The sequence below is a fragment of the Monodon monoceros genome, unplaced genomic scaffold (assembly GCF_005190385.1).
Source record: "Monodon monoceros isolate NGI ecotype Baffin Bay Population unplaced genomic scaffold, NGI_Narwhal_1 Super_Scaffold_20, whole genome shotgun sequence".
NCBI classification, from domain to species: domain Eukaryota; kingdom Metazoa; phylum Chordata; class Mammalia; order Artiodactyla; family Monodontidae; genus Monodon; species Monodon monoceros.
The window spans coordinates 61029322-61100664 of record NW_021703777.1 but is presented as its reverse complement, the minus strand read 5'-3'; the positions used below and the strand labels follow the sequence as shown (position 1 = coordinate 61100664).

General features: G+C 41.4%; 3 protein-coding genes across 5 annotated transcripts in view; 2 read left to right on the top strand and 1 right to left on the bottom strand.

The window, feature by feature from the left end:
* The first annotated feature begins 21448 nt into the window (after positions 1-21448).
* On the top strand, positions 21449-46192 carry LOC114902725 (RE1-silencing transcription factor-like). Of its 3 annotated transcripts, XM_029235222.1 has the most exons (5): positions 21449-21684; positions 22515-22717; positions 27359-28262; positions 33492-33575; positions 40641-46192. In XM_029235222.1, exons 3-5 carry the CDS (start codon positions 27368-27370, stop codon positions 42590-42592), a joined length of 2931 nt encoding a protein of 976 aa, XP_029091055.1. In that variant the 5' UTR covers positions 21449-21684; positions 22515-22717; positions 27359-27367; the 3' UTR covers positions 42593-46192. The 3 variants fall into 3 exon arrangements, with proteins under 3 accessions (XP_029091055.1, XP_029091056.1, XP_029091054.1); XM_029235223.1 differs by lacking the exon at positions 22515-22717; XM_029235221.1 differs by lacking the exons at positions 21449-21684; positions 22515-22717 and having other exon boundaries at positions 27098-28262.
* Positions 46193-56803: 10611 nt separating this feature from the next.
* On the bottom strand, positions 56804-68067 carry LOC114902724 (nitric oxide-associated protein 1). The gene is made up of 7 exons (XM_029235219.1): positions 66780-68067; positions 65482-65646; positions 64654-64859; positions 61830-61961; positions 60688-60804; positions 57569-57689; positions 56804-57121 (listed from the first exon to the last, which is right to left on the bottom strand). The coding sequence occupies exons 1-7, from the start codon at positions 67927-67929 to the stop codon at positions 56919-56921; spliced, it is 2094 nt and encodes a 697-aa protein (XP_029091052.1). The 5' UTR covers positions 67930-68067; the 3' UTR covers positions 56804-56918.
* Positions 68068-68872: 805 nt separating this feature from the next.
* The window catches only part of POLR2B (RNA polymerase II subunit B), a 45829-nt gene continuing 43358 nt past the window's right edge, over positions 68873-71343 (top strand). The window contains exon 1 of the mRNA XM_029235216.1: positions 68873-69007. Coding sequence (XP_029091049.1) covers positions 68989-69007 — 19 coding nt within the window. The 5' untranslated portion in view covers positions 68873-68988. The remainder of the gene's footprint in view (positions 69008-71343) is intronic.

Sequence of the window (71343 nt, the reverse complement as noted above, 5' to 3'; positions counted from 1 at the left end):
CTGGATTTGGTGGGTTTTAGGTCTGAGCACACTTTACTGGAATAGTTCTAGGAGACACACCCAGTAAAAACGATGAATAAATGAATTTCATTTGTGCAACATAAAGAAAATTTCAGTATACAAATATTTAATTTTGTTTTTGGAATGCTTTAAAATTTTAATACATGGGATTCTGGGAATTTATTAAAAAGAACTAGACAAATCTACATATAATGACAGGTTCAAGATATATTATTAAAGGAAAAAAGTTCAGGACAGTATGTAATAATTTTAGCTTGAATATGTATTTTATATGTATGTCATATATGGTTAGAAAAAAGCCTTAACCATGTAACTATTGACACTACTTATTCTTGAGTACGAGTGATATATAAAATTTTAGTTTTCAAATCATACACTTCTGGAATGTTTGATATTTTTTACAAGTTTGTTTCTAATTAGTTGTGAATCACAAAAAATTCCAGAATCTAATACTTATAAAGTATATAATACTTCAGTGTTTAAATTCATATTTATAGAAACTAACAAAATAGAACTAAATTATGACTATTGTAAAATAATGATAGTCAATGATTGGACTAAAACTTCTCTCTAGGTGTAAATGACCCATTTTATTTGGACTTCCAGATTAAGATGATCTATACTTGCTGACAAATTATCAGTGATTATTCTAAAAAACAAAAAAAGTTATGCTTCAGTTTTGCAGCTATATTAAGGAAAAGTCTACCTCCTTATTACAATTCCCACTTCCGTCTTTAAAGAAAAAAGGAGGGGGCTTACCCAGTTCCTGCTGATTTACTAACCAGCCCATCTTGGTACTGACCAATAGTTGCTCTGCTCACTGTGAATGGGAAAAGATGGATGGTACCTGACCACAGGCTAAGTTAGTTTGGCAGAATATCAAGCAGGAATGTCAGTAACTGAATATTCCTGAAAGATCACTGAAAGAGTTCCCCTCCCTCAGTGAACCACTTACCACATATAAGAATAAGACTATTGGAGCCTTGTTGGATGGATTTCCTCCACAAAGTTGTTACCCGAAAACTGGGTTTGCTTCTTGGTGGGTGTCAGGGCAAAAAGATACAACCAAGCCAAAGATTGGAAGAAGTAATGATTTGTGAAATAAAAGTCATATTTTTATGTCAAGACAAGAGAGGTTTAAACAAAAAATCTTCTCAGCCCTTTGGACTCCTCTCTCCCCACACTGTGCATTGTATATCCGCATTATGCATCACCAACCTTCCCCTGGGAGGGGGAGGAATACCTGCTCAACATTAAAGAGGAACTTCTAGCATCAGCAAGACAACTCCTTAAAAGATAGCATTACTTCTTGATCTTGTAAGAGGTCACATGACCTACCACAATGACTCATTTGATGTCCAGCCCTCTGTCTCAAAAAAGCTTTGACTTCTAAAGGGTGGAACAGTTCCCAGAGCTTTCTGACGTGCTCTTCCTGGGTTATAATCCTCAAATTTGGCTCGAATAATATTTTCCATTTCTTTCTTAGATCGACTGATTAATTTTTCATCAACAGATTTATTACTTGCAGCAAGTAAGGAGAACACCAGAGATCTTTCCCAAAGCAGTGTCTCTCCAAACAGCAAAATGTGGAATTTTTAAGCTAAGGGTACATGCATATTCATGAAGGGGCTTGGGTGGTATATGCATATTCATGAAGGGGCTTGAGCAAGGGAGAATTCAGGCTAGAATTGGTGCAAAAGTCGACAGAGTCCAAGCTTTAGTTGATGGAAGTCAGAAAAGGTCAACATCATCATTCAGTCCTCCACCTGAGTGGGGCCCTCTGTTCCTGCACAACTCAGAATATCAGATTGTGATGTATACCCCTTGAGGGGGAACTAGGACTCTGTTTTATTGCTGAACTATTGTTTCCCGACTGCTTTTCTTTTGTTCCTCCATTCCCTCACTTCCCTTAAGATCATTAATTATTGAGACCCATTCAAGGGCAATCATTGTGGCCAGGCTTAGATCACAAAATGGCTTAGGCCAAAAATGGCTTCTCTTATGTCAAGAAAGCCATGCCTGGTTCTCTTTCTCTGGGGACCCCCTACCCTACCAAAGTCAGTGTCTCCTCCAGTAAACCTGTCCTGGCCCAGACTGGGTTAGGTGCATGGATTGGCTGCCATGCATAATTAAATAAATAGTGTTTAGGGCCATGACATCCAAGTACCAGGTACTAACAGAGCACATAGAGGCTTAGCAGGACTTGATGTAGTTCAGGTGGAGGCTTCCTGGAAGATGTGACATTTAAGCAGATTCCTGAAATGAGAACAAGCTGCCCAAGCAGAGTGGGCCTGTGTTGCAATGGGGGTAAGTACTTAGGCCCAGAAGAACCATTTAGGTACTTGGAACAGCACGTGGAGATAGTCTGAGACTGGAAATGGCCAATGTGGTGGAGCTGGTGAAAGAAGAGGTAGCAGCCCAGGTCAGGCAGCTTCTTATTGGACTTGTTAAGCAGTTCAAACATTGCCCTAAAAGAAATGTGAAGGCACTGAGGGGATTTTATCCCAGGAATGATGTGATCAGATGATCTGATTTGCATTTTTAAAAGTTGACTTTTTAAGGCCTCTAGATGAAGAATGGAATGTAGAGGAGCAGGAATGGGCAAAGGGACATTAATTAAGGCAAGAGATAATGGTGGCTTAATGCTTGTAGATAGAGTGAATGACAGAACTTTTGAATAAAAGTATAGGATATAAGGTCTGAAAAGTCCCCACAAATCCCTGCCAGGTTCCAGGTTTTATGTCTCAGTTAACAAGGCACCATGAATCATCCAATGCTACATAGCTTATTCATAGTAGAGATAGACTACAAACCAATTCATAGTAGAGATAGACTACAAACCAATTGCATTTTTCTCTTGCTACCTTTTTTTATGGACCTCCTCATATGACTCAGCAAGTTTTTGAATTTTAAAAAATACAGTGCTTTACTAAATGATGGATATATGAACTTCATTACACCAGTCTCTCTACTTTATGTTTGAAAATGTTATAATAAACAGTTCTATATAAAGCAGTGCTTTAAAACTGTTGGGGCATAGGTACAAATTCAAGGCCTTTGAGTCAGTTTAGCAATGGAAACAACTCCAGAGTTTCCTGGGGCTCCCATACTCACATGGTACCCTCTGGGCCCCAGACTGGTAGACTCAGCTGGGTAGTATTTGGACTGATTGCCATAGTCATAGATAATGCCAGATTGATGGACTCCATGGCACTTCCCTGGGGCAAGACATGGAACCTCTCTTTGAATCTTCTGTAAAATGGGAGTCCATACTATCAAATGACAAAGATAATACAATTTAGTAACGCGTTCAATGAACTGTATTGAAGGGAAAACCATCCATGAATTGGGGATGCTGCTCACAGAGAGTGGATCCCTCTTTCTGAGGGATTTTAGGCCAGATTGAGTTTTATAGCACTTAGAAGAGGCAACAGGAAACAGGGCGTGATTTCCTTATAAGCCTAGTAGGTCCTATTTTCCAGGGCAAGGTGAGCTAGCTAAAGCTCAGCTAGAGGACTGTGATCTCTGTGTGTTAGGTTTCCTTGAGAGTGCGGCGTTTCCTGGAAGTGCAGGCTGACTCAGGTTTAGATTTGTGACCTGGGCCGGGCTGCTGGGGCGGCCTCCATTTTCTGGGTCCCCATACATGAATTATCTTTATCCATACTTTCTATACAGGGGATATTGTGAGAACAAAGTGAGTCTGTGTTGGTCCCACATTCCCTAACCACTGAACGTCATTTCTTCTTAACTGTTCCTTGACGTTGAGTAATCAATGTCACCACAGCTGTCTGCATAAACCACCAAGAGTGACCACATAGTTGTCTCTCTTTGAGTTATATTACATGTTAAAAATAAACTTGAAGAAGTTCCGGGTTTGTTTTAAGCTGGGGACTGTTACTCATTTAATAGCTTCCGAATATAGAAAGCAAAGATAACAGTTTATATTCACTAAAACAATTATATGGAAGGTGAGTGAGTGGTGAGGTAATTCGATTGACTTTCAGTCTGAAACCTCTGGATCTTGGAGGGTGGTGGTTGACAGTTAAAGGAATTAGCTTTAGCTATTAATTTCTTTTCCAAAGTGGCTGGTGTGGCAGGTGTTCCTTAGGATTGTGATCAAGGAACTCTTCAAATAGCACCCTCTATTTTTTTTTTAATTTAAAAAAATTTGTTTGTTTATTTTTGGCTGCATTGGGTCTTCGTTGCTGCTCATGGGTTTTCTCTAGTTGCGGTGAGCAGGGGCCACCCCTCGTTGCAGTGCGTGGACTTCTCACCGCTGTGGCCTCTCTTGTTGTGGAGCATGGACTCTAGGCACGCGGGCTCAGTAGCTGTGGCTCGCAGACTCCAGAGCACAGGCTCAACAGTTGTGGCACAAGGGCCCAGTTGCTCCGCGGCATGTGAGATCCTCCCGGACCAGGGCCTGAACCCATGTCCCCTGCATTGGCAGGCGGATTCCTAACCACTGCATCACCAGGGAAGCCCCAGCACCCTCTATTTTATCTTCTACCCGGTCTTTCTGCACCATGTAGATTCCTTGGTACCCAGAAAACATTCAATTAGTCATCTCCTTATTTGCATTGGTGAGGGAAGATTCAAAAGAGTAAACCTGACACATTGTAAGTACTGAATGATTGTTGAATGAATGAAACAATTTATAAGCAAATTTGAGGCCTATAATTTAAATATAACATTATAAGCTGCATAATATAGAAATGCATATTGTAGAAAGTGAAAGTACCCTCCCATAAGCCCATTCCACAAAATAAACCTGGTTAATATTTTAACCACTAGTTTTATTGAAAACACTGGACTGAATATACTTGTATATCTATATACACTAGAAGATTTTGTTGGGTCAGAAGCCTTGTGTGTTTGTGTGTGTGTGTGTGTGTGTGTGTTTATTTTGGCAGTGCCAAGTTATTCTCCAAAAAAGTTGTAACATTTTTCACTCCCCCAAAATACTCTTATAAGACGTTCCAAGATTATTTTATTTTACTTTAAAAATTCTTATTTTCTATATTATAAAAGTACACATCCTTTTGAGAAAAATTAGAACAATTTGGGAACATACAAATTAGAAAATCATAGTATTTCCTACCCTCCATCAAATTTTGGGGGTTATTTTAGAATTAGACGATGATATGGTCAATATTATTAACCTCTCAAAATCAATTTTAGTTTATTATTTTTTTCTTTTTCCCCCCAGCATATGTAAACAACCTATGTCACTCCTAAGAAATTCTGGGAGAGACCTGCCTAGGCCTCCGAGACCTCAGGCACTCTTGCTTTTCAAGGCCCTACCTTACATCCTACCAATCAACTTCAAATGCAGCCACATCAAATATTATACATATGTATATACCCATACAAAATGGTAATAATTTAATATTTTTCTCTTAAAAATACTTGGGTGTAAGTAACTGATTTAATTTATCAGTTATGATTTCTCAATAACTGTTCTGCATACTCAGGATTTCTTGAGAAGTGAGAAAATATAGTGTGTAAGTTTTAAAAAATATATAATGACATTTAGTAAATGCTAAATTTATGAATTAAGTTGACATAATGTATTTGTAATCTTTCATTAAACCTTTGTCAACTTGTCTTACAATTCCTTTTTCAAAGCTTAGAGCATAGACCTTGTAGAGGTGGCTGATCTAGCTTAGAAAGAATCATACCAGAGCAGAAGGACAGGATTTATACTTTCTACACAAAACTATCTGGCCCAGCAATTCTTCAGAAAAATACTGTGGAGCTTAGTCTGAATGAGGGAATTTTCTGGAGGATACTATTGATTGTTTGGTGGCAGACAGTGCAAGAGATGTAACAGGAAAATGACTTGGCTTTTTGCAGGCTTCCAATCAGCCTACAACCCATGGCTATATCATGGTGCAGAGAGGGACAAAGAAGCGGAGTTTTCTGTACCAAGATTGATCTTCAGAAAAGTCAAGGCAACAAAGCAGTGTAACACCTAAGGCCAGTGGGTCTCAACCAGAACAACTAGTGCCCCAGGTAAGTTGCCAGATTTATCAAATAAAATTATAGGATGCAACATAGAAATATTACATGTGACAACCTTACAAAAATTATTTGCTATTTATATGAAATTCAAATTTAACTGGGTTGCTATGTAAGGCAACCATGTCACTAGGAGACATTTCCAATGTCTGGAGTCACAACTGGGCAGGAAGGTGTGCTACTAGCACCCAGAATGTAGAGCCCAGAATGCTGGTAACATCCTAGACTGCAAGGACAGTGACCCTAAATGAAGAATTATCCAGCCCAAGATGTCAGTGCTGAAGTTGAGAAACTCTGACCTAGGCTAACTGATACATAAGGCATTTGCTGGATTGGCCATATATTTACATTTCAGTTTTTGAAAGAGTAATTCTTGTTATAATAAAAAATTCAAATAGCAAGAAAATTATTATTTGAAAGCAGAAATCTCCTGTCATCCTACTTCCCAAATCACCACAAATAGTTTGAAACGTTATTCCAGATATTTTTTCAGACCAATGTATACTCTTTTTATTTTTTTATTTTTTATTTTTTGGCCGCACCGTGCAGCTTGCAGGATCCTAGTTCCCTGACTAGAGATTGAACCCAGGCCCATGGCAGTGAAAGTGCAGAGTCCTAACCACTGGACTGCCAGGGAATTCCCATATACTCTTTTTAAAAAATTAAAAACTGGTTCATACTATATGATCTGTTCTGAAATCTGCTTTTTAAAAATTGTACAGTGTGACTTAGATATCTTTTTATACCAATATACAGTACTATTTAAGCCATATTTATCTATATGAAACATTTATTTTTTAAAAAATTTTTATTGGAGTATAGTTGATTTACAGTGTTGTGCTACTTTCTGCTGTACAGCAAAGTGAATCAGTTGTACATATACATATATCCATTCTTTTTTAAATTCGTTTACCGTATAGGTTATTACAGAGTATTGAGTGGAGTTCCCTGTGCTGTATAGTGGGTCCTTATTAGTTATTTTATATATAGTGGTGTGTATATGTCAATCCCAATCTCCCAATTTATCCCTCCCCCCATTTTTTCCCTTTTAGAAACTATATGTCTATGATTACATCCAAAACCAACTCCTACTGATGAACATTTGGACTGTTTCCAGTTTTTTGCGATTGCAAATAGTGCCACAATAACCATCTCTCTCTCTCTCTCTGTATGTGTGTGTGTGTGTGTGTGTGTGTGTGTGTATATATATATATATATATTACACATACACACATATATATGTATATATATTTTTTTCCCCCAACTATTTCTGTAGAGTAAATTCTTAGAAATGGAGTTGCTAGGACAAAGTGTATGCACAATGAAGTCTTCAAGAGTCTACCCTCCCAAGCCGAATTACCCTCCCAAGAGTTTACATGGCAACTTAACCATGTATGAGCCTGCTTAGAGATTTCTTTATGAGGGTTACTAATTTATTTACTTTACATTTTTACCCCACTGGAACTGAAAAAGCAATGTAAACACCAGCAAATAAATATGTTATTTATTTTAAATTTATTTATTTATTTATTTTTGGCTGCACTGGGTCTTCATTGCTGTGCGTGGGCTTTCTCTAGTTGCAGCAAGCAGGTCCTACTCTTCGTTAACGTGCATGGGCTTCTTGCAGTGGCTTCTTTTGTTGCAGACCACGGGCTCTAGGCGTGCGGGCTTCAGTATTTGAGGCACGTGGGCTCAGTAGTTGCGGCACGTGGGCTCAGTAGTTGTGGCATGCAGGCTCCAGAGCGCGGGCTCAGTAGCTGTGGTGCACGGGCTTAGTTGCTCCACAGCATGTGGGATACTCTCGGACCAGGGATCGAACCTGTGTCCCCTGTATCCGCAGGCGTATTCTTAACCACTGGAACACCAGGGAAGTGGACTTACCAAAATTACTTATCAAAATTAACAAGTTGCTCATTAATACTTGTTTCAAGACCCTCACCTTGCTATGCTCACCAATGCTACACTATTATATTATAAACTCTGCCCATTCCCGACCAGTTCCCTGCCTTACCAGAGCAGCTTAAAGTCATCTGACCTGGGCCTGAAACCCTATAAACATCCTCCTCTTATTATTAAGTCTGTCAAGGTGCTGTTCCTTCTTTCTGCAGTATTAAACTTAGCTTTGCTTAGTCAACAAGTTTTTTGGTGGTTTTATGGGAGGTTAATGATTGACAGCAATAATCTACATCACAGGATTGTCATGAGCAGTGAGTGAAATCAAGTCCTGAAAGCATCTCTAAACAGTAATGTACTTTCCAATGCACAGAAGACAGTGCCTAAGATGGTGCCCAATTATCACTTCCCTCCTCTTCCTCTTTCTTGAACTGTCCAGGCCTAATGTGGCCTGAGAAACTTAGAAGAGAATGGCAAAGAACTGACATTTATTGAGCACTTGACACAACACTGTGCCAGGCACTCTGGTGGGAGTTCTCCATTTATGACCTCACTTTGTTCTCACATTAGACTTGGCAAGATGGTGTTATTATTCTGATTTTCCAGACTAAGAGATGGAGACTGAGAGAGGTTAAAGGATTTGGCTGAGGTCTAAGTAGCAAAGCCAGGATTCCATCCAGGTCTCTCTGACTCAGCTTGTACTTTCCCTCCTATTACTACTTTACTTCCCAGGCTTGTAGAGTTTTCATTGCAATTGTGGAAGGTCAGCCTGAGATTTCAGGGCAGGAGGCCACTCAGCTCCTTATATAAGAACCCCAAAGGAGAACATCACATTCTAGGGCAGCACTGATGAAATTGAAATATAATGCAAGCCACATATGTAATTGAAAATTTTCTAGCAGTCATAACTGAAAATAGTGAAAAGAAACAAGTGAAATTAATTCTTTAAATTTTTCAATTTAAAGTAATTATAGATTCACAGAAGTTGCAAAAATAGTACAGAGGGATTTGATGTCCTCCTTCGTCCACTTTCCTCCAGTTATAACATCTTATATGATTATGGTATAATATCAAAACAGGAAAATTGATATAGGTACAATCCACAGACCCTATTCGGATTTATCACATTTACATGCATATAGAGCTATTCCATCACCACAACAATCTCCTTTGTGGTGTCCCTGTATAATCAATCACAAGCCACCACCCCATCCCCCCAACCCCACAAACACACCCCCCTCTCCATTCTTAATACCCGGTCACATCTAATCTATTCTCCATATCTATAATTTTGTCAGTTTGAGACCATTACATAGATGGTATCATGCACTGTATTAGTTTCCTAGGGCTGCTGTAACAAATTGCCACAAACTGGGGCTTTAAAAAGAGAAATTTATTCTCTCACAGTTCTGGAGGCTGGAAGTCCAAAATCAAGGTCAGCAGAGCCATGCTGCCTCTGAATGGCCTCTAGGGTAGGATCCATTCCATGCCTTTTCTAAATTCTGGTGGTTGCCAGCTTCCTTGGCTTGTGGCCACGTCACTCCAATCTCTGCTTCAGTCTTCACACTGCCTTCTCTGTTTTCTTCTCTGTGTATCTCTTATAAGGACACCTGTCTTTGGATTTAGGACACACCCAGATAATCTGGGATGATCTCCTTATTTCAAGATCCTTCATTTAAGTACATGTGCAAAGGTTTTATGACAGCACTATGCTAGGCATGTGTAGCTGGAGCCCAGTGAGTGAGAGTGAAAAAAAGGAAAGAAATATAGCAGGAGATGTTAGGGAGAGAATAGCAGGAGGAGATGCAAAAATTAGAATACTAGTTGTTTAATGACTTAATTGTTGCTTGAAATCAAAGTATGGATGGTATATGTTATTAGCTATTAAGTGACTTTGTGAGCATGGACTTAATGTCAGGAGAGATAATCTTCACATCTATTCTGAGCCAAAAAATCCAAGTGAACTATGCTTGTCCTAAACCTAGATTATGCATCTCTGTCAGATTCAGTGTCTCAGTGCTCTGCGGACATTGTTAGGTAAACAGTGCCAATATTTCCCCCTTCATTTTCCTCTCTTCTAGATTACATGCAGACTATCTTCTTATGGAAACATTCTATCTTCTGAGCACAACATCGGAATTTAGATTTCATTTTCATCCAAATCAATACACTTGATTCAGTTAAGGTTTCACGGTGTTGATGCCGAAAGCTCCGCCGCTGTGCACCGGTGCTGAATTGAATCTTGGAGACAGAGTTTTGGGTAAAGTAGAAAAGAAGAGCTTTATTGCTTTGCCAGGCAAAGGGGGACACAGCAGGATTCTGCCCTTGAAAACTATGTGTCCTCTGGGCTTCCCTGGTGGCGCAGTGTTTAAGAATCCGCCTGCAAATGCAGGGGACATGGGTTTGAGCCCTGCTCTGGGAAGATCCCACATGCCATGGAGCAACTAAGCCCATGTGCCACAACTACTGAGCCTGCACTCTACAGCCCATGAGCCACAACCGCTGAGCCCACGTGCCACAACTACTGAAGCCCACGTGCCTAGAGCCTGTGCTCCGCAACAAGAGAAACCATCGCAATGAGAAGCCCGCACACCGCAATGAAGAGTAGCCCCCACTCACCGCAACTAGAGAAAGCCCGTGCACAGTAACGAAGACCCAATGCAGTCAAAATAAATAAATAATAAATATATTAAAAAAAAAAAGAAAACTATGTGTCCCAACACAGGAGGATTTAGTGAGATGTTTTATAGCAGTAGTTCAAGGGTGGAGTTGTGCTGACAAAATTAGGGTGTGTGCAGGGCCTGCACTCCTCTAATCTGGTCTTAGGTAATCTTCTTTTTTAAAAAATAATTAAATAATTAATTAAAAAATATATTTATTTTTATTTATTATTTTTGGCTGTGTTGGGTCTTCGTTGCTGCACACTGGCTTTCTCTTAGTTGTGGCATGCGGGCTTCTCATTGCGGTGGCTTCTCCTGTTGCAGAGCACGGGCTCTAGGCACACGGACTTCAATAGTTGTGGCACGCGGGCTCAGTAGTTATGGCTCGCGGGCTCTAGAGTGCAGGCTCAGTAGTTGTGGTGCACGGGCTTAGTTGCTCCACGGCATGTGGGATCTTCCCAGACCAGGGCTCGAACCCGTGTCCCCTGCATTGGCAGGTGGATTCTTAACCACTGCACCACCAGGGAAGCCCTAATTTATTTATTTTATTTATTTATTTTGGCTGCATTGGGTCTATGTTGCTCCATGCAGGCTTTCTCTAGTTGGGGCGAGCAGGAGCTACTCTTTGTTTTGGTGCGCTGGCTTCTCACCGTGGTGCCTTCTCTCGTTACGGAGTATGGGCTCTAGGAGCGTAGGCTGCAGTTGTGACTGCAGTTGTAAGTATGGGCTCTAGGAGCGTGGGCTGCAGTTGTGACTGCAGTTGTGACTCACGGGCTCTAAAGTGCAGGCTCAGTTGTTGTGGCACATGGGCTTAGCTGCTCCATGGTGTGTGGGGTCTTCCCGGACCAGGGCTTGAACCCATGTCCCCTAGCATTGGCAGGTGGATTCTTTACAACTGTGCCACCAGGGGAGCCCCCAGGTAATCTTGATGAGCCTCTCTGCTTCCTTTAATCTGACTTCAGGTAGTCTTCTCTGGTATGAGGAATGCTGACATAATCCATTTTAGGGTTTTTAATTCTATAAAGAGCTTAAAGACATTGTTATGTGTATTCCTTGAGAGGGAACCAGGACCCTGTTCCAAGGCTGCACTACTGTTTCTTGGTTGCTCCTCCTTTGTCTCTGCATCCCATCCCCTCCCTGATTAGCAACAGTTTGAACCTGCCCTTTGGAACTCAGGGAAAGTCATGGAGGCTGAAACCTATTCCCTACAAACAAGAATCAAGGGACACGGAAAGGCTTCCATGCCCAGAAGCCCCACAGGGTCCTGCTTGGTTTCACTATTGAAAGGGTCAGTAATACCCACTCACTGTGGCATAAAAATTATTTTATCAGAAGGCATTTGAGTTTGTGAAATCTCTTATCTTCCTAAAAGTAGAATTAAGAACTCAATTGTCATAAATCCCCTACCCTAGAAGCCATCCCTGGGATCCACCAGGGATGATTGACTCTTATCAAGAGCCATGAGAGTCTCCTCACCACATGTAAACAGACATTGTCACAAAACTATCCCATCTCCCATCTGTTCTCCTGAGGCCAATTTATCTTTCCAGAAAGTCATTTGTTTTCCCATGAGTTCCCTTTCTCCCTCCCTTTCCCTTATTGAGAACTCATTTGTTTCCCCATAAGTGTCTTTCTCTCCCTCCCCTTCCCCATTAAGATGGTATATAATAAGCCCTAAATTCTAACTGCCCCTTGAGTCACATTTTTCTGTGCACCCTCTACATACCTTAACAAAAATATGGTGATTGAATGTTATCTTTTGTTAATCTGTCTTTTGTCAGTTGAATTCAAAAGACCTGAATCAAGAAAGAATGAGTACAGGAAAAGTTTTTGTTGTTGTTGTTCTTTTTTTCTTTTTTATTAAAGTATAGTTGATATACAATGTTGTGTTAATTTTTGTTGTACAGCAAAATGATTCACTTATACATATATATACATTCTTTTTTTTTTTTTTTTTTTTTTGTGGTACGCGGGCCTCTCACTGTCGTGGCCTCTCCCGTTGCGGAGCACAGGCTCCTGACGCGCAGGCTCAGCGACCATGGCTCACGGGCCTAACCGCTCTGCAGCATGTGGGATCTTCCCGGACCAGGGCACGAACCCGCGTCCCCTGCATCAGCAGGCGGACTCTCAACCACTGCCCCACCAGGGAAGCCCTACATTCTTTTTTTAATATTCTTTTCCATTATGGTTTATCTTAGGATATTGAATAAAGTTCCCTGTGCTATACAGTAGAAATTTGTTGTCTATCAATTCTATATATAATACCTTACATCTGCTAACTCCAACCTCCCACTCCATCCCTCCCCCAACCCCTGCCCACCCTTGGCAACCACAAGTCTTTTCTCTATGTCCATGAGTCTGTTACTGTTTCTTAAATAGGTTCATTTGTGTCATATTTTATTTTACTTTTTTAAAGAAATTTATTTATTTATTTTTGGCTGCGTTGGGTCTTCGTTGTTGCACGCGGGCTTTCTCTGGTTGCAGCGAGCGGGAACTACTCTTCATTTTGGTGTGAGGGCTCCTCATTGTGGAGCACGGGCTCTAGGTGCGTGGACTTCAGTAGTTGTGGCTCACGGGCTCTAGAGTGCAGGCTCAGTAGTTGTGGTGCATGGGCTTAGTTGCTCCGTGGCATGTGGGATCTTCCTGGACCAGGGATCGAACCCGTGTCCCCTGCATTGGCAGGCAGATTCTTAACCACTGTGCCACCAGGGAAGTCCCTGTGTCACATTTTAGATTCCACATATAAGTGATATCATATGGTATTTTTCTTTCTGACTTACTTCATTTACTATGATAATCTCTATCTCCATCCAATTGCTGCAATGGCATTATTTCATTCTTTTTTAGGGCTGAGTGGTATTCCATTGTATATATGTACCATATCTTCTTTTCTTTCTTTTTTTTTTTTTTGCGGTACGTGGGCCTCTCACTGCCATGGCCTCTCCCCTTGTGGAGCGCAGGCTCCGGACACGCAGGCTCAGTGGCCATGACTCATGGGCCCAGCCGCTCCACAGCACGTGGGATCCTCCCGGACCGGGGCACGAACCCGCGTCCCCTGCATCGGCAGGTGGACTTTCAACCACTGCGCCACCAGGGAAGCCCCTGTACCATATCTTCTTTATCCATTCATCTGTTGGTGGACATTTAGGTTGCTTCCCTGTCTTGGCTATTGTGAATAGTGCTGCTATTCACATAGGGGTGCATGTATCTTTTTGAGTTATAGTTTTGTTGGTATATATGCCCAGGAGTGGGATTGCTGCATCATATGGTAATTTTATTCTTAGTTTTCTGAAGAACCTCTATACTGTTTTCCATAGTGTTTGCACCAACTAACATGCTCACCAATAGTGTAGGAGAGTTCTATGGGAAAAGTTTTAACTCCTAGACACTTCTGTATATTAAAATTTTATTCATTCGCTAGCTGGGCTTTAGGATTGTTTCTGTTCTTGGACACTATAGGGTTTTTTGCATGGCATAAGTTTTCAATTCTCCTCAGTTGATACCTGGAATGGCATATCTAGATTGTGTTCTACGTGTCTCTATAAGAAACTTTAAGACTATTTTCCAGAATGGTTCTTTTGGGGGATGTTGAACCAAAAGACAGGAGCAAGCCAAAGATTGGGAGAAGTGAGGATTTATTACTTGCAGCAAATAAGGAGAACACTTGGGATGTTTCCCAAAGCAGTGTCTCCCAAACAGCAAAACTGGGGAACTTTTAAGCTAAGGGTACATACATATTCTTGAAGGAGCGAGAGCAGAGAATTCAACACAGAACTGGGACATAGGTTGACAGAGTCCAAGCTTTAGTTGATAGAAGTCAGAAAAGGTCAATATCATCATTGCATCCTCCACCTGGGTAGGGGCCTTGGTTCCTGCAGAACTCAAAGATATGTAACAGATTGTTATTTATATCCCTTGAGGAGAAACTAAACTCGTCTTATCTCTGAACTATTGTTTCCTTACTGTTTTTCCTTTGTTCCTTTCTTTCCTAATTTCCCTTAAGATCTTTAATTACTGAGGCAAGCATGGTGCCAGTCTTAGATGCAGAAAACTTAGGCCAAATTAGTTTCTCTTATGTCGGGAAAGCCATGCCTGGTTCTCTTTCTCTGGGGACTCCCTACCCTATCAGTCGTACCAGTTTTCATTTCCCTTATCAATAGATGAGAGCTCTAGTTGCTCAGCTTCCCCATCAGCACCTTATATGGTTAGCTATGTTACTTTTAGCCATTCTGGTAGGTTAAGTGATTATTTGAAGACAAATAAGGAAATGTCCATTGAAGAAACATTTATTTATAAAACCACCACCTGGTTTTAGCTTTGGCTGGGTTGATATAAATACTTTGTTTGATTTTATTGACTGTGTCAGAAATAAGATCATGTGGAGAACACACAACACAATTCTTTATCTCTTCAGGTCCTCATGGTCAGGTCAGAAAGGGTATAAAAAGTATGTACAATAGTATACCTCTCATGGTACTCTGGAAGATTTTGCCTCTTTTCGGGAGGAAGGGAAAGACAGCCAGAAGTTGTATTTTGAATCAAGTCCCATTTCCCCTAAATTGACAATGAGCTTTGTAGGTTAAAAGGTCAATGCTGGGGCATGAGTGTTTTAAAAGCAATGGAGGACAATAAGGGTTTCCCTTGCCAGAAGGTAATCTTAATCTTTAAATAGGCTTAAGAGTTAAGGAAATGTGGATCTGAAGAGACTTCTTACCTCAGATATATGCTATCTGTATAGCCATTGAACAAAATAATTCACCAGGCCCAAAAGAGTAAAAGATGTTTTAGGTAAGGGCAGACTGCTGCCAGTGAAGAGAATTTAAGGCACGTGGGAAGGGCACTGGACCGGTTGGGAATCTGTGTCCCTGGATCCAAGTTCTGGCCGTGGCCTAACTAGTTGTGCAAATCTGGACAAGACAAATGCTTGCAGCCCTGTCTCTTTTCATCTATAAAACAAGAGCTTGGACCCCTAAGATCTCTTCCAGTTGCAACATTTTGTGGTCAGCATATGACATGGAGGAAGGATTCTGGGAAGAAGGACAATAGAGGAGGCCAGAACAAAGAGATGGAATGCAGGGGAGGGGCAGGGCTGTGCAGGGAGAGGGGTGTGGCTTGTATTTAAACAGGGGCAGGCAATTCCCTGGCAGTCCAGTGGTTAAGACTCCTTGCTTTCACTGTGGAGGGCCTGGGTTCAATCCCTTGTCGGGGAACTAAGGTCCCACAAGCCGCGTGGTAGTGGTGGCGTGGCCAAAAACAAAAAACCAGGGGCTTCCCTGGCGGTCCAGTGAGTAAGACTCTGCCCTTTCCCTGCAGGGGGCACGGGTTCGATCCCTGGTCAGGGAAAGTCCCACATGCCATGTGGTATGGCCAAAAAAAATAGAGGCAAAAACCAAAAAAACGGGGGCAAGTGGAAGGACCCTTGAGGCCCAAACGGACTCTTAAATTTCACCAAGGAAAATCCAAGGAAAGACTGGTGTGTGGAACTAGGAGTGTGCTAGCAGTACAATATGCAGAAAAGCAGGAAGGGAGATTTTCGACAGGAAGGCAGCGCACAGGGACCGGTGATCTGAGAGCATTTATTTGTCCATTCAACAAATAGCTATTGAAAAGGGGATATTTTAGGGGCCATTCAAAGAGGCAGGCCAGCATTTAGCATGAGGGAAGTCTGTGATGGGTATTGAGCTGGGGGTACCAATGGGGATATGAAGGGCCCCATTTTGAGAGACTGTGACACCAAGCTAAGATCCTGTAAACTTAACGAACACTTGTTGAGTAACTACCATGTTACAGGCATTGGAGATAAAGACTAATTTCTCTGCCCTTCTGCACCTTGGTTCTAGTAAGGAAAGATAAACAATAAAATGGTAAATAAAATGAATAAATAAAATACATGGCATGTTTGTTAGTGATAAATGCTAATAAGAAAAACAAAGCAGGGAAGGACAGTAGGATTGGGTGTAAAGGGAATGGGGCTGTAATTCTAAAGAGTGCGACCACTGAGAAGATAACATCGGACCCAGGAGGGGAGGGAGTGAGCGGGATGGACAGAGAGGTACTGGATAGTCTTTCAGAAAAAGAACAGCAAGTTGGGAGAGTAGCCAGGGTTCAACAAGGCCAGTGAGGTGAAGGGAAGAGGAACGAGGGGAGAGTAGTTCAAAATGTGGTCTGGGCTCCATGAGGAGGCAGGAAGGATCCCGGCTCATTCTGGAGCTCCCTTGCTCACCTCCTTCCCGTCCCTCAACATTTAGGGAACACCTCTGTGGCTCAAGCTGCAGATACTGTCATGGATAAGACACTGTGTTCCAGTTACCAGAACCAGAACAGAAGGTCGGGGCCCAATTGGCAGTGAGGGGAGATGAAGCTGCCATCAACAGCACTAGATCAGGCCGTAAATCCCTGTCTTCAGACACCATCATTCTTGAAGCCAGTGTGGCTCAAGACCTACTGGTGGGTCTCCCCACAGAGGTCAAAAGAAGCTGCAAAGAAGAAACTAGGACTGCCAGGTATATTGAACTAATATATATAATATATATATTATATATAATATATATATGTTCTAGGAAATACCTGCACAATATTCAATTTTTTAAAAATAAATTCATTTATTTATTTATGGCTGTGTTGGGTCTTCGTTGCTGCGTGTGGGCTTTCTCTAGCTGCAGCGAGCGGGGCTACTCTTCCTTGCGGTGCCCCGGCTTCTCGTTGCGGTGGCTTCTGTTGTTGCGGAGCACAGGCTGTAGGCGGGTGGGCTTCAGTAGTTGTGGTGCGTGGACTTCAGTAGTTGTGGCTCACGGGCTCTAGAGTGCAGGCTCAGTAGTTGTGGTGCCTGGGCTTAGGTGCTCCACGGCATGTGGGATCTTCCCAGACCAGGGCTTGAACCCGTGTCCCCTGCATTGGCAGGCGGATTCTTAACCACTGTGCCACCAGGGAAGCCCAAGATTCAAATTTTAACAGAATAAAAAGCACCTTATTGCTGTACAGCAGAAACTAACACAACATTGTAAATCAACTATATTCCAATAAAAACTAATTGAAAAGAAAAAGCACCTTAGACTACTAAGCTGCTGAGAATTTTAGCCATCAATAGTACAATCTCTTCATTTTACAGAAGAAAGTCAAGAGCAGTGATTTCTCAAAGCAACATAGGGAAGGAGAAAGCATTCTCTAGCCTATCTGGCCAGTGCACTGTCTAATCTGTTGCCGGAAAAATGGGGCAGGAGAGGATGGTCATGTCTCAGGTCTCCGGTGGGACGGGCGCCAAGTGAGGGTCCTTGGCTTCTCGCAGGAAAGAATTCAAGAGCTAGTAAAGTGAAAGCAAATTTGTTTAGAGAGATACACATTCCATAGACGGATTGGGGGCTGTCTCAGAAGGCTAGAGGCCCTGGGGTGTGCAGGTGTTTACTTTTTATGGACTGGGTAATTTCAAAGGCTAACAAGTGGGAGGAATATTCTAACTATCTTGGAGAAGGGGCAGGGATTTCCAGGAATTGGGGCACCACCCACTTTTTGGCCTTTTATGGTCAGCCTTGGAACTGTGATGGCACCTGTGTGTGTTTCATTTAGCATGCTAATGTATTACAATGAGCATATAATGAGGCTCAAAATCTACTGGAAATCTAATCTTCTGCCATCTTTGGCCTAGTAGGTTCTAACCCGTTTCTGTCATGTCCTGATCTTCTTAATGGTTATATCATTCTTTTATTTGTTGTGCCCTGAACCCTTCCTTTTCTGTCTCAAATCTATCACAACTTTTGTTACCATCACCAAAAGTTTCAGAATAAGATTGTAGAGAGCACAAAGCAATATTTTAAGTTACTGTAAGTTATTGTTAAGTTATTATAAGTTATTGTTAAGTTATTGTAAGTCACTGTGAACTAAATGAGAAATGGAAATTGTGCTGACTCAGAGAACACAAATTTCAGAGCCAGATTTTAATCCTTACAGGATCAGTTATATCTGGAGGAGACTCCTGGAGGTGCAAACTGGAAATGTAGGGAAAATGGGAGAAAGGCCCCAGGTATTCGTCCAATGTTACCTCTTTGGCTGGTGATAGTGGAACCATAACGTTTCACCATCAGGATGGAGATGTTGTACCCTAATTTTTTTTTTTTTTTTTTTTTTTTTTGCGGTACGCGGGCCTCTCGCTGCCGTGGCATCTCCCATTGTGGAGCACAGGCTCCGGACGCGCAGGCTCAGCAGCCATGGCTCACGGGCCCAGCCGCTCCGCGGCATGTGGGATCTTCCTGGACAGGGGCACGAACCCGTGTCCCTTGCATCGGCAGGCGGACTCTCAACCACTGCGCCACCAGGGAAGACCAAGATGTAACATTTAAAGTGGATTATTGAACTTCAGTGTAACATTAAAAAGAGCTCAGTCAAATTGAGCTTTTCCTGAAGAAAAAGCGAATCATGGTCAGGAATAAAAAGCATAGAAGCTCAAAAACAATATTTAACCAAACTTATGAAGTGAATCTCTAGAGAAAAATATTACTAAGAACATATGACAATTAAAAATTTTTAAATGATGAATTAAATTTCTGGGAAAGAATCCATGGGCTCAGATTTTAAAAACCAGAAGTCAGTGACAGTTTAAAGTCTTTATTTTGCAGAAGATCTTAAATTTTGGATGCAGCAAAGTAACACAGAGCTTCTTGAAAACAATTAATAATTAGTTTATAGAACCAGCTTCTCCATGGAAAGTTTCTATTGATTTGTAACTTGGCTTTGAATTTGACCTGTGGCCTTCATGTCATGATAATTTGGGTCACTCTGAATATGCCATCTCTTGAACAAGGGCCTCCGCTAATTTTAAATGAATGCAGCTGCTGATTTGCCATTCATCTATTTGCATCACAATATGTGGGAATAAATTCCCAATTAATAAAACATTTCCAGTAAGCAGTCAGACTGAGGAATGAAGGACATTTATCTAGTAAGTTTAAAAAGAGATGTTGCCTTTTTGGACATGAAAAAGGGAAAGAATGTTAACATTTTTGAGGGCTTTGTAGAGGACAGAATTGTTCCCTGGGCTACAGCATCTAAAAAACCCATGCAACCTCAACTTAGATTTTAGTTAAAAAAAATTTTTTTTAACTGAATAAATGTAGAAACGTTTGGGGGATTCCCTGGTGGTGCAGTGTTTAGGACCTGGCGTTTTCACTGCCAGGGGCCCAGGTTCCATCCCTGGTCAGGGAACTCTCGATTCCTGCAAGCCATGTGGTGTGGCCAAAAAAACAAAAAAGTTTGTTAGCAGGCCTACAAAGGTTTTCTTCCTTCTTTCCTTTCTTCCTTCCTTTCATTCCTTCTATACTCCCCCCACCCCCCATTCTCTTTTTTTTTTTTTTTACCGTTCCCTTCTGCATTTTTCTTTTTCTTTTGGGATCAATGAAGGTGAATACTTCTTGATTCATGGGGAGAGTTTGAATTTGATATTAAGTATCAAAACCTTTTGTGGTTAAGCACCATAGGACCTTCATTCCATTTTGCATCTGACATTGCATTAATTAATAACATTGTCAACAGTTAGGAAAAGAAGTCTACTGAGGAGTAGACCAGAGAGTCTGGAAGCTCTCTCATAAGAGAAAAAAGTGAAGGAACTTTAAAGAGAAGGAACTGGGGGAGCCTGAGAAGGAGGTAGGGAAGTCTCAGGTAGGTTTTTGAGCTTGCTGTTTTCACTGTGTATAATGTTCCTTCCCTTATTTTCTACCTGTTGAAATTCTCCCAGTGCTCAAGGCCAGATCAGATAATCATCTACTGTGACGTTTCTAGATCCTCTTAGTTAGAAACTATCTCCCTCCTCTAAACCCCCAAAGCACTTGCTACTACTTCTTTTATAAAACTGATAGTCCAACTTATCTAGATCTGGGTAGTCAGGATCTCGAATGCCACACTAGGGGGTTTAAGGGAGCCATTCAATTTCTGAGGACAGCTGTTATTTAAGACATCTAAGGCATTTCTGGTACAAAAAGAAGGGAAGGGGGCATGAAACTACACTCTCTCTCTCTCTTTCTCTCCCTCTCTCTCTAGCATATTACTATGTACCAGGTAGCATGCATGGGTTACCCCACTTTATAAACGTGGAAGCAGGTTACTCTCCAAAACTTGCTCAGGAAGCAGCCTCCATGTCCTCACCACCCTCTATACCCTCTGTAATCTGAGGGTAATTGCTACACTGAAATAGTGCTTTGAAGGCTCAGCAATGACCTTCCACGTCTAGGGACTTGTCCCCTCTGTCCTCATTCTCACAATTTTGAATCCACAACCTTCCTGAAACATTTTCTTTTCACAACTCACTGATTGCATTTTTTTGGCTTACATTTTAAAATTTGGAAGGCATTTTTTACGTAGAAGCTTAAAATGAAGCTTAATTAGTTAAGGGTGGCGACTTGAAGAGATTCTTAAAGGTATTTTCAAGCACTTTAGACTTGAAAGGGAGGGTGACAAAGCTTATACATTTTTCTTTTAACAGTGCTGTTCTCATGCATGCACGCCAGGGCTGGGAGTTAACTTTTCCGTTTATGATGGAAATCAAGAAAGGGAGGCGGCCTCGCTTCTCTTTAGACCTAAGGGTCAGAGTTGGGGGTCTGAGGAGTTTAGGGTCAGCTATCCGTGGGCGCGCCCCTAGCACGGCTGGGGCCCAGAGCAACCTCCTTCATCCAGGGGCGGGGCGCGCCAGGCGGCCACGCGCGGGGGCGGTGGAGAGGGCGTGTCCCGCGGGCGCGCGCGGGAGGCGGAGGGGGCGTGTCCCGGGGGTGGCGGCGGCGGCTGCGGCGGCGGCGGCGCCGCGGGCCGGGTGCGCGGCGCAGCCTTCTGTGCTGGAATGTGCGGCTCCCGAGAGCTCACGGCGCAGGAGCAGAGCAAGCGCCGCCGAGGTCCGGGGCCCCAGGCGGCGGCGGCTGGGACGGTAGGGCGAGAGCCGGAGGCCTGAACATTCTCTGCAGCCCCTCTCCTGGGTCTTCGCGGGCCTCGACTGCCCCAGCGTCCAACTTTTCCGCCCTCTCCCTCCCCTCCCCCGAAACTCCAGCAACAAAGAAAAGTAGTGCGAGAAGGAGCGGCGACGCGGGTCTTCGCCCCTCCTCGCCCAGGAAGACCGGTAAGCGTGGCGCGGTCTGGGAGACGGTCGGGTGGGGGCGGCGGGCCGGCCGGGCGGTCGTGGCGGCGGTGGCCGCGGGAGGGGGAGGGCGCGGAAGGACGCGGAGCGAGGCGCTGTCCAGGGCTGATTTGCAGATACTGTGGCTCCGGCGGTGGCGGCCGCGTCGGGCGGGGACTGGCGGCTGAACGGGATCGGGTTACACCGTCGCGGTCCGGGGGCTGGGCCGGGGGCGTTGGTGGGGAGCGGCGCGGCGCCGGGACCCCCTCCCCAGTTGAGGCCGGGCCGCCGCCTCCGCGCGGGCCCGGGCGTCCCTGGGAGTCTTGTCCTGAGGCCAGGAGCGGAGCTGCTTGGGGCCCTAGTTCTGAAACCACCTCTCGTGCTCCTGCTCCAGGTCCCGCCGCAGCTCCTTGCCTGCCGGCGGTCCTCCCGCCCCCTCCCTCTGCGGCCTCTCCCTTTCGCCGGAAGGCGCCGTTGAGTGCGGCCGGGAGGGTTGAGTCAGCCTGGGGCTCGGGTGGTTCTGCCAATGGGGCTGGACAGCGATTTCTGCGATCGGGCCGCCCCGCCGCCGGGGCCCTCTGCGTGGGGCCACCTATCCGCCGCCGTCGGCGGGGCCGGGGCGCGCGTCCCGCGGGTCGCCGTGGGGGAGTGAACCCGCAAACTTCCGGGGCGCGGGGGGCCCCCTCCGGCGCTCGGGGCCCGGCGCCTCGGGAGGGCGCTCGCGGCGGCTCCTCGGCCCCCTGCGGAGGGCGAGCCTGGGGCCGGCGAGCAGCCGGGACGGCGGCGACGTAGTAACTTTCCTTCCTCTTCCCGGACTCGGGCGCGCGGGCCAGGAGGGGGCAGCCTGGACTGGGGAAGACTTGACCTGGCCCAGCGGCACCCCGAGTTTGCCCGTCTTGGAGTCTTTAGTGTTGGGGAGCCCAGGGAAAGGTTCAGGACGAGTGTGGCGGCAACTGGTGTGTCAGTGGTGCAGTGAGCGGGCCGAGCCGAGAGGAAGCGAGAGCTCCCGAGTTTGCAAAGAGCTGCTTTGTGTTTGGTACGTATTTTGAGAAAATGGCCGAATGCCTATTTGAGTTAGGAATGCCGCCGCCGAGGCAGGCGCTGGTGGCAGCAGCACGTAGGAATTCGCGTAGCACGTTGGGCTTTCGGACTGTGCTTGGACAGTCTTCCCGACCAACGTTAAAATCCCTTTGGGGATGGTAGTTAGAGTTTGGGAAGAATTAGAAATTACCGAGTAGTCTGGGCTGTTAAACCCTTGGACAGCGTTTGCTTTGTGTGATGGCATTTGATTCCAACTTTTGTTGGTACCTATGACTCAACCGGTTTGTGTTTATGCACTTGGGTGAGACAGGATTACTTTTTGTATTTTGGGTTTAACATTCTTTTTTAGCCTTTGCCACCTATTTTGCTTTTTCTAATTTGCAGGAGAAGACCTAATTTGAGAATTACACCTTTTAGATTGGAAAGTAGCATGGTTAAGACAGTTTATAAAAAAGCCCAACATGTTTTCAAGGTGATCTTGTTATGGCTCCGCCAGGCAAGTGGGCCAAGTCAAGCGCAGTGCAAGAAAGTTGCTGATTTGGAGATGAGTTGTCCAGTTATTTTAGTAGGGGGTTTGAAAGTTTCTGTATTTTCATTTGTGTATTTTTGAATACACCAAACTTCCCTTTTTACAGGAAGAAAGGTCCATAACTTTTGTTTACTTTGAAACAGGTCATCAAAAAAAGAAACTAAGTGGTACTTTAATGGTACTAAGTACATTTTCAGAGTACATTGGACCCTTGAACAACAAGAGTTTGAGCTGTATGGGTCCACTTATATGTGGATTTTTTTTTCAAGAAATATATTGGAAAGTTTCTTAGAGATTTGCAACATTTTGAAAAAATTTACAGATGATACACATAGCCTAGAAATATCGAAAAAATTTAGAAAAAGGTACCTCATGAATGCCTAAAATATATGTAGATAATAGTGTATTTTATCATTTGCTACCATAAAATATATACAAATCTAATAAAAAGTTTAAATTTATCAAAAATTACACAAACACAGACCACCCATGGCACCATTCCAGTTCAGAGAAATGTAAACAAATGTAAAGATGCAGTAGTAACTCATTACTGCATAATATTAACTGTAGTCCATACTGTAGTACGGTAATAATTTCATAGCTACCTCTTTTTGCTATTTTGGTGAGTGCAAGTGTTGCAGGTATCCACTCAAAACGTTTTGTGAGTCTAATCATTTCCGGGTGAGCAGTTGGTCTCTCCAGTAAATTGTGTTTGCAGTAAAAAAAAAAAAAAAAGTCACCTCTCGTAGTTCCTGAGTGTTTTTTATCGTGTTTAGTGTGATACCAGAAACCTTGAATAACACCGTGGGACCCATATGAAGTGTTCTAGTGATGCTGGAAATGCTCCCAAGAAGTAAAGTCATGACATTAGAAGAAAAAGTTGAATTGCTTGATATGAACCATAAACTGAGTTCTGTAGTTTCTGACCCACCATTTCAAGATCAATGAGTCCAGTGTAAGGATTGTTGTAAAAAAAGAAAAGGAAATTTGGAAACTGTCTCTGCATTTTTGCCAGCAGACATGAAAGACTTGCACTTTTTGCAAAATGCCTTTCTGTCTCATATTGAAAATGTATCTTTTACGTGGGTATAGTATTACTATAAGAAAGGCATACCTATAGAGTCTAATATGATTCGAGGAAAAGAGAAGTTATATGACAACTTAAAGCAAAAGGAAGGTGCAGTTTCTAAATCTGGAGAATTTAATGCCAGCAGAGGATAGTTTGGTAATTTTAGAAAAAAATATCAAGATACCAGAACCGGCTTTGAGTTCCCAGATGCGGTGAACACAGTTATTGAAGAGAAAGGCTGTCTGCCTAAACCAGGTTTTTAACACAGAGAAATGTGCCCTACTCTGGAAAAAATTGCCGAAAAGGTCATTCATTAGTAAGAAAGAGAAGTGAGCATCAGGATTTAAGGCTGATTGAAGACTAACATGTTTTATGCGAATTGATTTTTTGATCAGGACTGCTCTTATCTATAAAGCTGCTAAGCCCACTATCCTTTTTTTTTTTTTGGCCACGCCATACGGTTTGCGTGATCTCAGTTCCCTGACTAGGGATTAAACCTGCGCCACGGCAGAAGCCTGGAATCCTAACCGCTAGGCCTCCAGGGAACTCCTGAAGCGCACTATATACTTAGGGAAAAAGATAAATACCAGTTGCTATTCTTTTGGTTGTACAACAAGAAGGCCTCGGCGATGAGAACACTTTTCTGGATTGGTTCCATCAGCGCTTTGTCCCTGATCACGAAGTACCTTGCAGTAAGGGACTGCATTTTAAAGTTCTTTGGTATTGGACAATGCCCCTGGCCACCTAGAACCATGAGTTCAACATTGAAGGTGTCATAGTGGTATACTTGTCCCCCAACACAACGTCTTTGAATGAAGCCTGTATTGAGGTGTTGTAAGGACCTTGAAGGCTCATTACTTGTGGTACTCTTTGAAAGGATTGTCAATGCTATGAAAGACAACCCCGATAGAACATCATGAAAGTCTGGAAGGATCACATCATTGTGATAGAAAAAGCTGTGAAAGCCAGCAAGCCTAAAACAATAAATTCCTGCTGGAGAACACTGTGTCCAGATGTGCATGACTTCACAGGATTTGCGACAGCCAATCAAGGAAGTCATGAAAGAGATTGTGGGTATGGCAAAAAGGTGGGGGGGGGCGGTGAAGGGCTTCAAGATACAGATCTTGGGAATATTCAAGAGCTAATAGACACCATACCAGAGGAATTAACGGAAGTCGATTTGGAGTTAAGTGTTTCTGAGCCGGTGCCAGATGATGAGGAAAAAGACATGGAAATAGCAGTACCAGAAAACAAATTGACATTAGACAGTCTGGCAGCAGGGTTCCTTTTGTTGAAGACTACTTTTGACTTCTTTTATGACTTGGACCCTTGTGTGATACAGACACTAAAACTAAAGCCAGTGGTTGAAGAAGGATTAGTACCCTATAGAAACATTTTTAGAGAAGTGGAAAAGCAAAAAAGTCAGACAGAAATTAAGATGTATTTCCCTCAAGTTACACAGAGTGCCTGCCTCCTTCCACTTCCTCCACCTCTTCTGCCTCTGCACCTCTTTCTTCCTTCCCTTCCACTTCCTCTACCTCCTTCCACTCTGCCACTCCTAACTCAGCAAGACCAACCCCTCCTCTTCTGCGCCCTCCTCACCCTACTCAACTGAAGACAGAAAGATGAAGACCTTTATGATGATCCACTTCCACTTAATGAATAGTAAATAATCATGCCATTCAGTTAATAAACTTATCTGTTGGATGTGTGTGTGTCTTGTGAAAATCTAGTAATCATTTAACAAGAGCTGGGAGACATTGTGTCATCATCGTCATTACCTAAGTATTCATTGTGTGCAAGACTTGTACAAAGGTATAAGATGATATTTAATAGGAAGTTAATAATGTATTAGTTTTTCTACTGCTGTATAACTTTGCTTTTAAATACTTAACATTAAAATACAGTATGCCTCTTATAATTTGAGAAAGCGTATCAGCCTATCATCACATGTATGCAGTTTTTTAAAACAAAACAGTATTTCCAATACTATATTATGAATATGCCTTATACTATATGCTTAAAAATTTTGTGATTAATTCATTTGCATATAGGCTAGGCTACTGTGAAGCAGTCCTATTGATCACAATAGACTACCATAAAGCAATCATTGTTGCTGCTTCTTTATCAGTGCATTAATCGTTATACCTGTAAATAAGTATGAATTTCTTTTCCACATTATCTTTTCTCTTTTGATGCCTAATGTTAGTAATACGTGTAACATCTACAGTATTTTGCATCATATGATACAATATTGATAAAGATACTGACAAGCACAATTCATCTTGTACACTATTATATAATGCACATAACATGCAAAATATGTTTAACTGATTGTTAATGTTATCCATAAGGCTTCCGGTCAACAGTAGGCTATTGGTAGTCTAGTTTTTATGGAACCCAAAGTTACATGCAGATTTTTAACTGCACTGTGGGTTGGTGCCCCTAACCCTCTTGTTCAAGGGTCAACTGTAGTTTATTCTTTTGGAGCTAGTTGAGTTCATATGAACTTCAATTCACTAACTATAGGCTTCTGCTTTTCAGGCTGTTTGTACTTAATAAATGCACAGGTAGCTTTTGGATTTTTCCCCTTTCTGATTCAGACCAGTAAACTTTTGAAGGGGGAATTGAGAGGACAGCAGTTTACTGTTCATATATGGAATTTAAAATAAAATTTTAATTAGCACTAAAAATGAAGGTTACTTATATTTTTCCACTAGAAAAAGTAAAAGTGCTTGAGGGAAGGCAAGCCAGTGGTAGACCTAGTTGATGGATGAGTTGTGTCAAACGCTTGATAGAATTTTTTGTAGGGGGTCATAGAAATATTTTTGATGACTGCAGTAAAGAGAATTTGGAATTACAAAAATATTGTAAAGGCTTATTTTCAGTAGTTAATGAGGCTGATTGAGTTTAAAGATTATATGGGAAAATGTATTTTTTTTAAGTTACGGAGAATTACAGTGATGTTATGGTTTTAGACCAGTAAAAGTTGTGTTTAAAGTGGTGCTTTCGTGTTATTTGTTTTGTTTTGAATGCAGAACACCGTTATGGCCACCCAGGTAATGGGGCAGTCTTCCGGAGGAGGAGGTCTGTTCACCGGCAGTGGCACCATGGGCATGGCCTTGCCTAACGACATGTATGACTTGCCTGATCTCTCCAGAGCTGAACTGGCTGCGCCTCAGCTCATCATGTTGGCAAATGTGGCCTTAACGGGGGAAGTAAACGGCGGCTGCTGTGATTACCTGGTTGGCGAAGAAAGACAGATGGCAGAATTGATGCCTGTTGGGGATAACAACTTTTCAGATAGTGATGGAGAAGGACTTGAGGAGTCTCCTGAGGTCAAAGGCGAGCCCAGTGCGCTGGAAAACATGGAACTGGAGAGTTTGGAACTCAGTGTTGTGCAACCGCGGCCTGTGTTTGAGGTGTCAGCTGCCTCAGAACCGTACAGCGCAAATAAAGATCTTCCTCGGGAAACACCTGTAGCAGAGGACAAATGCAAGAACTTGAAGACCAAGCCCTTTCGCTGTAAACCATGCCAGTATGAAGCAGAATCTGAAGAACAGTTTGTGCATCACATCCGAGTTCATAGTGCCAAGAAATTTTTTGTGGAGGAAAGTGCAGAGAAGCAAGCCAAAGCCAGGGAATGCGGCTCTTCCACTGGGGAAGAGGGAGATTTCTCCAAGGGCCCCATTCGCTGTGACCGCTGCGGCTACAATACCAATCGCTATGATCACTATACTGCTCACCTGAAACACCACACCCGAGCCGGGGACAATGAGCGAGTCTACAAGTGCATCATTTGCACGTACACCACAGTAAGCGAATATCACTGGAGGAAACACTTGAGAAACCATTTTCCAAGGAAAGTATACACATGTGGAAAATGCAACTATTTTTCAGACAGAAAAAACAATTATGTTCAGCATGTTCGAACTCATACAGGTAAGAGGACCTTTCTTGTTTATAAGTGTACACTACCCCCCAAATGAAACACTTTAAAAATGAAAACTTTCAAACATCTCAGAAGTAAAGAGGATGCCCCACTGCACCCATGGGTCCCCATCAGCTATACTGAAGAGTTATTAATATTTTGTCATATTTGGCAATTCAATTTTTTAAATAACAGCTTTATTGAGATGTACTCCACTCCCACACAATTCATCCATTGAAAGTTAGAATGCATTGGTTTTAGTGTGTTCACAGAATTGTGCAGCCAACACCACAGTCAATTTTAGGACATCTTCACCCCAAAAGGAAACCCCTCTCAGTGGTTGCTCCCCATTTCTCCCCAACACCCCTTAATTATTCACTTTTAAATTGACTTTCATTAAGGGGTCTCATTTTTTTTTTTTGAGGTCCACGGGCCTCTCACCGCTGTGGCCTCTCCCGCTGCAGAGCACAGGCTCTGGACGCGCAGGCTCAGTGGCCATGGCTCACGGGCCCAGCCGCTCCGCGGCATGTGGGATCCTCCCGGACCGGGGCATGAACCCGCATCCCCTGCACCGGCAGGCAGCCTCCCAACCACTGCACCACCAGGGAAGCCCAAGGGGTCTCATTTTTTAAAAGCAGTGTTTGTAACTACTGATAGTTACATTAACATTTTCCTGATGTGAATTGGTACCTTTGAGGATTGATTACTGGTCTGAACAAAATGGTTAGGGTAACCTAGTACTCTACTCTGTATCAGAAGTGAAAAGGGGCTCTGGAATGCTGTTTGCATCAGATCCCTTTTGCAGTAGTTGTCACTCTGCAGGACTGAACCCCATGCTGAAGTGAGTCATACTGAGGAGAGGAATTGATGTTGCTTTGCTTAAGTGGTAGACATAAACAAGAAAGCTTGCAGATGAAATTCCATTATAAGAAAGACCATGTGTAGCAAGATTCCTAAGCTCTAGTAGATGGCTTCTGTGTAATTTAAAGCTTTAAAATCTAGTTATGTAAAAGAATTTGCAATCTCTTTGGAATTTGTTATAATCTGTGATTGATTGTCTCCAGGCTTCAAAACCATTTTATTACAAAAGTAAAAAAGTACACACACTTCACAGTTACATGGCATAGGAAATGAGAGTTACTTGGGAATTCTACACCATTAATCACTTAACAGTTTTAATTAAACAAACTGTTAGACTAAACTAACCTCACCTGCAATATCATAAAACAAATCCCAGATACCATATATTCTTTAGCCCTAAGTACTTTATGTCCTTTCACAGTTTTGTGAAAACCTTGGGGCCTAATTTAGAATCGGCCATAATCTGTAGAGCTTTCAGGTAGTAACTGTGACATATGGTAAAAGTGCATGACTTTTATGTGTACACCTTTATGAATTTTTTTAAATTGAGGTATTATTGACAGTGATGAAGTTTTACAAATATATATACTCATAGCCACCATGCAAGTCAGCATAAGGAATATTACCAGTGTTGGGACTTCCCTGGTGGTTCAGTGGTTAAAACTCTGTGCTCCCAATGCAGGGGGCCTGAGTTCGATCCCCGGTCAGGGAACTGGATCCTGCATGCTGTAGCTAAAAGATTCCCGCATGACGCAACTAAGATCCAGTGCAGCCAACTGAATAAATAAATAAATATATTTTTTTAAAGTATTAAAAAAAAGAATATGACCAGTGTCTTTGTCTTATTAAATTTTGATTTTTTGGTGTCAGTTATATTTTGATACTTTCAAAATTGTTGAGTCACTGAACAGTTTAAAAATTTTCCCCAAAATCTAAAAATGTTTTCAATAATAAGTCTAAATTAGTTGATTTAAGAAATTTTTAGAATTTAAAAAAAAGGAAAATGGAGAGAACTGGGAAAATTTCAGTTTTGTTGTATATTTTCAATTTTTTATGTATACTTTTTAAAAAATAGGATCTCTACTTTTTGCCATTTCTTAATTTTACAGTGGTTTCTTTTCATTTAATTACTGTCTAGGTGACTAATTTTAATGGCTGTATTTTATATATGTCATCATTCATTACTTAACTTTTTCTCCACATTAAAGTTGCTATTTCCACAATAAGGTTATGACTTACATAGCTAACATTGGTTGTACATATGTCATTTTAGTGTTAAACTTATTTGGTCTTAATACATTTTTTATTAAAAAAATTTTTTTATTTATGTGTTTTTTAAATTAATTAAATTTTTTGGCTGCGTTGGGTCTTGGTTGCTGCACACGGGCTTTCTTTAGTCGCGGTGAGCGGGGGCTACTCTTCACTGCGGTGCGCGGGCTTCTCATTGCGGTGGCTTATCTTGTTGCGGAGCACAGGCTCTAGGCGCGCGGACTTCAGTAGTTGCAGCACGTGGGCTCAGTAGTTGTGGCTCGCGGGCTCTAGAGCGCAGACTCAGTATTTGTGGCGCACGGGCTAAGTTGCTCCATGGCATATGGGATCTTCCTGGACCAGGGATCGAACCTGTATCCCCTGCATTGGCAGCCGGATTCTTAACCACTGCACCACCAGGGGAGTCCTGGTCTTAATACATTTTTAAAAAAAAATTTATTTTATTTTTGGCTGTGTTGGGTCTTAGTTGTGGCATGTGGGATCTTTCGTTGCGGTGTGTGGGCTTCTCTCTAGTTGTGCAGGGGCTCCAGAGCGCGTGGTCTCTGCAGTTGTGGTACATGGGCTCCTTAGTTGGTGGGGCTCAGATTGCGTGGGCTCTGCAGTTGTGGTACACGGGCTCATTAGTTGGTGGAGCTCAGGCTCAGTTGCCCAGTGGTATGTGGGATCTTAGTTCCCGGACCAGGGATCGAACCCACGTCCCCTGCATTGGAAGGTGGATTCTTAACCACTGGACCACCAGGGAAGTCCCTGTCTTAATACTTTTTAAAAGCTTTTCCCCCCAGTATTACCTAATTTGTGGTTTTTTAAAAGAAAAAAATTTCAAAACAATTTGTTGGTGTATAAATAGAAGGATAGTATTTATTATGTAAATTCTGAGAGTATCAGTGGTATTAAATGCATGGGTCTGAAAATGATATTTATGGAAAAATTAATTCATCTAGTGCTGAAGAGCAGAGGAGATAAGAAGTGATCATCAACAGGAATCACTTGTTTCTTACTTCTCCCTTAGGTAGCCTACTTTTCAGGTTCACTTAGTGGGTGTCTTATGTTCCCGTATTGAGTGCTCAGTGTTAGGTGCTTTCTTCTACTCTCTGCTAATCTTCAGAACAATTTACTGAGGAAGACGGTGTTTACTGAGGGAGAACTTCAGGCTTGATAGCCTAAAGTGATGTGCCCATGGTCACATACAACTAAGATTCAAACTTCTGAATCTCATTTTATAGGTAATCATCATGGTAGGGGGCTGAGGATTTCCATTTGAGCCTCCAATCAAAAGAGTTTTCATTTTGTGGTTTTGATATCTAACCAGTTCACAAATTTTACTTTAGTGCATTCATTTTTTTCTTAATGTATTTGTTTATTTACATTTTGGCTGCATTGGGTGTTCGTTGCTGTGTGCTGGCTTTCTCTAGTTGCAGCGAGTGGGGGCTACTCTTTGTTGTGGTGTGTCGGCTTCTCATTGTGGTGGCTTCTCGTTGTGGAGCACGGGCTCTAGTCGCGCGGGCTTCAGTAGTTGTGGTTCTCGGGCTCTAGAGCGCAGGCTCAGCAGTTATGCACGGGCTTAGTTGCTCCGCTGCATGTGGGATCTTCCTGGACCAGGGCTCAAACCCGTGTCCCCTGCATTGGCAGGTGGATTCTTAACCACTGCGCCACCAGGGAAAGCCCACATTCAACATTTTTTAAGCTATCTTAAAATTCATCCAGGCTAAAGTAGGCATTCTGTTACCATGAGCTATTTATGTCTAATCTATAGTACCAGCTAATAACAGCTGAACAGCTATTAGGAACACATTTCACACTTATCACCACATTCTTTTTATTTTTCACTCTGTCTATTCCTTTCCTTGTCTCATGTTATTAAATACATCTATTACTGTAATGTATAATATAGACAAAATAATAACTGGTGTTTATGTGCCAGGCACAGGGGTTGAATGCTCTACAGGTATTATCTTAAATTCTCACAATTCTAGAAAACGAAGGTAGCGTTACTGTTATAGATGAGGAGGCTTGCCTGAAGTCATACTTATTATCTTGTGGCCAAAAAATAGACAAAAACAAATCGTCAAGGTGTTTTTTTCAGTATATTTTGTGGTTGACAACCCGTGTCCAAAAAACACACATGTTCTGCCTTTGAATCTTAAATTCTTTAGTAGTAAATCACTGGTCTGTTATTGTCAGCTGGTCGCTGTCCCTGTGGCTTTATGAGTATAATTTAAAACTGACCTGAGTCTGGGACTTCCCTGGTGGCGCAGTGGTTAAGAATCCACCTGCCAATACAAGGGACATGGGTATGAGCCCTGGTCCGGGAAGATCCCACATGCCGCAGAGCAACTAAGCCTGTGCGCCACAACTACTGAGCCTGTGTGCTAGAGCCCGTGAGCCACAGCTACTGAAGCCCGCGTGCCTAGAGCCAGTGCTCCGCAACAAGAGAAGCCACCGTAATGAGAAGCCCGTGCACCACAACAGAGAGTAGTAGCTCCTGCTCGCCGCAACTAGAGAAAGCCCGCACGCAGCAACGAAGACCCAACGCAGCCAAAAAATACATAAATTTGAAAAAGAAAAAAAAACAACTGACCTGAGTCTTCTATAAAACTTCTAAGTATCACTTGAAATTTTTAGCTTAAAACAATAGCCTCCCCACTCAAAAATGTTATTGCTTTAAGCTAACAATTTAAAATGGTAGATTTATCATTTACAAGGATCCAAAAAATTACCCAAGCCATAGCATCAGAAAATTTGGGTACATGGTTTTTTTAAGGATAATTCTGATTTTCAGAAGTTGATTGATACCTGATCAAGATAATTTTTCAGTTCTTAATATTTGCTATTACACATGTAGCATTACTGTGAAAATTAAAAGGGCTGTAATTCAGAAAGCCAATGATACTTTTTCTTCAGCAAAGCAGAAATAATGTAGTTATGTGTATTCTGAATTAAATCATTTATTGTTTCAATAAATGATAAAAACTGGCCATTTTGCCAATAATAGGGAGAAAAAATTCTTGGTTAAAAAATTTTTGCTCAGTATTGAATAATGTATGTATTGTTAGTGAGAATTGTATTTGCCTTATTTTATTATTTGAACATTAATCATTATATTTTTGTAGGAGAACGTCCGTATAAATGTGAGCTTTGTCCTTATTCAAGTTCTCAGAAAACTCATCTAACCAGACATATGCGTACTCATTCAGGTTGGTAAGAAATCGGAATTTTTCTATCATTTTTAGTAAACTACCATTATAAGGAAGTTCTTCTAGACCTGGAACTGGGTCATTATTTATGATTTATTTTTAATATAATTTGGATATTTATATACTTTTAATAATTTCAGTGTGTGGCTGCTGGGTTCCAGGGATTCCTACTTAGCTGCTTTCCTGAAATTTGGATTTGTGCTCTTGAGAGTTGATAAGGTTTCTGAGGATTGATTAACAAAAGCCAAACTTTAAGGAATGATTGATAATCCAGGATCCCAATTTATTAACCTATAATAAATAAAATACAGGACTATAACAAGTGAGAGATTTATCCACTCTAGAACTGAAATAATCATTGTCACCATCCAGAATTGGTCCCCATTATGAAGGTATATAGATGGCAAAGTTAAAAAGCCAATATTAGCATAGGTGGTCTTGAATGGATAATTATTTCATTTTGGCCACACTGACCCTTGGGTGATCCTAGAGATATTGACATGATCCACAACTTCCTTTCCTTTTCTCAGTAGATATGTTACCATTTCATCTTGCATGAAATATTTCGTACTGGAGGAAATACATCCAGTTTGTATTTGCCTTTGTAATATTTTTGTAGGTATCACACTGGATAGTTCCCCCATCCTGCTAACATAGGAATTCATTTCCCATTGTGAGCACAGTGAATGTTTGTTAAAGGGAATTGACATCTTACTAAGTTTTTTCACAGACTACTCTTTTTTTTTTTAACATCTTTATTGGAGTGTAATTGCTCTACAACAGTGTGTTAGTTTCTGCTTTATAACAAAGTGAGTCAGCCATACATATACATATATCCCCATATCTCCTCCGTCTTGTGTCTCCCTCCCACCCTCCCTATCCCACCCCTCTAGGTGGTCACAAAGCACTGAGCTGATTTCCCTATGCTATGTGGCTGCTTCCCACTAGCTATTGATTTTACATTTGGTAGTCTATATATGAACATGCCACTCTCACTTCGTCTCAGCTTACCCTTCCTCCTCCCCACGTCCTCAAGTCCATTCTCTATGTCTGCGTCTTTATTCCTGTCCTGCCCCTAGGTTCTTCAGAACTTTTTTTTTTTTTTTATATTCCATATATATGTGTTAGCATATGGTATTTGTTATTCTCTTTCTGACTTATTTCACTCTGTATGACAGACTGTAGGTCCATCCACCTCACTACAAATAACTCAATTTCATTTCTTTCTGTGGCTGAATAATATTCCATTGTATGTATGTGCCACATCTTCTCTATCCATTCATCTGTCGATAGACACTTAGGTTGCTTCCATGTCCTGTCTGTTGTAAGTAGAGCTGCAGTGAACATTGTGGTACATGACTCTTTTTGAATTATGGTTTTCTCATGGTATATTCCCGGTAGTGGGATTGCTGGGTCGTATGGTAGTTTTATTTTTAGTTTTTTTTAACTTTTTAAAAAAAAATTTATTTGTTTTATTTATTTATTTTTGGCTGCATTGAGTCTTTGTTGCTGCGTGTGGGCTTTCTCTAGTTGCGGTGAGCAGGGGTTACTCTTCGTTGCGGTGAGCAGGCTTCTCATTGCAGTGGCTTCCTTGTTGTGGAGCATGGGCTCTAGGCACACGGGCTTCAGTAGTTGTGGCTTGCGGGCTTTAGAGCGCAGGCTCAGTAGTTCTGGAGCACACACTTAGTTGCTCTGCGGCATGTGGGATCTTCCCGGACCAGGACTCGAACCCTTGTCCCCTGCATTGGCAGGCAGATTCTTAACCACTGCACCACCAGGGAAGCCCTATTTTTAGTTTTTTAAGGAATCTCCATACTGTTCTCCATAGTGGCTGTATCAATTTACATTCCCACCAACAGTGCAAGAGGGTTCCATTTTCTCCACACCCTCTCCAGCATTTATCGTTTGTAGATTTTTTGATGATGGCCATTCTGTGAGGTGATACCAAATTGTAGTTTTGATTTGCATTTCTCTAAGGATTAGTGATGTTGAGCATCCTTTCATGTGTTTGTTGGTGATCTGTATATCTTCTTTGGAGAAATGTCTGTTTAGGTCTTCTGTCCATTTTTGGTTTGGGGTGTTTGTTTGTTTTTTTGATGTTGAGCTGCATGAGCTGCTTGTAAATTTTGGAGATTAATCCTTTGTCAGTTGCTTCGTTTGCAAATATTTTCTCCCATTCTGAGGGTTGTCTTTTGGTCTTGTTTATGGTTTCCTTTGCTATGCAAAAGCTTTTAAGTTTCATTAGGTCCCATTTGTTTATTTTTATTTCCATTCCTCTAGGAGGTGGGTCAAAAAGGATCTTGCTGTGATTTATGTCATAGGGCGTTCTGCCTGTTTTCCTATAAGAGTTTTATAGTGTCTGGTCTTACATTTAGGTTTTTAATCCATTTTGAGTTTATTTTTGAGTATGGTGTTAGGGAGTGTTCTAATTTCATTCTTTTACATGTAGCTGTTCAGTTTTCCCAGCACCTCTTATTGAAGAGGCTGTCTTTTCTTCATTGTATATTCTTGCCTCTTTTATCAAAAATAAGGTAACCACATGTGCTTGGGTTTATCTCTGGGCTTTCTATCCTGTTGCATTGATCTATATTTCTGTTTTTGTGCCAGTACCATACTATCTTGATTACTGTAGCTTTGTAGTATAGTCTGAAGTCAGGGAGCCTGATTCCTCCAGCTGTGTTTTTCTTTCTCAAGATTGCTTTGGCTATTCGGGGTCTTTTGTGTTTCCATACAAATTGTGAAATTTTTTGTTCTAGTTCTGTGAAAAATGCCAGTGGTAGTTTGATAGGGATTGCATTGAATCTGTAGATTGCTTTGGGTAGTATAGTCATTTTCACAGTGTTGATTCTTACAATCCAAGAACATGGTATATCTCTCCATCTGTTTGTATCCTCTTTAATTTCTTTCATCAGTGTCTTATTGTTTTGTGCATACAGGTCTTTTGTCTCCTTAGGCAGGTTTATTCCTAGGTATTGTTTTTTTGTTGTTGCAATGGTAAATGGAGTGTTTCCTTCATTTCTCTTTCAGATTTTTCATCATTAGTGTATAGGAATGCCAGAGATTTCTGTGCATTAATTTTGTATCCTGCTACTTTACTAAATTCGTTGATTAGCTCTAGTAGTTTTCTGGTAGCATCTTTAGGATTCTCTATGTATAGTATCATGTCATCTGCAAACAATGACAGCTTTACTTCTTCTTTTCCAATTTGGATTCCTTTTATTTCTTTTTCTTCTCTGATTGCTGTGGCTGAAACTTCCAAAACTATGTTGAATAATACTGGTGAGAGTGGAGAACCTTGTCTTGTTCCTGATGTTAGAGGAAATGGTTTCATTTTTTCACCATTGAGAATGATGTTGGCTGTGGGTTTGTCATATATAGCCTTTATTATGTTGAGGTAAGTTCCCTCTGTGCCTACTTTCTGGAGGGTTTTTATCATAAATGGGTGTTGAATTTTGTCGAAAGGTTTTTCTGCATCTATTGAGATGATCATATGGTTTTTCTCCTTCAGTTTGTTAATATAGTGTATCACATTGATTAATTTGGGTATATTGAAGAATCCTTGCATTCCTGGGATAAACTCCACTTGATCATGGTGTATGATCCTTTTAATATGCTGTTGGATTCTGTTTGTTAGTATTTTGTTGAGGATTTTTGCAACTCTGTTCATCAGTGCTATTGTCACGTAGTTTTCTTTCTTTTTGACATCTTTGTCTGGTTTTGGTATCAGGGTGATGGTGCCCTTGTAGAATGAGTTTGGGAGTGTTCCTCCCTCTGCTATATTTTGGAAGGGTTTGAGAAGGATAGGTGTTAGCTCTTCTCTAAATGTTTGACAGAATTTGCCTGTGAAGCCATCTGGTCCTGGGCTTTGTTTGTTGGAAGATTTTTAATCCCAGTCTCAATTTCAGTGCTTGTGATTGGTCTGTTTATAGTTTTTATTTCTTCCTGGTTCAGTCTTGGAAGGTTGTGCTTTTCTAAGAATTTGTCCGTTTCTTCCAGATGGTCCATTTTATTGGCATATAGTTGCTTGTAGTAATCTCTCATGATCCTTTGTATTTCTCCAGTGTCAGTTGTTACTTCTTTTTCATTTCTAATTCTATTGATTTGATTCTTTTCCCTTTTTTCTTGATGAGTCTGGCTAATAGTTTATCATTTATCTTCTCAGGACTACTCCTTTTAAGATTAAAAAAATATTTTCTTAAGCAAAAATTATTTTCCTCTCACCAATACTTGATGGTTACTATGGAGGCACTTTTCTTTTTTTGGCTGCACATCTTTCAGGATCTTAGTTCCCCGACCAGGGATTGAACCTGTACCCCCTGCAGTGGAAGCGCAGAGTCCTAACTGCTGGACCACCAGGGAATTCCGTGGAGGCACTGTTTAATAGCTGGGTCATTTGACACATTTTATGGTTTGAGAGTCTTTTTATGAATTTTAGTTTTTTTTTTTTTTTTGGCCACTCCAGGCAGCATGTAAGATCTTAGTTCCTCCACCAGTGATCGAACCCGTGCCCCTTGCATTGGGAGCTCAGAGTCTTAACCACTGGACTGCCAGGGAAGTCCCTAGAATAATTTTTTAATAATTTTTATTAAGGTTTAATTTACACATACGAAAATGCACGCATCTTAGGTATATGGGGCAGTGACTTTATGTTTTCTCTTGTTTGACTACACCATCTAGGTGGAGACATGAAATGTTTTACCACCTTCAGAAAAGTTCCCTCCTTACCCTTTCTAGTCAGTACTCCCATAGTCCCCCCTCAACTGATACTCTGACTTATGTTAAAAAATGTAACATCTTTCTGTAAAATATTTTTGAGATAGATTTCATGCTGTATTTTCCCAACTCTAAATTTATTGCTGAGTAGTATGCCCCTGTTACTCACTAATTAAAATTTCCCTTGTTACTCTTTCTGGGCTCTTCTTGATAAGCATGTGTAAAGCTGATAAAACTCCCTTTTTGAATTTGCCTTACATCTATAAATTCATTTGGGAAGAATTAAACAGACATCTGACATTTATAAAGATGAAAAGCAGATAAATTTTACCAGAACTGGAAAAGGGAATTAAGTTAAAACTGTTGGTACAGGGCAAAAGAATTTTCATTCAGCTAGGTATTAATAAGCTAAACTTGATGATTTGATTTTCCAATACAAGAAAGATTTGATGGCAATAAAGCAAAAATGGGGGTGGGGTGAATGAATCAAATAAATGATGTCACAGTTTTATACAGACTCCTAGGAACTCCCATTCTCTGACCGTTTCACAGGTGGGGGCTTGCATCTTGTTTGATGCTGCCTGTGAAAATACTCTCATTCTTTAGGGCTTATAAAGTGATGACATTTTCTTTATAATTCTTTTAAGAGAACAACTATTTTCCTGAAGAGATAAACTCCATTTATCAGCTGTTTGTTTACTCAAAAGTAGGATTTATGTACTAAGGCAGGATAGGCACATGAAATCTTCCCTTTTGTTTACCTATTCTAAAACTTACCAGTTCATTCCAAAAGTGATGACTTACAGGTAATGTGTATTGACTGCTTGGCTATCTGTGCTTTGCTAAGAGCTCTATGTGGATTAGATTATTTACAGTTCACAACACTTAAGAATACTTTACAGATGAGGAAATTGAGCCTTAGAGAGTTTTCAGTATCTTGCTCAAGACTTCACAGTAAGTTGCAGAGCCCATATTTGATCTCCGCACGTATTTTTACTGTAGGACGAGTTCTTAACTGTTATGTCACATACCTTTTCCCCATTCTGTATCTATATATGTTAAGTAAATGTCTCCATTCAAGTCATTCAATGGAGAGGACAAGATAGGGCGAAGTATAGAGTAATGTAGCGTATTGTTAGAAACCTCTATTTATGAATCTGTTAGTGGACTAATATGGAAAAGAGTTGTGCAGTTAGCTGCCTTTACAATCTGACATGGGCGGATAAGTTTTTGTTTTGTGATCGAGTATTCTATCATCAGACATTTTTTAATCATGTAAAACTCACCATCTACATGGTTTTACTTCATGTCTGAGTAGTTTTGCTTTATGAAAAAAATAAGATTTGATGTAAATTTGAGAATGTTTGAGAGATGAATTTTCATAAATGTCAATTTCCATTTTTCTGCTGTGCATTCCATTGGACCAGTGGGGTATGGATACCATTTGCTAATATTTGCTAGAGTGGGATCTAGATGGGTATGTATTCAGATAGAATGAGTTAATCTTAATGCCTTTAATTTGGGGGTTGGGGGTGGGCTTCTAGTCTTGTATGTACGTGTGATTACTTTCTTTGCTAATTTTATATACCATATATATTTGTATGCCCCTTTTCATTTACCTAGTTTCTTTGCCCATTCTTTAGAAGAAGGTGGGAGAAAATCAAGAAAAGACTTCTGACTTGTTATATTTTTGCTGCAGAATAGAAACTCCAGCAGCGAAAAGGTTTGCTAAGTGAAACTTGACTCAGCTCTTGCCACGATGCACAAAAGGGTTAAATTTAAAGAAAAATCCTTTTGCTCCCTGAAGCCAAAGCATTCTTTTAAAACTTTCACACGGAAGGTCTGGGAGTGTAGCCTAGAGTGTATAATATTTCTTTTGAAGTCTCAAGGTTTATCTGAACTGTATGGGATTTTTATGTTCTATTCCATTATACATTTGTTTTAACTAAACATAAAAACTTTAAAATTATCTTATCTCTTTGAGTGCCTTTGCCCCAAAATTAACATCAAGAGCCCAAGTCACTTTTCCAGTAATTGTGTATTTCTTGATGAATCTGTGTCCTTTATTAGTGCGCGAGAGCCCTAGCTTGATGAACTTTTTTGAAGATGGTGATTAACTGTTATAATTATTCTCCCATTTGTTATGAGAATCAATGTCAAGAGATAGAGGAAGGATATACAAATAAATATGGTAAATGTAATTTGCATGATAAAGTCTTCAAGAAATAGTTTTGGTGGTTTTTTGTTTGTTTGCTTTTTTACATATGTCCAATTCCTTGTAAGTATGCTTGAGTAAATCTTGAATTCGTTTCTTAATGTATGCCTTCTGCAACGTCTCTTGCTTACCTTCAGGTGAGAAGCCATTTAAGTGTGACCAGTGCAGTTACGTGGCCTCTAATCAACATGAAGTAACCCGTCACGCAAGACAGGTTCACAATGGGCCTAAACCTCTTAACTGCCCACACTGTGACTACAAAACAGCAGATAGAAGTAACTTCAAAAAACACGTGGAGCTACATGTTAATCCACGGCAGTTCAACTGCCCTGTATGCGACTACGCAGCTTCCAAGAAGTGTAATCTGCAGTATCATTTCAAGTCTAAGCATCCTACTTGTCCTAATAAGACCATGGATGTCTCAAAAGTGAAGCTAAAGAAAACCAAAAAGCGAGAGGCTGACTTGCCTGATAACAAAATCACCAATGAGAAAACAGAAACAGAGCAGACAAAAATGAAGGGGGATGTGACTGGGAAGAAAAACGAGAGGTCTGTAAAAGTGGAGAAAAAAGATAATGTTTCAAAAGAGAAAAAGCCTTGTAGTAATGCCTCAAGCCAAGTGACTACCAGAACTCGCAAATCGGCACTGGAAGCTAAAGAGATGGATGTGCACCCAGGAAATAATGCAGAAAAAAGCTGTAAAAGCAAGAAAAGCAAAAGGAAGACAGAAGCTGAAGCCCGTTCCTTACAAGAACCTGTGAATGATGAGGAACCTGTGACAAAAAAGAAAAAGAAGGCAGAAAGCAAATCCAGAAATAGTCAGGAAGTGCCGAAGGGTGACAGCAAAGTAGAGGAGAATAAAAAGCAAAGTATTTGCATGAAAAACAGTGGAAAGAAGAAAACTCTGAGAAGTAAATCATGTAAAAAAAGCGGCAAGCCTGCTCAGAGGAGGGCCACTCAGATAGAGCCTCCTCCTCCCATGGAGTCTGCTGAGGGGGGGCCTGTTCAGACGGAGCCTCCTCCCGCTGCCCCCCCATCTCCTCCCCCTCCCCTTGCCCCCGAGCGGCATGCTGAGGTCGAGGTTGTTCAGGCGGAGCCGCCGCCTCCTCCTCCCCTTCCCCCCCCATCTCCTCCTCCACCTCTTCCCCCCGGGGGGCATGCTGAGGTCGAGGTTGTTCAGAAGGGGCCTGTTCATGCGGAGCCTCCTCCTCCCGTGGAGCCGATCCCCAAAAGGTCTCCTCACAAAGATAATGGCAAGGAAAAGTCCAACATGCAGAGTGAAATGGCGCAGAAGGAGCAAGTCCTTATTGAAGTTGGCTTAGTGCCTGTTAAAGACAGGCAGCTTCTAAAGGAAAGTGCCGGTGCACAGGATCTCTTACCACCATCACCACCTCTGCCAAAGGAAGACTTAAAAGAGGAAGAGTCAGAAGACCAAAAATTAGTCCCTGCAGGCGAAGGACATAAAGAAGCTCCTCTTCAAAAAGTGGAAGCAGAAGAGGCAGATAAGAGTCTAGCTGGTCTTGCTGCTGTTACCAAGGCATCTGCCAGTATTTCATCCTCTGAACAAAACTTGACTATGCCAGAGGGTGAAACTTCAGATGGTAAACGTCAGGCTGACGCTATGCTTTGTGAAATGAAGATGGATGCTGATGAGAAGAAAACAGAGAATCCCCCCGGCAGAGACTCGGTGGTTGAAGAACCAGCTTCACCGCCACTTCTTCCTCTACCGCTAGAAAAATGTGAAGCAGTGTCCACAGCTACTGTGGCATCACCTCCTGTCACCGTGGCAGTAAATGAGTCTCAGGAAATGGATGAAGACGAAGGCATCCACAGTCACGATGGAAGTGACCTAAGTGACAACATGTCAGAGGACAGTGATGACTCTGGATTGAATGGGGCTCGGCCAGTTCCACAAGAGACTAGTAGAAAAAATGGAAAGGAAGCCTTGGCAGTCAAAGTGGCCGAGGGAGATTTTGTTTGTATCTTCTGTGATCGTTCTTTTAGAAAGGAAAAAGATTACAGCAAACACCTCAATCGCCATTTGGTTAATGTATACTTCCTTGAAGAGGCAGCTCAAGGGCAGGAGTAAATAAACTTTGGGCAAGGCTTCAGTTCTTAGTTTGTAAGGTCTGTGACATTTTGTATTCATTTGTAGTAGTAGACAACCTTTTGTTTTTAAGATTGCCTTAATTAGTATCCAATCTTGATTGTTAAGTGGCATTCTTTTCCTTAGGAATCCGTGTACCTATTGATGTACACATTTTAGCAAAGCCAAGGGAGTTAGTGTAATAAACCAGCAGACATCTAAATCTGTTAGCTTTTGCTTTTAATTGAACCCAGAAGGCCAAGGTGGTATTAGAGCATTCTATCGATTTGTTCAGCTATAACTTGTGAGTTTTTTCCTCATGTCTATCTTCCTGTTTCACGTTAGTTTATTCTTAGTTCCTTGTTTAGCTCTGTAAAAATTAGCATACTTAAATAGCAAATTACTTGAAGAATTTGCCTGCTTTATATAAAGTTAGCACTTTAAAATTGTTTTAGAGATGAGAAGAGACATTTAAATTGAAGAGAAATTCTCCCAACAATGGACGTTATATCAGTCCAGGTATTTACTTCCTGAGTTTTGATCAGTATATGTGTTTTGTGTATGTCAATCGTCATAAAAAGTGGTTTTGGTGGGGTTTTTTTTTTTTCTCGGTGCTTTAATGCCTTAAGATGTTGCACATTGTTGTTTTTAACCTATGCAGTTAAATTTTTTCTAGAAATAGCATTTGTGTTGTAACACTTTATATCTATATATGCATGTTTATTTTGACCTCTTTGGAGGGATGCTTAAGTCTTGTTTGCAAAAGAGCAGTTTTCTTTTCCCCTGCTGCAATTGTCTTTTTTGCAGAATATTAGTCTGTTCAAATTTGTGAGCAAATGAAAGATGCCGGTTCAGTCCATTGATTTTGATTTTAACATCTTATATCTATGCCAGAATCTGTATTTCATATAAGTTATTTATTTTAAATTGATGTGGTGAATCACAGCTCTCAGTTTGAACTTTACAATAAATAAACCACTAGGCTGCATACTGAATGGATTTTTATCTCAAGTACCAACCGTAAGTAAACTTTTGGCCTGTTTTAGTAGATTTACTTCCTAAATGTATGGTGTTAAATCGTATCTTAGAGGAAAACCTCTTCTCATAGATGGTTGGTGTTTTTATGGCTACTCGCTGAATAAAGAACTGTAATTTTTATCTGGAAGCTGCAAATCTGGAATTAGGAGGCATAGTTACTCCTTCAAGTTATACAGGATTATCAGTTTGTGAGATTCCAAAGCCATAGCAATTATGTGGAAAACCTAGGATGAGAAAGGGTAGTATGAGTGCTGGTAGACCAGCTGCTACTTCCTGTGAATTCAATGAAAAAGGCCTGGTGAAAGTTCAGTTCAGTCCAGATTAAAAAATCATACTTTCTCAGGGATGTCCTGGCTGTTCCCGGGACAGCCTTTTTCTACAGGTGAGGCCTCAAATGAATAGAAGCTATTCTGGTGTTCCTACAGGACCACTTTGTATGGAAAAGAGTATGTACCCCATATTTGTTAGTAGGTTCTTTGGCCAGTCACCAAAGAATATGAAAGACTCTAACATAGGTTTTTTTCCTTGCTGATAAGTTATTCATTACAGTAAAATAAAATATGATCCCAGTAGGGAACTTTGATTCCGATCCTCCCATGTTCTATTCTGAAGTAACCACTTTATATTTCATTTATTTTCTTTTGTCTGGTGATCTCTGAGGCAGGTTTCAGAGTTTGGCAATGCAACATGAAAGATTAGGAAAAGTATTAAAGTGTGGGTAGAAAACTTATTAACCTGAGAGTGAAATTTAAGGTAAAAGACATTTGAACCTTGGAATTGGCTGGGAGGCCAAAGATTTAAAGAAGCAGAAGATTTTCTCAAGACATGAGTAAGTTGTTTGTTACTGGTGTGTGTTTTGTTGAATTGTAGGTGAATTCTCAGCTCTGACAATCATTGTCAAACAGATCAATCTGCAAATATTTATGTTTTAAAACTTAAATTATAAAGCTAGTTAAACCTTTCTAACAACTAGATTTAATATTCATGGATACATTTTATGTTAAAAAGTTACCTTTTACAGTACATATGAAAATATTTGTGTTAAGTTCAAATTGGAGATTGGGAATCAGTTTGGGGAAGAGGTTTTGTGGATTCTTTGACACTTCAAAAGAAAAAAATATGACTTCTGGGGAATTGGACTAATTTTCTTATTTAGATTTAAAACTAGAATTCCAAAAACAAAAATGTGAAGGAAATTAAAACCCCTTATTATTAAAGTGATCTGTGAAAACATTGTTACTGGAAATTGAATGAACTTGAGGCCTTTCCTCCAGAAAACAAGGACTTGATTGTCAGGCCTATATTAGGTTCTGAACCTTAATGCCATGTATTTGTTCTTATTAAAAATTGTTTCATTGAAAAGTATATTAGTAATATGAACTTCTGGTCTAGTTGGGAGTTCTTCCATTTGAAAAATGTGCTATTTGCATGAGACTGTTTGAATCTTTTTGTTTTCTCAGTTTCCCCTCCACTGGATAGGATTGAAGCTAGACTTTTCCCTTTTGATAACAGAATAAAAAGTGAACATCTTGTTTATAAATTGATGTTTAGTATTAGAGTGAAAGTTGAAATACTTAGAATACATTATAAGCCTAATGCTAGGTAGCCTTGTAAAAATAGATCTCTTTTAACTATCTTCTGCACCTATATTCACGTTGCTTTTCAAGATATTTTAAGTTATATTTTTTTCCTCTTTTCAGAGCTGCTGCTTTGGGGCTCTTTTTTTTAAATTGAGGTGTAATTCACAAAGGGCTACATTTTATTGATAAGACTTCTTATAACTATTGCTAGATGTTTTGCTCTAGTCTTCCAGGAAGGGCCATTTTATTTTTTAGAGTCACTTCTAAAGTCATGTCCTTAATTTTGGGGACTCTTGCATCTGAGTGCTAATTCAGATTTAAGCCTAAGTAACCTCATTGCCTCTCACCCCATGAATGTTGACAATGGATGAAATACTTTGCTGTAGTTCTGGACTAAAATGCTGGGGAAGAAACTTAATTTTCTTTTTTGCACAAATCAGGAAAACAGCTACTGTGCAGAGTTTCCTTTTGACCTCAGCAGATGAACTGGACTGATAGTGTTAATTCAGATTTAAGAAATTATCTGAATCTTGGTTTGAGTTGATTCGGGATCTACATGCAATATTAACTAGATCGGATACCTTTTATATTTTCACATGTATACATAGGCTCTCCTCACCCTCATCAACATCCATTAGTTATTGAACTTTGTGAACTGGCATTGAAACATTACAACAATGTTTTGTTGCACCAGTTTTGTAAAGTTTTACAGTGCAATACCTGTTACTTTTCAGAGACAAACCAAAGGTTAATTTCTCAAGGATCTTGCTGTTTGCTTTAGCAGCATTTGATGGAGCATCTTTTTTATATATATATACATTTGTAATAGATGAAAAATAAACCAGATTGCAAATCCTTTTTTTTTTTGAAGCAAAACCATGTACCAGGTTTTTGGTCCAAATTGTGTAGGATAAGTTAAATTGCATTCTATTAACCCATATGAGTGTATTTCTGTATGCATAGTTATGTTGAAATAAAGTTTTAAAAAGCATTTTATGCCTTTGTTTATTTTTGGTACATCAAATGTCAAGGAAGCCAAATTTATTTGGCCGGAACTGCAAGTGTATTAATAATTCTCAAAATATTTTCCCCCTGATAACCTAGGTAAGTAGAAAGGTTGTGGAAGTCTATTTGGGGTAAACAATCCAGTGGGTAGTAGTCCAAATCCTCTCTTCCTATAATCTGCATTCTGGGAAGTGGATGTGGAGGTAGGGGAGAAACAACCTGAAGACAATTTTATAGGAAGTTTTATGTGGTAATATTTTCCAAACCACAGGTCCCCTTAACAGTTGTAATATACATGTCCATTCTCAGTAGCAGGCCTGGTATCAGTAAATTTTCACACGTAATTGGAAAAAGATGCGTTGAAGGGAAAATAAGATTAAGTTACATTGAATGTTCACTGAATGCTAGGGCAGTATTTTAAGGATTTTACTCTACTAGTGGAAGTCTGAGATGAAAGTGAAATCCAAGGGAAAGTGATAAGCCATATTGTAGTAAGGTTCTGCTTCCTTTGTTAATGGAAATAAACAGTTGTGCTTTATGTTGAAGGCTTAGGTATTTGTGGACTTGAGAGAAAAGGGAGAGTGAGTTGGAGAAACATCAGAACAACTGGATTGCATTCTGTCCTGATGCAGCAGGTGACCTAGAAGATCGTGAGTCAGGAAAGAACGCATATTTTTTGTTGAATTGATGAGTGATTCACCCTCTTTCCCCTCCAGCAAGACTTTATCAGCGAAAAGCAAAATGAATTTCCACCATTTATTTTATTGGCATGGTGGAATTGATAACAAGAAGTGTGAAAATTTCTGCCTAACTAAGGATATATGGGGAATTTATCACGAATATATAAATGTTATTGATGTGTGACTTGGTTTGTTACCCTCAAGTTACAAGTGTGTTTGGTTACAAGTGTGTTTCTCCAGTCCTTTGCTACTCCTTTCTCAGTCATCCATTTTACGTTTACCCTTTGGCCATGCTTGTATTCTGCTCATGTCTCACTAAGGGCTTGACCCTAGTTTGTAGGCAGAGTTAACGGTACGGTAGTATGAGCTCCCCTCCAAGAGTACTTCAGAGGTCTCGTCCTCAGCTCCATAAGGGCAGGTTGGTGAAGATGCTAAGGATAATGTACTGATCTCTGGTAATCGGGAAGTTTCAGTGTCACAAAATGCCTTTTTAAAGGATTTTGATGCTTGCTGTACTAAGTGCTTGGTTGGCCTTGCAGTTAGAGCTGGTTCACGATGGGCCTCTTACTACTGTAATTGGGCAAATCATTTTTAACTTTACTGAACCTGTTTCTTCATCCAGAAAATGGGGGCATATGGTACTTCTACCCATAGAGTGGCTTTTGAGTGTTAAATGCTTTTGTTGGTTTTTTAAATATTTTTTTTGTCTCTGCTGCATGGCTTACGGGATCTTAGTTCCCCGATCAGAGATTGAACCTGGGCAATGGCATTGGAAGCACCGAGTGCGAACCACTGGACCGCCAGGGAATTCCCGAGTCTTAAGTGCTTATTAAGCCCTTAGCCTAGTGCTTGGCATGTAGTTTTAGTATTAAGACCTTTTCCACTAGATAACAAAGCAAGTAAGTATCCTTAAATATATAAAGTGCTTCTTCTATTTGGCATCGATTAAGTTGTATAAGCCACCTGCTTCTCTTCCATGTCTTGCAGAATAGCTTTTAATGTTAAGGTAGTATGTGGGTTTTTGTGTCAGATGGTACTGTAATCTCCCCTAGAGTCAGAATGCTTTTGTATTCACTGCTTTACTCAAGTACCTAAAACAATATCTGGCCCTTAGAAGGGCAGATAGTTGATTGCCCAGGCCAAGGATTGTGTTTGTGGTGTTTTTCTGTGTGTGTGCTTCTCCTTAATTTCAACTAATTAATATACAATGATTGTTTTACTGTAACTTAAAAATTCTGGTAATACAGAAATCTTGGTTCATAGACTTCGGTATTGTCTGGATGCATTAGCAAGGCAAGGAGGAGAGTTCACCCAAGTAGCAGGAAATAGCAAGTCTTGAGAAAGCGACTTTAAGAAACAGAAATGTTTAAACTTACAGAGAAGTTGGAGGAGTGGTACCCTGAAATCTTGTGTACCCATTATTTGGATCCACCACTCACATTTTGCCTTCTGTATATTATGTGTGTCTTATGTGGTGGACCCCCAGAAATTAAGTTGTAGGCATACCCCTTCATCTCTGAATACTTCAGCTTGTATCTCCTAAGGATAAGGGCATTCTCTTGTACAATCATACTGTAAAAATCAAATTCAGGACTTTAATTGTGCCAAATCGCTTAATACTAATCTTTAACAATCTCCCTGTTCCTAATCCCTCATTGTATTTAGTTGTCACATCTCTTCAGTTTCCTTTAATTTGGAATAACTCCTTAGCATTCGTCCTTCACAGCATGAAGAGTTGGAAGCTGTTTAAAGAATGCTCCTTAATTTGGATTATTCTGATTGCTTCTTCATGCCTCAATTCAGGTTATGCATCTTGGCAGGAATAGTAAGTACTGGTGTATTACATCAGAAGGCACATGATGTCGTTATTGGTTGTGTTAATTTTTACTATTTGGTTAATGTGTTGTCTACCAGATTTCTCCACTAAGTTGTTATTTATTTCCCTTTGTAATTAACATTCTGTGGGATGATATAGTGAAATTATCTTCAACAAACCCAGTGATTTTAGCGTATATTGATTTTTTGCTTGAGTCAATTATATCTTTTATGGTAACTGATATTCTCTATCAAAAAGAGCTTTCTTTCCCCTTTCCCCATAGACCCAGGTTCTTGTTTCTGTGTTATCTCACAGTCATTTGTTTACCCCCATTCATCCTGTGGGGTTGGGGGAGGGTGCCCTTTCAGGCTCCCTAAATGAGACTCTCGTGAGACTATTACACTGAACGAACGACTGAAACTCAGATTTATCACATTTCTCTCTGCTTATCTTGTAACAGTGCTATAAAATTTATGAAAGCTTGATGGAATGCCTTAAGGATTAAGTTGTGGAAATTTACCAGTGGTCAAGATTCTACCACCAGAAGGGGCAATTTTAGAGAACAGAATCCTAATTCTTATATTGATTTTGAAATACCACACTTTTCATTTTTTTTTTGTGCTCTAATTACTTTTTAAAGATCACATAATGCACGTACAACTGCATACTTATAAAACTCAAACACGTTAAAATCTATCTTGACTAGCTCTCTTCCTACTAGTCTTCTTACTCTCATTTGTTTCTTAAGAATTAACTACTATTAATGGTTAATATTAACTCTTTACCTCCATATGTGTATGCATGTTAAATGCTTGATTTCTATGCATTTTACATAACTGAGATTATTGATACTCTGCAATGCGTAGAATTTGGAGATCTTTAGTCAGTATTTAGGACTATTTTCATTCTCTACAACTATCGCATCATGTTTTATTGTATGGATATATCTGGTTTTATCACTTTAATTATTGCCAAAATTGGTTGACACTCTGGAAGTACTTTGAGAGTGGACGCCATGTGAAGTGAGTGATTCAGGGAACCCATAATATCTTACAGCCTTACAAGTTATGTTTATACTTGTGTTCTTAAGATAGAACTTCTTTCAGGGCTTCCCTGGTGGAGCAGTGGTTAAGAATCCGCCTGCCAATGCGGGGGACACGGGTTCGAGCCCTGGTCCAGGAAGATCCCACGTGCCGCGGAGCAACTAAGCTCGTGTGCCACAACTACTGAGCCTGCGTTCTAGAGCCCATGAGCCACAGCTACTGAAACCCACACGCCTAGAGCCCATGCTCCGCAACAAGAGAAGCCACTGCAATGAGAGGCCTGCGCACTGCAAAGAAGAATAACGCCCACTTGCTGCAACTAAAAAGCCTGTGTGCAAGCAACGAAGAACCAATGCAGCCAAAAATAAATTTCAAAAAAAAGGTAGAACTTTCAGATTTGCTAATAGTAATCATGTCTTGCACTCTTGATGTTCAATTTTTTTTTGTTTGTTTTAACACAGAAGATGTATATATTCGGGATGTTTAATTTAGTGTTGCTTATAATAACAAAATGATGGATAACGTGTTCATTTAACATTCATCATTGATGTGGTAAGGGAGTGGAGATAGCCTAGATTTGCATCTGAATGGAGTTTTTGGTCATTTTAAATTTAGTAAAGTAATACACCCCCAGTTTAAAAAAACAAACAAACTATTCCTAAAAGATTTATGATGAAATCAAAATCCTACAGCCTTGTGTTCCCTCCTTTTCTCAGTCACGTAGCTGCTCTATGTATCAGACTCCTGAGGTAAATTTAAGTTAGCATCAAATTTCTTATTTGATAAATTTACAGTGGATTCTCTTCACCTAGGTTAGAATATATAGCATGTTATACTGCATTTTCCTCAAGGGGATGAACATGCTTTAAACTTGTGGTGGATGAAAGTGGCCACAGATTCTTTGCAGCCCTTCCTATCAGCTTGAGTCTGCGCTGCCATTGCGACTTGCTTTGACCAGTAGAATGCAGAAGAGTGACATTGCGCGATTTCTGAGTTTCAGCCTCCAGAGGCCTTGCAGCTTCTACTCTCATGCTTTTTCTGAACATGATGACCTTGTGAACAAGCCTGAACTGGCCTACTTTAGGATGATATTCTAGGTAGAGAGAGGGACCCATGGAAAAAGGTCCAGGTTTCTCACCTATTACAGCCATCGCAGCTGAAGCTTCTGACATGGACTGAGGTCTGTAAATGCATGTCCCCATAGAGCAGAAGAAACACTGAGCAGAGCCCAGATTAAACTGCCCAACTAAAGAGACAAATAGAAGCTGTTTCAAGTCACTAAGTTTTGGGGTGGTTAGCTGCTCAGCAACATATGTGGATACAAACCTAATTATGCCCTCAATCTGGTTAAAAAAGAAGCGTTTCCAATTGACAAATGAGTAACTGTACCTAGAAGTTACTGAAGCCACGCTGAATGGTAGAGTTGGTGGGTTAGTGGGACTGCTAAGCATTGTTTTCTTTTATTGAACAGTCTTAGCCAAGTCCCTGTGTTGCAGATCTTCAACACATTCCTCAGAATTAACTTTATGTAATAGCCTTAGTTGTCCAGTGAAAAACACATTTTCTTTAGCTAGTGCTTCAATAAAATACATCTTTCATCTGATATTTTAAGGGACAGTCGTCCCCATTTTTCTAATTTTCCTTCCTGTTGAATATTTAACCATAGTTTAAAGTCAAAGACAGGAAAAAAATCTTTTTAGGCCAGATGTTAAATGCTGAGGAAAACTGGAGATTAATAAAAAGCCTTTAAGTGGGCAACCAGGATCCCCTTTTAGTGAAAGTAAGATGTGAAAAGGAACAGGAAACAGGATGAGTGCTACACAAGTACAAAAGACAAGGCCACTTAAGTTCAGGGCCAAATTTTGTTTTTGAAGCTATTGGTTTTGTGAATAAATATGGACCACCAGTTCTCCTATGTCACTAATAGGATCAGGATTTTAAATAGGTTTCTATTTTAGGATAGTTTAGTGATCTAATTCTTTGGATGTTTGCATTCCAAATTTCCTGTGTATGTAATTTCCTATTTTCTTTTCTTTTTTTTTTTTTTGCGGTACGCGGGTCTCTCACTGTTGTGGCCTCTCCCGTTGCGGAGCACAGGCTCCAGACGCGCAGGCTCAGTGGCCGGGCCCAGCCGCTCTGCGGCATGTGGGATCTTCCCGGACCGGGGCACGAACTCGTATCCCCTGCATCGGCAGGTGGACTCTCAACCACTGCACCACCAGGGAAGCCCTCCTATTTTCTTCATCAGGATTGTGGGTTAGGATCTCCACTCATGCTGTGATCTGTCCGTGGTACTTGACAAAGCTCACTAGCAATGTGAAAAGATTCCCAGCCAGCTATGAAAGCACTTTCGTTTTAAAGCTGCCTGAGATGGTAAGACAGCATGGAAATCACAGTGGGACACTTGTTTAGGTTTGGGCAGCATTGCTGAAGTAAGACAGCAAGGGTGCAGCACACCGCGTGCGTGCGCATGCGCGCACACACACACACACACACACACACACACACACACACACACACACACCAACTCTGAGGAATTGTTTTTAGGAATATTCTTCTCAGGCTGGAATTGTATATGGGAGGATTCAAAGGAAATTAGGAAGGGTCAGTAACACAGAGTTTACAAGAAAATTGTGTCATTACCTTCTTTGGAGGTCTTCAAAGTGGTTTTCTTTTCTAAGATAACACATTTCCCTCCTAAGGTTGAAAAGTTCTCGCTTTTAGATTTGTAATGGATTCTAGTAAATACAGGAAGTATTGTTGGGTGGTTAAAAACCTGGGTGCTGTTGGAACTTTTCTGTCCTGATTATGATGGTTGTTAAATGAACCTATATGTATATTAAAAATCCATAGAACTGTACATTGAAAGGGGAAAAAAAAAGTCATTTTTACTGTATAATTAAACCCACAGGGTACTGGAGCTTGTGTTTGAATCACGGCTCTGTCACTCATTAGTTGTGTGACCCTGGGCAATTACTTTTACCTCGGCTTCATCTCTAAATACAGGTAATAATAGTATATACCTCCTACATGGGGTTTTTCTAAGGATACAGTTAACCTATATAAAATGCTTAAAACAGTGCCGGGCTCATTGTATGTGCTAAATAAGGGCTAGCCACTAGTATTATTATAAGAATGTAAGGAATTAAAAGAAGCTATATGGGCTATCATGTGATCATAGCAGCTAGGAATAGTCTCAAATACAGCTATCTTAAGGTATTGCATTTAGGCAGGACGGGAAGAAACCCTAGAAAAGTGTCAGTGCTACTAAGCAAATTTAAGTCTGCTCTATTGCTATTTTTCAGGGAAGGCAAAAAACAACACCCCAAATGGAAAAGTCCTCTCGTTCTAATTCATTCATTCCTGCACTGAATGCTGGCTGTTTTCCAGGGAATTACTGAAAAGAGAGGATCTTGGCAGTCTCTCATGTCCAAAATTACCTGATGATGTGTTCTCTAGCACATGTGTCTCTGTGTGGCCTCAGTTTTCTCAGATTTACCAATGCTCCCGGCCAGAGGTACTGACTGTGATTAAGCATCATACCTGTTGCATCTACCAGTGAGAATATTATGACCAAATTCTTCCACTAGGTTGATTAGCCAGAAGGTAAATTCTGAGAATTGTTTGAGAAGCAAAACGAAGCTTCTGCAAAACAGGAACCTGGGGCTCCAAGCCATGGGTATATTAAGTATGCTCTTAGGTATATTCAGATCATGAAACTCCTGTACTAAATGAGAGAATATCGATGGTCTTTGACATGAAGGGGAAAAGTGAGGCATCATTCCTATATGTTAAAACGTTAATTTTTTTTTTTTTTGCGGTATGCGGGCCCCTCATGCTGTGGCCTCTCCCATTGTGGAGCACAGGCTCTGGACGCGCAGGCTCATTGGCCATGGCTCACGGGCCCGGCCGCTCCGTGGCATGTGGGATCCTCCCAGACCGGGGCACGAACCCGCGTCCCCTGCATTGGCAGGCGGACTCCCAACCACTGCGCCACCAGGGAAGCCCCTAAAATGTTAATCTTTAGCCATTCCCACCCACTACAGGGCATCAGTGGGGCAGACAACATGACAGAGACATTAAGAGCAGGCAGAGGTGCTATCTATTGGATTCACGTGAGTCTGAAGTTTTGTTTTTATTGTTTAAGCACTACTCTTTGACAGTTGAAAGAAAACAATCCCCCGGGGAGGAGGAGAGCTGCCAAGAGAAAATGGAACATTCTGAGAAAGAATGGAAATGATTCTATTGCTCCACAAGACAGAGCCAAGTGGGAGGGAAGCCAGGGTAAATGGTCAGAGGCCATCGACAAAACAGCTCGCCTCAGCTTCAGTGCTGGGTGCCTACTCAGTGATTAACAGCTCTGCCATGTCTGGCACAGCTGGAGCTCCAAGTTAGTCATCTGCAGGAAACTAGCCTTGATTTCCATTTTGCAAAAAGCGTCTGAGTGATCAAGAAACACAAGCACACAGGATTGCATCTTGTGCTCCACTTCTTGGTTGTCATGGGAAGTGTCCCAAGTATCATAAACACATTTAGACTCTGGGGAACTACACAGTAAAGCCCTGATGATTGGTAGGGCTTGCTGTTTATGGTAATTAAAAAAATACAAAATGTGTTAAGCTTCACTTTGTAACTTTGAAGAAAATGCTGCTGTTTTAAAGGTGACGGCAGGGTTGGTGGGAAGAGAGATGGGGGTACTTCAGCCTCTGTCCTGTGGATAGGAGGGGGCTGTCCTGACACCTTGCCATTAATTTCTACCCTTTACTAATTCTTGCATGCTGCCACAGTGTAAATGATTAGTGATGGAAGGGCAGTCTTCGCACTTAGATCAATGGATTAATAAGTGTCAGTAAGCTGGGCTTCCCTGGTGGCGCAGTGGTTGAGAGTCCGCCTGCCGATGCAGGGGACACGGGTTCGTGCCCCGGTCCGGGAAGATCCCATGTGCCGCGGAGCGGCTGGGCCCGTGAGCCATGGCTGCTGGGCCTGCGCGTCCGGAGCCTGTGCTCCGCAACGGGAGAGGCCACAACAGTGAGAGGCCTGCGTACCGCAAAAAAAAAAGAAAAAAAAAAAAGTATCAGTAAGCTGACTTAGAAACCAACACAGTAAGAGAACTTTCTTACAGCAAATCCGCTGTGGATCAGTTGGATAGACCGGCAGTGATCCTGGGCTGCATTAGGTTGGCAGAATGTAAATTAATAGCAGATTCTAGCAGCAGTTCACTGTCTTATGCTCAGAGTGCCTTTTCCTTTTTTGTCTGAGGTATTGTAACCACTCTTTCCTGGCTTTCCTGCCTGTTTTTGCTGAGAATCATAAAAGGTGAGGACTGAGAAATATATAGTGTAATTCCCTCATTTTATAGATGAGAAAATGATGACCCAAAGAGACTGATATAACCAGGGAAACTGAAACTTACTTAGTAAATTGCACTGTTTGAAACTGCTAGCAAGGTACATTGGAACATTTTTTAGATACGCCTCGGTCAAAACGTAACCATTGAATTTTAGAGGTAAGAGAAACCTGAGAATATAAGTTATGAACATTTACAAATGGAATCTTTGCTGGTAGAGAGGTGTAAAAGCCTAGAGAGAAGATAAGGAGGGAGAAATGTTCTGCTCTCTAAAATACATTATAAGTTTTCAGGGTAAATACAGCATCAGTTTTGGGGTTCTGTATTTTTCCACAAATGCCAAGTTTACCATATTTTCTTCATTTAATCTAAAGATTCAGGCCTAAGCTCCAAACTATGAACAGTACATAGAAATATAATGGTCACAGCTTTAACTTGTAAAATTAACAGTATTTTATTCTCTCCAAAATCATCTAAAAATCGACTACCAATCATTTTCTCAATTTGGGAAGCTACCGCCCTCTAGAGGGTGGGTCTGGAAACGTCAGGGGTACTTCTCAACTATCACGATGAGGGATGGGGCTGGGAAGTTGCTCCTGGCCTTTCATATCTGGGAAGGATGCACATAAAGAACTACCTTCCCCAAGATGTCAATAGTATTCACTTTGAAACTCAATGAAAGTGAGATCTACAGAGTTTTGACAAGTTGCATTTTAAAACATTGACCATTTATCCTACAATGACTTACTTAGAAGGGAGCTAGGGTGTACACGTTGACAGAGACCATGGGACTATTGAGAAGTTCATGCTAAACCTGAGTCCATAGGAAGCTCATAGATCTGCGTTTCAGGCCACCTTACTCCACGAGCGTTTATCTCAACATTGGGATCTGGGACTTGACTGGCCAGTTCATTGTCCACAGCTCTAGTGCCACTTACTCATTTAGGAATACATAAAGGTAAAGACTTCTGACTGATGTAATGTTATACAGTTTACAGGCAAATGTTGATAAAATGGTTAAAGTGCTCTGATCCTTGCAGAAGAAACTGAATGCCAGAAAAACATAACATGAATTCTTTTCTAAGATTTTCAGGCCCTTTTAGATTATGTAAGAGAAACTTCCACTTGTTTTCCAGTTTCCATTCTCCCTTTCTTCCCTTAAGTAATACAAGTCCGAAATCCCCATTTCCCTCTACATCCTCCAGCTTCCCCATGGCGGGTGTGGCCATGTAAGTGTTGACCAATGGACGCTGTGATGTGGGCAACTTCCAGCACTTCCCCCTTCTTTTCAGTAGGGGAGCTGCATGTTCTTCACTCTCTTCTCTTTTTGCCATTGCGAAAGGATGACAACTTGAGCAACCACCTTAGACCCAGAGATGGAAGCTGCGGCATGTTCCCCCGGTGGGGTCCCTGGATGACTCTGTGGAGCAAAGCCACTTACTCGCTTTTATCTCATTTCAGCCCATGTATTTTGGAGACATTGATTTTCTGCCATTTTTTCATATGCCAACTGCTAAGCTGCTCTCTCAACTAGACTCCAAATTAGAAATGCCATCTGGTTTCAAAAAATAGTAGTGGGAGAAACCTGAGTGTAACAGAACTCCATTTTAGGTATATTTGAACCATAGATACACACATATACATACCCTACCAAACAATAACTTGTGTTTACAAACTAAATTCATTAAAAAGAGGCACGGTCCTTGGTAGCTTAAAAAGGGTGGCAGAAGGTTTTATTATAGCAATATTTAATGCAATGCAATATATACAGTATGTTCTATATCGTTAATCTTCAATATAAACAGGTCAGCTTCAAATATTTATCTTTTTTTCTTTTTCTGCAGATTGTACACAAGGGCAGGAGGCTTTTTGGTTTTATAGGCCACGCTTCTCCGGACGCGCTCTCCTTTGACGTTAACTACATGTGGCAAGAGTGGGCGCCGGACCGTCAGAACTGTTCCTTGAGGTGTGTAGCCTCGGAGGTGCAGTTTGTCCTTAAACTGCGGCGTTACTGCTACCCAGCCTATGCAAGAACACGCAGAACACAGGTGGTGTTAGCAACTATCTTATTAAAAACACCAAACACAGCTCAAAATGGAAATCCAAGGGAGGCTACTGCTGTCTTTCACTCTATTTTTTAAAAGCATACAATGCATTTGTGAAAAGGTACAGATTTATTTTCAGAGTAGGTTACATCTTATGAATAACCTAGTATGTATGTATTAAAATATTCAGCTTATGTCAGTTAAGGCATATCTGTATAAAAATATACTAAAGGTCAGTAAGGCTACTTTATTCACCTTTTAAAAAGTGCTTGGTGTAGGGACCTCCCTGGCAGTCCAGTCGATAAGACTCCGTGCTTCTATTACAGGGGGTGCGGGTTCGATCCCTGGTCAGGGAGCTAAGATCCCACATGCCGCATGGTGCGGCCAAATTAAAAAAGAAAAAAAAGTGCTTGGTGTAAAATTACCTGCAGAGGAGAACTTGATGTCAGCCACTGCTTCAGATTCCCCAAGTCCTTCATCTAATGTGATGTCTTCAGCCACAAGAGGAGGAAATCCTGCCATTCTTTCTTCTCCACCCATTGGAACCTTCCACATTGGGAGGAGATGAAGATATTTGGAGGTTCAAATTAAACCCCTGATAACTCTAATATTAAGTAAGGCACTGATAAGATAATACTCTACAGGTATCAAGAATAAAATCCTTTTAAACATTCAACTGTTGAAAAAAACCCAAATCACACTTCTAGGTCAAATGAAAAGCCCAGGAGCTCTGTGATGGATGAAGCCTATAGATCCCAGTGACAAGGGCCCCATGTGGGCATCCATCTGGTGGTAACCTCCAGACACCAGAATCTTGCTTTATTAGCTTACAGTTTTTACAGTCCTCCATAAAGCTTTAGACACGATAATTTTGGGCAATTAAAGCAACATCCTTCCAAATACCTTAGTTCTTACAGGCCTGCCTGGACACAGAGATTAATCCCTGCCTCATCACCTCTCAAGGGTACATGGATAATGGGTAAGATTCAGCTTCTATGTTTACAGGTGTTTCCATGAATTGGAAGTAACTGGATAATAATTTACCTGTTTATTAACAGATCTCTCTGTGTTTAGCACTAAGGACACAAAGATAGCTATTACAGTATGTTCTGTATGGTCCCTACCCCCGAGGAGATGAGAAGGTGGAAACAGCAAGTAAATAAATTACAAGGTAAGAAACGTGATGAGAGGCATCTACTAAGTACTGTGATTGTGAAGGAAGTAATGAACATGGTTTGGTCAAGGAAAACATTAATGAAGAACAGAATTTGAAAAATAGATTAAAGTTATTCAGTGGGAAGGTATCCTGGGTTAGTATCATGTACAGACACCGAAATTCGAAAAAGGATGAGTTCAGAGAACTGTAGTTTAACTGTGCAGAGTATGTTATGTGTGTGTGTGCATTAGTGATGAGGCTATCAGTTTAGACTTCTCTCAGTAATGTGGAACTACCAAGGAATTATAAGCAGGAAAGAGAAAAGAATCAAAAAAGAATACTGTGGTCTGCTTTGTATTTTGGAAAAATCTGCATAGTGCAGGGTTTCTCAACCTCAGCACTATTGACCTTTTGGGCCAAATAATTCTTTGTCTCGGGAGGCTGTCCTGTGCATTGCACAATTTTTAGCAGCCTCTACTCAGCATCCACCAAGTTGTGAAAACCAAAAACGCCTCCAGTCTTTGTCAAATGTTCCCTTGAGGTAAGAGTCAACCCTGGTTGAGAACTACAGCTGTTGTGGGGTGAGGGTGGGCAGAAGGCAGTAAAACTGGGAGCTGGGAAAATACCTCAAAACAGGATCTCAAAACAGCCTAAAGAAAGTAGATTACAGTTTGGACTATGAGGCTGGACTCAGTGATAATTAGGAGGCAGGATTGACTTTGACTTGGGAGGTGAGTAAGAAAACCAGAAGGCAAGGATGAGCCACAGAGCAGCCCAAGAAACCATTTGTATTACACCGGGAGAGAAGCCTCAGTATTGTTTTGAGAATTATCAGTGAGTCTACTCTGAAGACTACACAGATGCATGGGGGTGGAGCCCTACCCTGAAAATCTCACATGTCTCTGGAGTATTAACTTTAGGGCAGTTATTTCGATGGAGTTTTAATTTCACTCTGGCTTTCTTAGGAAATCCAGAGAGAAAGAAGCATTTACTTCCCAAGTCAGGTTGGTTTTATCCTTGTTGAAGGGCGGGTGTGTATTTTGTGTTTTGACTTATTTTCAGTTGTATGAGCATTAACTAATGGTAAATCACCTCTGCATTGGACGTACCCGCTATTTTTGCAGTAGGTATGTCCCATAACCTTCATCACCACAAATACTTACGAAGCAGTGACAACAGTCCCCTTGCACTTGATCTTCTCCACAACCTCGTGGTGTAGGTACAACAGAGAGAGGTAAAGGAAACTTACCTAAAGTCACACAGCTTCGTTAAGTGGTGGAGCAGAGCAGGATTTGGACCCAGCCTGGCTCCAGAGATCTTAACTATCATACATTACACACCAGCCACCAGTGTGTACCCATGTCTGGTTAAAAGATCTGTAAACAGGCCCCATTCAGTCTCTGGTGAACTTGGAACAATTTCAGTGGCATAGAAAGGGCACAACAGGGACTGCAGAGCATGGGACGTGAGGAGTAAACTTGATTGTAAAGAGGAGGAATGAGCGGGACACTGAGTTTTGTTTTTTAAAGATTAGAGAGGGGGACTTCCCTGGTGGTCCAATGGTTAAGACTCTGTGCTCCCAATGCAGGGGGCCCAAGTTTGATCCCTGCTCAGGGGACTAGATCCCACATGCATGCCGCAATGAAGATCCCAAGTGCCACAACTAAGACCCAGCGCAGCCAAATAAATAAATATAAAAAAAAATAAAGATCAGAGAAATTTTAACACACTGCTTAACAGGTCAAAGGAAGGAGCAAGTAAAGCAGGAGAGGCTTTACCTCTTAATCCCAGGCACCTCTAAGTGCCTGGGATTAAGAACCTGGGAGGAGAGCTTTTTCACTCATACAAGGGCTTCTCAACTCAGCACTTCGCATGTTTTGGACCTGATAATTCTGTGTTGTGAGGTGCTGTCTTGTGCATTGCATCATGTTTAGCATCATCTCTGGCTTCCACCCACTAGATGCCAGTAGCATCACCCAGTTGTGAGAAAATCTGTAACTTAGAGCTCTTCACTCACAGTATACAGCACAACTTTCTGCAATGATGTGACCGCTGGGCAGTTGAAAAGTGGCTAGTGCAAGGGAAGAAGTAAATTTTAAAGTTTATTTCATTTTAAATAGGCACATGGGCCTACCGTATTGGACAGTATGACCTAGAGAAAACCCAGCTCTGTCACTATTCTAGGATCGGTCCAATCCAACATCCCTTTTCTATAGGAGCCCACCTCACAAATATAATAAAATCCTCAAGGTGAACAAGGTCAGGGGAGAGCTAGCTGATGGTGTAACAAAGATGGTTCTGTCCAACAAAGGCATTTTTAGCAGGGTCGTGGGACTACCACAGGGTGTGTTAACCTAACTATGCAACCATCAAAGCGTGTTGTCTCACCTTAAGTAACGTATGACCCCCGTGCTTCTGATATATAGTGTCTGCCTTGTCCAACGAAGTAATGTGAACGGGAAGGAAGTTGGAAGCCACAACCGTAAACCAAGCTGACTGATTTCCCTTAAGAAAGGAAGAAGGAACTTATTTTATATAATGAAAAACTTGCAAAACCAGCACATTACAAGGTTTGATTAAAAAAAAAAAAAAATGGGGGAATTCCCTGGTGGTCCACTGGTTAGGGCTCTGCACTTCTACTGCACGGTGCACGGGTTCGATCCCTGGTTGGGGAACTAAGATCCTGCATGCCGTGCAGTGCAGCCAAAAAAAACAAGGTGGGGGGGGCAAAATATGGTAGAATACTGCATTTCACCCACTTATATAAAACTATGATTCCTTCCATAGGTTTGTTGATACTTAAAAAAAACAAACATCTATTATAAAAAACAAAAGAAAATACTGTCTGCTTTAAGCGTCCCTGTGTAAAGTTTGGTTTAAAATGTTAACATTCTATGGTCTCTATGGAAATACATAAGGTTTTAAGTGTGTAAGCCTAAATTTCCAACAAATTATGAACAAACACAAAACCAAGAAGTGTGCTAAGGCAATGGCTTGCAGGTTGCATTTAGTGTTGTTGGACACATCCATGTTTCATTTTCCATTTTTCTCCTCACTTTGGTAAAACGGGGATCAATTCTATAGATGCTCTAAAATCTCTGAGTGATGCTATGTAAATGAATACCAAACCCAAAAACACATCTATAAAAGTATACACATCATGGAATATAAAGAGCATGGAATTTATTTAATGCATATTAACCCTGCACTTAAAGGTACGACCTCTGATTTCCATGTAAGACAATACCACAGGAGAGGGAAAGTATCTTTGCTTAATGCCAAGCTGTATGGGGCACTCGACTGCCTACTGAAGATACAGTTTTTTAAGACCTATTACTTTTTTTCCCCCCATTTCATTATCCCAGGTTTTTACTATAGACATTTTCAAACACACACAAAAGAATAGTATACCAACCCCCACATAGTCATGACCTGGTTATCAACATTTTGCTAGTCTTGATTGTATATCTGCTTCCTTAAAGTAAGTCCCAATACTAAAGTCATTTTTCAATGGTACGGACTTTCCTTACCTTCAGAAAATCTATGCGGCCTATGGCACCCAAAAATAGAACCATTCCTGGTTTAAGCACGAAAGTTCTTGGAACAATGGAATGTGTTGGCAAAACAATATTTACTTCTTTTTCTGTTAGAAGACTTAAAATCTATAAAGCAGAGGGCAGATTTTTAGAGAATTACTTTCAATGAACGTCTGATATGTCATGCTTTACCTGTAGGATAAAAAGTTATTATATATTCCAGGCTTCACAATAAATCAAAGTATGTATTTTAGAATTTTCTGCACATAAAATTCATATATTCTTTCTAAATGAATCAATTTATAGATGGCTTTACTCTTGTTTTACAACTTAATCTTGAGTAATGGCAAAATAACTTTACAGGAATATGAAACAGCAGCATCCTCCGAATTCTGTCAAATTTGCTGTGAACTGAAAACACTGATGATTCAATCCCAGGAGAAAAAATATGTTCTCTCGTCAAGCCTTCTAGGGAGCAGTAGTTTTCAGATAAAGGTAAGGTAAGGTAACGTGCTATATTCTGTCCTAGTGGCAGAATTAATGCATGCATTAAATGAAAATGATCACCCCGTTCTTGGAGCAGGCAAAGAGCTTGAAGAAGCTTTTCTAAATTCCAGTCTTTGGTTTCCTTATTTCCTCCAAATACTCAGCAAAAAAAATGAGAGAAAGTTATGAATCCTGTGGCTTCTAAGGATGAAGAGTTCTTAAATAGACTAGAGAAAATGGAAAAGAAAAGCCAGGCGGTACAAGATTCTGGTAAGACTTAGGGAATCAAAATCTGATTTAAAAATTTTTGAGAAAGTAAAAAATGGCCAGAAGTCTTTTGTGAACTTGCTTCTTAAGAAAAATAACAAGGAGATAACAAAATATGTGATATCTAGGGAGAGTCACAAGAGAATACGTAAGGGGGCTGTGAGTAGTTTTCTTCAGTATTTGTGCTTGAAAAAGCACATTAAAAGCCATGTGCAGTAAAGAAATATTTTAACTCTTTTAGCAGAGACCCTAATACTTCACAGTAGAGTTCCTTGGTTCAGTTTGGGAAACACTGGTTCAAGGCATTAAATAAATATATCAATAAACGGGCAGAAAATCAAACTGCCTGAGAGAACTCTTATATCTAAAAACTTGAGGGTCTCACTGCAAATTAGCAAATCTGAATTTGCGAGTTAGCAAAGTCTTGCCTTTCTGACTAATTGACAAGAGGATATACATGACTGAAGTAACTGCTATCCCTGACCTAACTGAGCCTAAAACTGAAGAATGAGTTGGTGAAGTTAAAGTGATAGAACATTACTAGGAAGCACTACAGTTACTCTGAAGTTCTGGATTGCTAAGGAAGTAAAAACTGGACACAATTATTCTAGGAGAGAAAAAAAAGGTACATCAAATTCTGAGAATGAAACATAAGTGATTCTGATGAGGCAAAGGAAGGAAAAGTATTTAAGAATCTAATGTTGTTTCATAGGGATATACAGAGATAACGAGGTGAATTAGAACCTGGTCACTAACCAGATTCAAAGGAAGCTGATTAGTGGATCTGTTGAAAGGCAGTATCCTGGATACACACTTGATTCAGTCAATGACTTGGATAATGATCAAAACTGCAAATGAGGGCTTCTCTGGTGGCACAGTGGTTAAGAATCCACCTGCCAATGCAGGGGACACAGGTTCAAGCCCTGGTCCGGGAAGATCCCACATGCTGTGGAGCAACTAAGCCTGTGTGCCACAACTACTGAAGCCCGCGTGCCTAGAGCCCGTGCTCCGCAGCAAGAGAAGCCACCGCAATGAGAAGCCCACACACTACAACGAAGAGTAGCCCCTGCTTGCCGCAACTAGAGAAAAACCACATGCAGCAATGAGGACCCAGCCCAGCCAAAAATAAATAAATTAAATAAATTTAAAAAACAAAAAAACTGCAAATGAATAAAAGGTTCTGAGATATAACAAATATGTAGGATATAGGCTGAATTTAAGATAAAATAAAAGTTGCCTGGGAGATCCTGCAACTGGACTAAAAAGATATACAAGGGCAAGATAGGTAGAGTTGATCCTATTCTAAATTAGGTTCATCTGAGGGCACTTACATAAGAAAGTTAGTTCTTTGTGTCATACTTTCAGGAACAAAAACAAATTAGAATTCATTCTGGAAAGGGTCCTTTTTTCATAACCTGTTCTCAGAATAGCTATAGGAAATGAAGACAGACCATCTGGATTATGTCAGCACAGTAAGTGCTCCATGTTTGTTGGCTGAACTAATGAAAGAGAAGAAAAGGGTAGAGTGAGGAAGAGAGAGGATATTATACTCTAAAACATTTCAATGTCTGGCAAAGGGAACTAGACATATTTGTTCCATACACCTTTGGGGAACAATAGGTACAAATTACAGGGACACTGCTTGGCTCAATATAAAGAGCAGGGTTATCTTGGGAGGTGAGGTGACACTGCTTCAGCTGATGGTGAGTCACTCCTTCAATTCAAGGTGGATGCACCTCCTGGTGCACATGTTATAGAGGGAACTCAAGCATGGAAAAGGTGGCTGGACTGCAGTGATATTTATGATTTCTTCCAACCTCAAAATCTAGGATTCTGTAAATGTCTTCCTAACTAAGGTAACAACCACAAGGATAGAAGTAGGTTGTTAGCAGTGACGTCTACCAAATGGCATACAGTACTTGATGGCATATAGATTCATCCCTGAAACGCTTCTATGCATGAATCAGAACTGAGTCTAAAATGAAAGGATACCTTTTTTTCTGCCAATTAAGACAGTACTCTTGCAATTGAAAGTTAATGTTTCTAAAAGACATTAAATACCTACACAATTTTCTTTTGTAATTCCAGGGGTGTCATAAAACCAGTGGGCATCTTTCACATCTTGTGGGGTCAGTTCTACTCGTTTGGTGGATTTATCTGCAACCATAACAGGTTCATTTCCCATGTCAAAGGCAAGTGAATCGGCATCAAACTCAAAGGCAGCTTTATTCTTCTGTTCTTCTGAATACAAGAATGTTCTTCCAACTCTTCCTAGAACAAGTTATACTGAAGTTAGTAGTCACTCCTTTAAAGCTTTTGACTTGAGACAGGTAGTTCTTAAGTTTGCCTCGTAGAAGTTACTAGGACTAACAATGGTGTTTGGAAGGAAGTGAGACCACAATGATACTTTTGCTTTATTTCTAAATGCAGTGGGAGTCGGACTCTTGCATTGATCAAGTATGTGTGGCTGGCTGTGCGAAGGGGGAGAGTGTTGGGAATCAAACTGTTTTTAGTAAAGAAAGGTTGTAAAGAGATACCAAGGAAAGGGGGACAATCCAATTTAAACCTGCTGCAGGTCAACAACTTGTACTGGTGTGTAAGGAGGGGGCTGGTATCTTAGTGAAAATGCTTGTTGCTGACAATGGCCAGAGAGGCAGTTATTTGCATTTCCTTTCCTGGATTTCTCCAAGTATCTACTGTCTCAATTTTCCCAACACAATGAATTCTGGGTTTCCAAACAGTAGCCTTGCCTCTAAAAGGCCTCTATGTTCCAGAAAGAGGGAGTGTCTCTCCCCACAAAAACTGGCTAGCTCCAGAGAGCTCTATTTCAGGTTGTTCTACAGAAAATTTTTGCATAGACCTAAGGAAGAGTTTTCCTACAGAAGATGCTTACCTACTACATAACCATGCTTTTTCAAGAGATTAAGTTTATTTTGTTCTTGCTGACTAAGATCTTCTTCTGCTTCAGTTGCATCTCTTTTAAGCCTTTTTTGCCTTTGAAACATTCTGTAAGGAGTTGGGTTACAAATAGGAAACTTCAGAAGGTTTAATGTAGTACCTGAAATACCAAAGAATACATACATTCTTATAAACGTTGTACAAGAAAATGGAATAAAACATTTATGAGGATCTACACTGTCTTGGATACTGTGATTATTTCTCTTAACTTTCATGACAACCCTCCACAAAATTATTCTTACTTTACAGATGAGGCAATAGGTTCAGAGATTGGCCCACAAGCTCAACCAGGATTTGCATGCCAAATCTACAGGCCTGATCTTTTTCCATCTTCTGCATACTCCTAACCGGTATAAAAGCACTTCTGTGTATAAGTCAACCAGTGTCCCTGACAGAGAAGTACAGCTTATCAAGCAAAGTTCAACACTGGTTTCAAAGAATCAAATGAAGTAGTTCGCTTTGCCAACTATTAGATACAAACAGGTCACAGAAGGACCCATTTTGCAATTACTACAGACGTTTCTTAAAGTCACAAAGTTGATATTTCTTTGCAACAAAGCCACATATATTGCATTAGTGAATTATTCAAATGTTAAATCTGTATAGTACTCTCCTGACTAAACTCAAGATATGAAGAGTGAGACTGAAGAGTGGAGGGAGGTTTAGAAAGTAAAAGGACTTTCTGGAGAAATATACAAAGAACTAAAGTTACAAGGGAAACCTCCAAGAGAGCAGACACTGCTTTGTCCCCTGGTTCATCTACAGTGCCTAGAACAGTGACTGGTACCTAGAAGTACTCTAATTATTTCTATTGGAAAGTTACTAAAACACGTACTGAATTTCCAAGCATTAAACTGACACAAAAGAGAAATGTGACCGAAGTAGGTAGAGAATTTTTAAAGGAAGCCTCCAGCCAGCCCCTGGTGTACATTAAGGAAGGATATAGGACTAGGTGCCTGCACTACGGTCAGACTTCCAGCTTCTCAGAAAACGAAGGAGGGTACTTCCGTGGTGGTGCAGTGGGTAAGACTCCACGCTCCCAATGCAGGAGGCCTGAGTTTGATCCCTGGTCAGGGAACTAGATCCCACATGCATGCCACAACTAAGAAGCCAGCCTGCCGCAACTAAGGAGCCCAAGTGCTGCAACTAAGGAGCCTGCTTACCTCAGGACCAGGCACAACCAAATAAATATTTTAAAAAAATAACGAAGGGGACGGGTATCCTAAGGCTCACCAGGCCAAGAGGAGATGGTGGCTCTGTCGATAGCCTCAGCGCCCTTGGCGATGCAGTAATCGGACTCCAGGAGCGTGTTGAAGAGAGTGGACTTGCCAGCGTTGGTGGCGCCAACCAGGTAGACGTCGCCGCGGTAGCGCCAGGAACGCTGGAGCGCGGAGATCAACTCTTCGACTCCGTAGCCAGTCTTGGCGCTGATGAGCCGCACGTCTCTGAGCACCGTGCGGGACCTGGGCGAAAGACTCGCATTCTCCTCCCCGTCCCGTGGCCGGTCCCCGCTGGGGTGTTGTGGCCTTCGGTAGCCAGGGGGCGGCAGGAGCCCGGCGCGGGTACAGTCGTCCCACAGTCGCTCCCGGAGCCGCTGTCGGTAGCCGGGAGTATCCTGGGGCAGCAGGTCCACCTTGTTTCCCAGCACGATCAGCTGCTTGGGGCCCACCAGCGCGGGCAGGTGGGGCAGCAGGGCGTCGGGCAGATCAAGCAGGTCCACCATGTACAGCACCAGGGCGGGCTCGGGCCGCCGCAGCGCGGCGGTCACCAGCTCCAGGTACTGCTCGCGACACACCTGCACGTGCAGGGCGCGCCGGTGATGCACCAGCAGCCAGCAGCGCTGGCACACGGTCTGCGCCAGTCCGCCGTCCTCCTGCGCCGCCGCGCTGAAGAACTTCTCGCTGGGCAGGTAACCGGGCAGTCCCGGGTCCTGGCAGTGCAGCTCCGCCCCGCAACCCGAACAGTTCAGGCCGCTGGGCGGCACCTTCGCGTCCGGGTGCCCCACGACCGGGTGCACCCGCCGGCCGGTGCGTAGTTTCTGCTGCCGCCGCTCCTCCCGCTGGTGCAGCACCCGTCGCTCCTCCTCCTCCTGACGCTGCTGCAGCTCCCGCAGCTGGTCTTGGAGGGTCACTATGGGCTCCGAATCCGGGACGTACTCGGGGAACACAAAACTCTCCTCCATGTCAGCCCTTCCTTGGTTATCCCCAGTCGCTGTCGCGCCACGGGGAAGCCCACATCCCAGGCCGGAGGAGTGCCGGGAGGTGGAGTTGGCCGCACATCTCCTCTCGAGGAGCGTCTCCCGGAGGCCATGGCGCGCTATCGTGGGAGTGGATCCCCGCAGGAAGCTGCACAGCAGCCTACGAGTGAGGCCCGCGGGCAGCATGAGAAACGCGGGCGTGGGCAAAGGGGCTGAGCCACCTTTTCTCACGTGCTCTGTGGCCCCAGACGTGCGTAAAACAGTAGCGACAGCCCGGGACTACCTGAGAGGGGTCATTTTTCAGCGTCGCACTTCAGCTCCTCCCGAGTCTAATCTCGTGAGTTCTCGCGATGAAGGCTCTGTGGTCAGAGAGCCCACTTAAAGCGGAGATAAAAGCTCCGGGCACCTTAACTGGGGTGGGTTGGCCCAATAGGCTAGTGAGTGAGGGTTTACCAACTTTCAGGCTTCTTCAACGCGCCGCCGCTGGCACTACTTGCCGTTAAGAAATCACATTTTTTAAAGCTTTGTGTTGTTTTGTCTTTCGGACTGGAAAATAGAAAATCTAATGCCGCAGACTTATGGCCACAATTAAAACCTTTTATTAATACATCTTCCTGGCTTTATTATTTTTTTGCGGGTGTCAGTATTTGTGCAACAACATTAAAAATATTTCTTAAACATTTTGAAAAATTGACTATGGTTTATGTACACAGAAATCTTTTTTTTTTTTTTTTTTTTTTGCGGTACGCGGACTCACTGTTGTGGCCTCTCCCGTTGCGGAGCACAGGCTCCGGAACACAGAAATCATTTTTTAAATCTTCGTGTTTTTAAGTCTTTGGAACCGAAAAAAATAAAGCATGGCTACAACTAAACCCTTTATTATTAAATCTTTTTGACTTTTTTTTTTTAGGTGCCATTATTTGTGCAACAACACTGAAAAACAAAGTTTCATTGTCTGGATCCGACTCAAACTGTAAGGAACAGTTCTCATTCTCAGGCACGGGGAAACTTCGGCCCCCAAATCGCGCATGCACAATACTAACCCTTAACACAGCTTAACCGACCCTTCGCGCAGGCGCAGACCTTAATTGGCGTCTTTGTGGGCGGAGCTTCGTGTGGGACGCAGAGTATTCTGGGAACGCCGGAGACGGAAATTACTTCGCCTCTCGCTGCGGAAGTCGTTGTCGTTGCGCGCCTTTCCGTCTGTGATTTCTAGAGTTAGGAGCTCAGGAACCGTTTGCCAATATGTATGACGCGGACGAGGGTAGGTGACCACCCAGAACACTCAGTGGCGGCCCGCCTAAGGGGGGAAACGTGGGTAGCTAGACGAGTTGAGGATTTGCGGTCTCCTCCTCGGCCCGCCGCACCCTGGCCCCAGTCGTTTCCCCACACTCCCGAGGCCGGGAACGAATCCGGGATTTTGAGAGGTGGAGGGTGCAGGGAACGTAGCCTTTATCATCTCAGTCAGGGTGACTCTTGTTCTCTCCTCTGTCTGCCCCTGGGTGAGTCTGACACTCCCTTCCCGTGTTGAAAACAGCTCGCAGAACCATGCGACAGGTTCCGTTGTTCCGACTTTGAAGCAAAGGACTCCTTTCTTGATTTCCCTTAAGGCGAGAGTTAATGAATTTATGAATAGTTGAATTTTTGAGCATCACCCTGTGCCAGGCATTGTGTTAGGCTCTGGAAGAACTCTGGGGACAAGGAATATAGTTTCTGTGTGTGTGCGGCGCGGGGGCAGGGTTTGGTTTAGTTTGGCGTTCCTTCATGCTGTCATATGCCTAAGTAAATTATCTTAAAAGATGACCTTTACATTTCCTCTATCCGCGAGATGACACAGTTCTAGATGGTATGTATTTTAACGAACAGGGACTGTATGTCTTTTTACATGTAGAGTTCGTAGTCACGTGTCGTGTATTTTCATTGTATATTTTTAATGCTCCCTCTTCCGTTCTCCAAAGCTGCTATTTCAAAGTTCGTTTTCTTCTAGCTCCCAATCTCCTGGCCACCGCTTACATTCCTCTTTATTCCCTCAGCTACTTCATGGAGAAAATAGAAGCAAAAACTTAAACTCTACTGTTTAAACTTGTCTCATTTTTATCTTGCGTCTAGAAATTTATTAGCATCATTGTATTCTTTTTCTTAACTCCTGAGAAAAAAAAGTTTTTTCAGCTTAATTTTTTGAGTAGGTAATACAGTCTCATTTCTCAGAGGCTAGAAAACATAAAAATGTTAAAAAGGATAAATGGTCTATAAGTATAACTAAAACTGACTTCATTATTACCTCTCATTTTCCAACCTTCCTACTTCTCCTGGGTGGCTGTGATAATAACATCTAGTGTGCCATCAAAGCTAGAAATCTCCAAGCCATTTTAGATACCTTTGTCTATTTTACCTCGCCCCCCATGTGTAGGAGTCAGTAATTCCAGACCATTCAAGAAGCACTTATTAATAATTTATTTTGGATATGTATCAAATTTTGAATCAAAGTTGTTAAGTTTTACAGACTATGTATATAGGTCAGAATAGAAAAACAAAAATAGAGCACATTTATTCTTTTGCATAAGAAGATGAGACTAATATTAGCACCAGTGCACACTGATTTTTCAAATGCCCCATTTTATAAATTACTGTTGCTGCACAAACTCCCCAAAGTTTTGCTGCTTAAAAATTATTTAATATGTTCATGGATTAAATGAGTCAGGAATTTGGACAGGCATAGTAGGAATGGCTTGTCTGTTGCCTGATGTCTGTCAGTGGTTGAACTGGGAAGACACAAAGGCTGAGTGTTGACTGCTGGGGGCTGGGTGATCTGGAGTGTTTACTCATGTGTCTGGCATCTAGCCTAGGAAAACACAAGGACTAGGATTGCTGATTGCAGCATCTCATAAGTGGGCCCACCGTTTAGATTTTCTCACCTAAGTAGTAGGAGTTCTTAATGGCAGCTCAGGGCTCCAGAAGTAAGTGTTTCAATAAAGAAGGTGGAATTGCATTGTTTTTCCTGACCTAGCTTCTAAAATCATGTAGCATTGCTTTAGCTGTATTCTCTTAGTTATGGGAGAGTCAAAAACCCACCCAGATTCAAGGGGAGGAAGCATAGACCCTCTATATTTTGATGGTAGGAGTGTCAAGATCACTTTATAAAAGAGCATGTGAAATGGAAGATAGTTGTGTCCATCTTTGGAAAATACAGCCTGTCATCCCTGTCCATGTGTGAAATGTTGCTGTAATAGACAGCTCACCTTAAGGTATTGCCCAGCTATTGGAGTCCTTTGCTGACTCCTCCCTCTTAACCTGATCTCTGACTCCAGTCTCTGAGGAGCCTGTTGATCAGAGGATTATGAGCTTGCTCCTAGTTATCATTATAGTTAGTTATTAATGAGAATTATATGGGCTTCTTGGAGATGATGGAACAGTTACAGATTCACACGACTTGCACTGAACCTTTCTTACGAGGCCTCTTTGTGTATTGGGAGAATACTGTGACGTAGACCTATGTATGTGTACATATATACCTATGTATATTGTTTCATTACAGTTCAAGTAATGTGATGACTGAAATTTTAAAGAAGTGGGGTAAAGCGATTGTTTTTTATTTAGTAA

Bases quoted from the DNA above. Each gene is read 5' to 3' on its own strand.
- LOC114902724 (XM_029235219.1), bottom strand. From the start codon at position 67,929: ATGCTGCCCGCGGGCCTCACTCGTAGGCTGCTGTGCAGCTTCCTGCGG. The intron at 64,860-65,481 runs GTAAGCATCTTC...AACTTGTTCTAG, and splicing joins AAAGCATGGTTATGTAGTAG to GAAGAGTTGGAAGAACATTC. The intron at 57,122-57,568 runs GTAATTTTACAC...GTTCTTGCATAG, and splicing joins CATCAAGTTCTCCTCTGCAG to GCTGGGTAGCAGTAACGCCG.
- LOC114902725 (XM_029235221.1), top strand. From the start codon at position 27,353: ATGCAGAACACCGTTATGGCCACCCAGGTAATGGGGCAGTCTTCCGGA. The intron at 28,263-33,491 runs GTAAGAGGACCT...ATATTTTTGTAG, and splicing joins GCATGTTCGAACTCATACAG to GAGAACGTCCGTATAAATGT. The intron at 33,576-40,640 runs GTTGGTAAGAAA...GCTTACCTTCAG, and splicing joins ACATATGCGTACTCATTCAG to GTGAGAAGCCATTTAAGTGT.